The 72,089-nt window shown below is 37.9% G+C and overlaps 4 protein-coding genes and 1 pseudogene across 6 annotated transcripts in view; 2 read left to right on the top strand and 3 right to left on the bottom strand.

The window, feature by feature from the left end:
• Positions 1-3,116, top strand: part of LOC145774608 (uncharacterized) — an 8,774-nt gene extending 5,658 nt beyond the window's left edge. The window contains exon 7 of the mRNA XM_082585884.1: positions 1-3,116. This exon is cut by the window's left edge and continues 644 nt beyond it. Coding sequence (XP_082442010.1) covers positions 1-376 — 376 coding nt within the window. The 3' untranslated portion in view covers positions 377-3,116.
• A 14,816-nt stretch (positions 3,117-17,932) lies between these two features.
• On the top strand, positions 17,933-25,130 carry LOC145774231 (uncharacterized). Its single transcript, XM_082585412.1, has 8 exons — positions 17,933-18,056; positions 20,660-20,811; positions 20,921-21,076; positions 21,518-21,678; positions 22,321-22,463; positions 22,698-22,832; positions 23,250-23,400; positions 23,897-25,130. The coding sequence occupies exons 1-8, from the start codon at positions 17,941-17,943 to the stop codon at positions 24,365-24,367; spliced, it is 1,485 nt and encodes a 494-aa protein (XP_082441538.1). The 5' UTR covers positions 17,933-17,940; the 3' UTR covers positions 24,368-25,130.
• A 7,163-nt stretch (positions 25,131-32,293) lies between these two features.
• Positions 32,294-57,688, bottom strand: LOC145774153 (uncharacterized). Of its 3 annotated transcripts, none has more exons than XM_082585318.1 (18): positions 57,584-57,688; positions 54,885-54,999; positions 54,091-54,213; positions 53,746-53,868; positions 51,268-51,390; positions 49,989-50,111; positions 49,789-49,911; positions 49,177-49,434; positions 46,871-47,017; positions 45,451-45,596; positions 45,129-45,330; positions 42,781-42,900; positions 42,311-42,433; positions 41,699-41,821; positions 40,894-40,963; positions 39,368-39,537; positions 34,431-34,543; positions 32,294-33,719 (listed from the first exon to the last, which is right to left on the bottom strand). In XM_082585318.1, exons 2-18 carry the CDS (start codon positions 54,934-54,936, stop codon positions 33,639-33,641), a joined length of 2,220 nt encoding a protein of 739 aa, XP_082441444.1. In that variant the 5' UTR covers positions 54,937-54,999; positions 57,584-57,688; the 3' UTR covers positions 32,294-33,638. The 3 variants fall into 3 exon arrangements, with proteins under 3 accessions (XP_082441444.1, XP_082441445.1, XP_082441446.1); XM_082585319.1 differs by having other exon boundaries at positions 54,885-55,012; positions 57,584-57,678; XM_082585320.1 differs by lacking the exon at positions 57,584-57,688 and having other exon boundaries at positions 53,746-53,881; positions 54,885-54,954.
• Positions 57,689-66,132: 8,444 nt separating this feature from the next.
• On the bottom strand, positions 66,133-66,671 carry LOC145774154 (zinc finger BED domain-containing protein 5-like; annotated as a pseudogene).
• A 4,755-nt stretch (positions 66,672-71,426) lies between these two features.
• The window catches only part of LOC145774463 (CUB domain-containing protein 2-like), an 11,607-nt gene continuing 10,944 nt past the window's right edge, over positions 71,427-72,089 (bottom strand). The window contains exon 3 of the mRNA XM_082585718.1: positions 71,427-71,625. Within this exon, the coding sequence (XP_082441844.1) occupies positions 71,427-71,625 (199 nt within the window). The remainder of the gene's footprint in view (positions 71,626-72,089) is intronic.

The following is a 72,089-nucleotide window of genomic DNA, read 5'->3' as shown; positions in this document are numbered from 1 at the left end:
CCGTCCGACCCAGAGAATGTCACGTGATTCCTGTGATGACGCAGAAACATTTCCTAAAGCAGTGAACGCTCAACCTCATTCACAAGCGTCTGTGATTCCCAACTACTTCAACGAGGTGGGTAGTTCGCCACAATCATCGCATGATTACGCTTCTATTGCGTCAGGAAATCACCCAAACAACGTTTCGTTTTGCCAAGAACGCTTGGAGCCCCAGGGTGGGCCCCAGCAGCCTTTGCCAACGACGCAACGTCAACCTCCAATTGGTTCACCTCAAGACCAGAACCCGTCTTCCACGTCGCGGTCTTCGTTTGTTTATAATGTCACCCACTCGGGTAACCACCAAGAGCCATGCAGCTACTTGAATAGCGAAACGTGAAGGTTCGAGTGCTACATTATAAATAGAAATTAACATGTTGTAGCAACGCACTTTACTAAACCGCTTACCTGCTCTAAAGCGAAAAGCTGCTCGACTCGGCTGACGCTTTACTTCTGTTCAAGAAATATCACGAATTCATCGCCTTGGTTGGGCGTTGGCAGATTCCACGCCAAGAGAGTTGTGGCTATGAGCGTTGGGTAAGGTTTCTCACAAACAAACCTTATATGTTTTATTTGGCCATGTTATTAATTATTATTAATGGTGAATTGTTCAATCAAACATAGGATGACCCAATATTTCATCTTCGTCTTCATCAGCATCATCTTCATCAAATTAATGTACAGAAAGTTCAAGCATCTTGAAATCACATCCTACGAATCATTGCAACATTTTCCAGGGAGCTTGGAAAGGCTGCTGTCGTCATCAGGATGGAACAGATTCAGAGAAGTGTCGTAGCTGTAGAAACTAAAGATCCAATTGTTGTCAACTGCGCGGGCGAGTGGTAACGGCGCATGACCGGCGTTCGAAGGGACGTCGGATCAATCCCTGCCAAAAGCACGCGCCTGTGTCTTGGTAATATTCTCATTTCGATAGTCGAGAACTGCTGGTCGAAGATGTAGCGTAATAGTAAGTTGCAAGAAGTAATGTCCAACTGGTTGTCATCAGCATTAAGCTGGTTATTGGTAAGATTCTATATGAGAAAGAACCAAACCCAGGCAATGCCTGATCAGAAAAGTGTTGCCTCTTTCAAAATGTCAAAGATATTGTGAAGTAAACGTTTTATCAACGTAAAAAGATTTAAGCTATGATTCATTCGTAAGTATCGCAAGCAGCATGCAAGCAGTTAACTCGTTTCCTATTCTTGTATTCGTTATCTTTCATTATGCGTTGCCAAATGTTAATACTTTATTAAAATAATAATAACACTTTTATAGTACAGAATGTTATTAGTATAACATATTATACAGAACAATGGGTTTCAAATATTGAAGCATTATACTGTCATCTGTTAAAACCGTTTGGCATACTTGTACAAATAAAAACCAGACGTTTGAATAAATTTAAAATTTCTGAATGTTTTCAATTTTTTTTTTGTAACAATGTGACTAATTTTTTAAATTACATTTTGTATTTCTCTTTCCTCACCCACAGCCACATTGTTTCTTTACAATAAAAATTTGTTATGCATTATGCATGCTACTAACAACAACGACCACTCAGACCTAAATAATCTAACTTTTGTGCTTACATTTTTTGATAGGAAGAATAATTGAACGCATCGTGCAGCATTGCAAAGCTCAGAAGGTTGGTATCGCCATTAAATGGCGCTCGCGCATCCTCAATCCATGTAATATTTTCTACGATTTTGTATCTTTTCTGTCGTAACGATAAGGTGTAAAATGTCAAAGAATTTTATAAGTCTAAGACTCTGAACCCAGTTAGCAAATCACCTCTTTTTGCAATGTTTTTTTTGCAAACATTGAATGAATGTAAAAAGGACGGATATGTTGCCAAGAAAGCAACGAGTTCACCTTTTATTTGTTTACCCAAGCAAGGTCAGAAGTATACGTGTGCTCAGGATTCAGGTTCCCTGAAAGGGAATTACCTGAAACAAAGAGAATGCTTTTGGGCGAGAATTCATTTTTTTATGAGTGCACAAACAATGCACAAGAGAGTTTTTAAGTTTTGTATTTTCACAAGGTTTGTTTGAACAAACTACCTTCTTCTGTCAATCAAACCACTTTCTTGATGAAGCAGGCTTGTTTTCACAAAACTCATTCGAACCATGTTCTTGCTTGTAGTTCAATTCCACCAATGATTGAAGTGTATGTTCATGTGATGCTTTAAGTCTTTTGTCATCGGCAAGAAAGGGGCACTCACCACCTCCCAATTACGTTGTCAAAAGAAGTGTTGTAACAGATGCATCAACTCCTCCCAACTTGCAGGCTGTTAAGAATCAAAAATATTATTCTTTAAAAGATGAATTTATTTATTTTGGTTTCGTTTCATTTTGAAAGAAAACAACTTCGTTTTGTTGTGAAAAGATTTTTCATTTATTCAGGCTTTTCAGTGTTCAGAACAAAACGAGTTTAGCTGTTTTGTTTGTAAATTAATTTTACAATGAATTCGTTACATTTATTTTGGATCTCCCTAGTAGCCAACTTCAATTGTGAAGCTGACCATTGACTAATGTCTTCCCAGCACGCCGAATACGATTGTAATCTCTGTCCTCACGCATTCTAGTATGTGACTAGTTGTAAGCGTTCAGCTTGCTCATGTTGATATCCCTTGCACTGTGATGTATTCAACTTGGTTTCAACGAGGAATAATTATAACAAGTTTTATTGCCCCTATTGGCGTGATTTGACTTGCCACCGCATTGTAACCTCTGTTTGTCATCGGCCAAATAATATTTTCTAACAAAATAACTTTTCAGCAATGGCATGGCTTTCGCTTTTAAACAAATCTTTCCTTTGTCAGCATGATTGGACAGTGTGCTACTGTGTCGTAACTTTGTTGCTCTGAGCAAATATTCAGTATTGTGTCATTATGTTGTTCACAAAGGTTTTGTTGAGTCATGAAGTGCCACTGCAATTTGCAACAAGAAAAATTTTACGTTTTTTGTATATTTTGTTTGTTTTTCAAAATGTTGTAATCAGCGCTTATCTGAGCAATGTTGCATTTGTTTTGCTTTTTCTAGCTGCTGCATTTTAATAAACATTGTTGCCTTAAGACTCGAGCTGTCAAGTGCACCCGTTAGACAAAGAATCGAACCAACGAACATCTCAATTGCCAGTCTCTCGAGTTGTTTGATGACAAATTCTAGATTTCCAACTGATTAGTTAGATTTGGATTCGGGATGTTTTGTTGCTGGAAAATGACACAAACTCGATTTAGTTCTTTACATTTATTTTAGAGTTAGACCAGTGTTTCCCAAACTTTTTTTTAATAGCGCCCCCCTGGACAACGAGCAGAGTATCAAACGCCCCCTCAACAAAAAAAAAGTAAAACCAAAGTTGTTTTCCATTCATTACAACTTAAAGTATAACTCTAATGAGACAGATGAGGTTAGTGTAATGTCATCAGCCTCTTGATATCGAGTTCCCGTTTGGATAGGAACAATCTTAAGTCTCCCCGTCTAACTTTGTCAAGACAGTTTCTTTTGTTATCCAGAGGCATTATCATGGCACTGCAAGCACACTCTACCAAGTATAGGCTGAGAAAGGCTATGATAAAAACTTTGACCCGATTCCACAGTCCACACGTGAGGATATTTCTCTTTGATTTGGTTCTGCAGCCATAACGATTGATACGAGATATTGAACTTCGGTTTGAGTTCAAAATCGCTTTGCAATGTTATCAGTTCCTTCTCAAGAATTCCATGTTCGGAAATATCACAGAATGGGTCGATTATCCAGTCAGGGTTTGTAACTGGAATATATCCTGGAATCGAACTCCCATGTCTTTGTGTACTTCTTGAAGATGATTGCTGTACGTCTCTACATCAACATCAGATATGCCTCTGTCACTGGTATCAAGTTGATGCAAGCTTGAGATTTAGAAAAAGTCTCGTCTGGCTAAATTTCGTTGATACAACACGAGCTAATTACTGAAACCAGACAGTGCCGATTTCACTTTAATTAGATTTACTTCGTTGCCCTGAAGGGATACATTTAATTGATTAAATTTGGAAAATATGTGGCACGAAACAGCTTAATACGCTTTCAGGATTTTGCTCTATTTCGGTACCACAAACCTAAGTTGTTTCTGGTAGAACAGAAGGGTCGACTTGCCTTCGCTGAGAAACCCAACATAGGGAGCTCTCGCATGTAAGGCAAAAAAAAAATGTAAGGCAATTAGGCAACGTCGACCAAATGGCGTGAGGACTAGTCACCCTTCCCAGGAGACTCCCCAGCCTGGCCCCGCGACCTAAGCTGGTGGACTTACCCCTCCGGGTGCATCGTCACCCCTAAATCACGCCGCTCCCCGCCGCCGCGGGGTGTGGCAGGCCGGTTTCTGAAAGTCTTCGACCTGGCTATGTTTGTTTGTGCTCTCTCGCCGTGTCAATTATTTGTACCCGTGCGGTGTTGATGCGAATAAAACAGCTTAACACAATATGTCTGACAAGCAGGCGATATCATTTCTCACAACCAGAAGATCATTAGCAAGATCAGGGTGGCAACTCTGTAGAAATTCCACAACAGTTTCAAACAGCGAATAAAATCGTGCAAGGCAATTTCCCTTGAAAAGCTTTCGTATTGATAGCCATTGCATGATAACAAAATGCTTTGCAATCCTCTTGCAAATGCCCGATTTACTCTCAGCGCCCCCCAATCGCCCACTTTATAGCCAGCGCCCCCTTCATAGTTGCAAACGCCCCCAGGGGGGCGCTGGCGCCCACTTTGGGAACCACTGAGTTAGACCATCAGATGCATAGTGCTCAGAATACTTCACCATCTTCCGCTGTTTCTCATCTTTTCCTTACAACGTGGTTTCGACATAATAGCGACCTTCTTCTTCGTTTGAACTTTCTTCGCCACTTTAGGGGTCGAGGGGCTCTGCCTTTCACCACCCATGAGCAGTGGCGGCGACGCGGTCTAGATGTTTGGGCAGGTGTCGAGCAGCTATTGAATTGATTCGTCACCCAGTTCACGCAGACCACGCACACCATTTGGCGCATGGTAGATGGCGCAATTGCAGATGCTGGTGTGGTCTGCGGTTTGTTCCTTCTTGCCACATTCATTGATCGCGCATGGAGCCATCCCCCATTTGTGCATGTTAGAGCAGAATAGTCCGACGCCTGTATGCAGGCGGTTGAGCCGCAAGCAGGCTTTTCTTGTCAAATGCATTCCGGTTGGGTGGGGGCTGGTGTTGGAAATAAAACTTTGGAGTCTTGAGGAGTTCTTCTTCCAATCCGAGCTCCATTGGTGGTCCACCCAGGTAGCCGCACTGATGGATTGGTCTTCAGCGGTTTTCATCAGGAGTTGTGCGGCACGTACAAGGGTGTCTCGATTTCAGTCGCCGGGTTTACTCGCTCACAGACTCGGAGAGACTTGAGTGGAGCAAGTGGTTGGGGTTCGTAGCGTGGCAAAAAAGAGACAGGGTGGCTTTTTCGCGACGAAGCTCAGCTGATTGGATGCCTGCAAGGACAGGGAGATTGTCTCATGGCGTAGTTTACAGGCACGTCACAGATACTCACGCGCAGGCGCCCTGTCACAATGCGCAAGGCGTCGTTTATGGCAGAAAATAAAAAGAAGAAAAAAAAGGATAAGAATACACAAGAACAAGTAAATAAATATTAAAAAAATATACAAACGAAAGTAGAAAAACAACAACAAACCATGTTGATGCAGTATCAACAACACAAATAATATATATTTCGACTTTTGTATTAACAGATCAGAAACAACACTTCACACCTTTTTAGATTGTTTGGAACTTCATTCCGAATAGCTGGATCTTTTGTAGCCTGCGAAGCCTAGTTGCTTCTTCTGTTCTAGCTCTTTGTTTTATGAAATTACTATTTGTGGAAAATGTGTGTAGTGACCATAAAGTGTGTTCTGATCAGGGCCGTTGAGAGGATGTTTTGGGCCGGTACCAATGAGATCCTCTGGTCCCAAACCAAGATGCTTCTACCATTGGAAAGGTTCCCGGCCCCTAAAATCATCCCGAGCTAGGGTCCAAAAGTACTCCCTGGCCCCTTTGTCAACGCTACTGGTTTTGAATATTTTCTAATGAAGTTTAAAAAGTTGATCAAAGCTTGGATTAGCAACACCCTAACTACATATGCTGTATTGAAGGTGCGAGAGTACATAAAGCTATAGTAAACTTTTTATAACGTCTCAAGCATAACAGCCAGGGGTGTAAGGGGTGCAACCGCACTCCCAAACTTTTTAATTATACTGGTAGTTGACAAATTACATTTACAGTATATACCAGACTGTTGGGAGCAGTGTAGAATTTTTAATCAGGTGGTCTACGTTTTGTCGCAAGAAATATTTAGGCGCATCTAATTGTATTTGGGCAAGAATTTTTGTCCACCTGCAAAACTAACTTTCCACTACGCCTATGATTTTAAGGTCCTGAAGATTATGAGATTGTATCCACAAGCTTTTTCATAATTTTTTTGTGCATAAGTTTCTTATATTTGAGGTTTCCAGCTCTCTGACTCATTAACACACCCCACAATCGCATTAGTGCAAAACGTCACAGTGGCTAAAGGTAGAGTCAGCGGAGGATGGTCCGATGTGCATTGTCTTATTCTTCTTTTATGTGAAACTAAACTTTGGGCTTTTCAAGACATGTAAGTTGCTGTTTCTATGTTTAGATAATCGCATTGCTGCTGCGTATGCAATGTCTTGTAATGTAAGTCTTGTTTTAATAATAAGCGAATTTTCGAGTTGTAACAGTAGAAACACGGTACCTCATGAGTCATGGCTTACTCAAACACGAGTACCTAAATGAATAAAAAATAACAACAAAAGCTCTGAAAGTAATGTCCTTAGCTTTTCGTGAAATATGTTTGTCATGTAATTAAATGAAGTTTTGCATATATTTTATAAAAAGGACATTTGAACTGCTGCAACTCAAAAGCTGACCAAACATTTGTATTAATTATTTTATTATATCTTGACTATTTGCTAAGAGGCGTGCTTTTCTTATTGGTGCCTTCATGCTTAAGGGCTAAGGCCATAGCTGTAATTGCTTTTTTTTTAAACTGTTCAAAAAGTAATCAGAAAAGTCCAAAGCATTTTCAAAACATTTTAAAACTTCATGAAGATTTTATTTCTTGTTTGATAATAGATTCTGGTAAATAACGAAAAAATGGTGGCAAGGCTGATACCTTTTTGCCTAAACTTTGAAATGGTTTAACAGAACTACTTTTCGTCTTGTCCTAAACAAATTTATTTGTCAAAAATCTTGTTTTATTTCGATCTAAAAAATTCGAAGTCAAGAGACAAGAAACAAACAAGTTAAAAAACAAGAAATTTTTAAAAGCAGTTGAAAAAAATCGACAACAAATGAATAAGACAATAAATAAAAGTATAATAGTGATCCTCTTTTATCACAAGGTGAAGTCAAGAGTCCGCTTTTTTGTTTATTTTTTACTTCAACAGTTGCCACATGACCTTCCGAAGCAAACGCGGATTGTTTTCAAATGTTTTACCGTTAAAGTGTGAAATAACCACCTGTCCTAGTATTTTGTTGGGCTTCATTCGGCGCTTACCAGACGTTGCATTGGCCTTGTATGTTGTGTTGCCGACTTAACCGGAGTTCAACTAATAAAGGTTACATGCGGGTATGACCGAAAGTAACCCACCCAAGAAAGGAAATTACAAGCCATATTTTTTTCTTTGCTGTGTTGCGGTTGCTTCGACACGAATCAAATAATTCCGTGGCGGGAGACTAGATAAAGTTTGGAAATGACCTTTAAGTGTCAGATCACGAACAAATTTGATCGAATGAGGTAGTTTTCGATTTTATGTAGGAAGCGAAATTACGATGAAGAGGAAACTTGTTCTGTTTCTGGTACCGCATCGTAAACCACCCACTCAATACACACAATCATACAGAAATTGTACTAACACAACTCTCTTTGTGGAAACCTCGTAATTTGTTCAAATGCGGATTGATTCCATGGACTATTGTTTATTCTATCTCAATAGTAGCCTATCCTGAAAAAGCAGCAGTTACGGCGGCGAATGCCTTACCGAGCTATTCTCCAAATCATCGAACCTAGTTAATTTGTTTACTTTATGTTGTTAGTGGTCCAATACATGTAGACGGACATAGAATCAACGTAAAACAAATATAGTTGTTGGGTGCATGGCAGACTTTTTCTTCAAAACGATTTTAGAGTTTTCAATAATAAAAAAAAGTTTTGTGGTTACAGTAGAATTCGCCTATGGTGACACCTGAAGGGACCGCGGAAAAAGTGTCACCATAACCGAAATGTCACTATAGCCGAATTCTACTCAACTGTTGCCTATGCAAACAGGACTTTGCAACAGGTGTCACTATAGGCGAAGTGTAACTGTAGCCAAAGTCACTATAGGCGAATTCTACTGTATTTCCATAAAAAGCAGTGAAACGTAAAAGCACCTTTTAAAAGTTTTCTACAAAACTTGAAAGTTGAAACGTGGCATGTTTGAATAAGTTCTGTCGCGCCATTGTGAGGTCACTGTTGAAAGTCGACTACACAAGTTGGGACTTTCCAACCTTCGGAACCAGATTCTCACGTTCCGCTCCACCAAATGTAAAGTGGTTGGCTTAGACAAAGTTTTTTTTGATCGCATGCAGATCCTCTTTTTTAAACTTTCAAGATTTGAGAATATCAATTTGAAACAAACCGTCGTAGTTTATCTTTATGAAATCGTTGTGCTTGTTTTGATGAGAACAATTACAAATTGAACAACAATAAAAGCGTTGTAATGAAAACATTAACAAAAAAAACATAATGAAAAAAGTATATCTGGGTCACACTCCATGTCCGGCCACATTTTATCTTCTCTTTAACTAAACGAGACATCGATGATGTTTTTCACATATTGTTGGGTTGCATCTGTGCCTCATCCAGTACTGTAGCTTACTGGAGTAATTTTTGAATTTAACCTTAAAATTAAAAATTTAGTATTTTATGGAGCAATTTAGACCGGAATACCCATTTATCCATGCAATTCATCACACACTATGCTGAACGTTTCCAAACATTTTCTGTTGGAATTTGACGACCCATAAAGATCGTGTAGCTAGTGGTAGATTCAGGAGAGGAGGAAGCGATTGGGGCGATCGCCCTCCTAAAATACAAAATAATTATATTCACAGTGTATTTGCAAGGTAGGATTAATGTGGATCTGCACATTATTGTTTTTTATTGAAATCGCCATCCCCCTCTAAGGCTACTCGCTAGATCTGTCCCTGCGTGTGACACGCAGGCATTATTGGAAATTTGCACAGTATCACACGTAGTTGCTTGGCAATGTAATAATTTGCATGCGATACTTGAGCAATATTTGGCTGTGACTGGAGATGTAAATGCAAAAAAAACGAAACGTTTTTTTTTTTTTTAAAACGTGTTTTTTTTCAAAAAAAACTTGGGCCAAAAAAACACTCGTTTTTTGTTTTTTTTTGTTTTTTTTGTTTTTTTTCATATTTTTCTGGAAAAGTTGCAAATTTTTTACAATTTGCAGTTTAGTTTCATTACAATGCTCTTGAAAAACGTTAAACTAGTAAAAATGGTTTTATGGTTGTGCTGAAATTCCTAAGTGTTTGTGCTTGGCAGCAGCATATATTTTTCGCATAGTCCTACTTGTTTTGCTTTCTTCTTCATTCTCAGGCATGTTTGTGGCAGTAGACCTGACAAACATTGAATTAATGCAATTTGATACATGACATAATGTAGATGAGTTAATTTCTTTTTCTTTTTATGGAAGTTAGCCTACGATGTTAGTATACCGGGACTGGTTATTCTTGTAGCCTAACACATTCAATGGGTTGACAAAATTTTGGCAAAAACAAGATGGCAGTATTCAGAACACACATTACCTTGTTTGTGGTAATTTACTAATGCAAGCTATTGCCAATAGCTTGTTTAAACATGTTTTTTAACTGATAGCTTAACAACGATGTATATGCTTTATAAATGTTGAAACAGAAGTATTCTTTTCGTGTGTTGTAACTTGTAAGGTCTTAGACACTTTGTCATTGATGCTTCTTGCAGATCATTTGTGACATAATGCAAGAGATCTTATCACTGACATTTTTAGCTGTCAAAAGTAAGTGCATTTGTCAGAAAAGGTTTAGGTTAGTGCAGTGACGATCGGTGAGGGAAAGCAAGGAAAGCAGTGCTTACCTGAGCGAAAACTATGCAAAATATAATGACTGAATTCTAGGTTTAACTTCTTATTATTTTTATCACGTCTATTTTAACTTGAAAATTACTGTGTTCGTGACTAGAATTACTCGTAACGCTTGTGAGTAGTCTAAGTCCTCACCAAACCACATGTCTTCCCTATAAATGCCAATTAACGCAAACGCTCCTGTCAGAAACAACCACTGAAGCTCCAGGAAAGCAACTTGCAAAGTGCAAACCTGGTTGCTTTCCCCACGTTCAAAAACGTCAAAAAACGCCTTTGTTTTATCCAATCCTCACTCGTTTTGCTAAACGTCACCAGCTGCTTAGCCAATCAGATGTGTTATGGTTAAAGTTGCTTTCCCAGTGACGTCAATGCGTAGCCCACAATCGCTAGACTATCTCGTCATAAGCACAGAATGGTCTCTCGTCACGGTACACAGCACAGCATCACAAAAAGATTGTTGCTGTTTTTTGATGTCTTCTCGCCATGTACTTTAGCCTACTAGCTTTCATAGTTATGCCTTTGCCCTTTTTACAGCGTTGATATAACGTTACTTTGCCAATAAACGTTCAGGTGCGGATGCAATATTTAGTTCGTTAAGCTTCTATAGGCAGGAGGCAAACTTATCCAGCTTTTTGTACAAATTGCTTGCGGTTGTAATGTTTAGGCCTAAGCGTTAGTTTTTGTAGTGTAGGCCTAATTGAATATCTGAGAATGAACATTCATGACGAATTAAATATTTAGACAACTATTATTCCATGTCTAACACAGGATTTTGGTCCTGCAACGTTAAAATTAAGATTGTTCATGACTTCTAAACATTAAATGGATGTATGATCACGACATAGGCGAAGCACAATTTGACAGATTTTTATTTTTGATTTGTTTTGGAAATGTTCTCAGAGCGCACCAAATTGAAAGTGTTTTTCAAAAATTTCTGGGGGAGGCCCCCAGACCCCCGCTGGAAGTGTTGCCTTCGGCAACACACCTTCGGGCTTCGCCCGACGGTTACGCCCTTCGTGCCTACTACCTTGCTGCAGCATATTTCCAAGTTGCTTTCCCAACGGTTTTAAGCCACCGAACGTCACTGGGTTAATGTTCCTTTCAAATGCCCACCACCCATGTTGACTATTGCTGGTAATTACAAACCCTGAATGAAGAAATTTTCCCTTTAAAGTGGAGTTTTTCAGCACTGCTCAGTGTTGACATAGTGAATAAATGCTTCATAATACTTTTTCTGACAAGAATAAAGTTTTACCCATATTCCCACAATGCAGGATAAAAATACAAAACAAACATCAAAGATGAAAACTTATTTTATTTGGGAACTAGGCCAACTACTTTTTGAGATAAAAAGAAATTGACCTGTTGTCGTTATGCACCAATAAAACCATGATGCATAACTTTAAATTTTTTTTTATTGGGTAGAGGAAAGATTAATGAAAAGTTTTGCAAAAACAGAAAAGTGCTAAAGTCTCAAAGTCCTGAAAACTAGTTCAAATTGGATGGATTAAGTGCAACCATACTTCTTTTAAACATGTGTATGACAGCACAATGGTGTGATTAAGGGAAAACAAACATGACTATGACATCACAAAGGAGTATTGAACCTCTTCAGGGAAAATAAAAAACATCAAAGTTTTTCCATTTTTTACTACATTTAAATGAGATTTGGGCTAAAAGTTGGGATTTTAGCATTACACTGCTTTTGCCAAACTTTTCATCAATCTTTCCTCTACCCAATAATTTTTTTTTTTAAGTGACGCATCACGGTTTTATCGGTGTGTAACGACAAGAGGTTAATTTCTTTTTATCTCAAAAAGTAGTAGCCAAAACTTGTTTTAATGTTCATAAACAGATAGCCCACCCAGAAAACATGGGGGTAGAGCTAAAAATTATCCAACTATGTTGAGCGGTTCTTGAGATATTGCCGTTTGTCTATTGCTCCTTATCTATGAAGCCACCTAGTGGCTAAGGTTATTTCACTTATAACTCGAGAACCGCTTGTGTGGTTTTCATCAAGTTTGCACCAAATGCACATCAACTGGAACAACTCTTGACGTTGTACTGGAAAAGGTGTGGTGTGCTGGTCAAAAGTGCCTTTGTGAAGCAGAAAAACAGGACACTGACCACCTGGTCCTAACATGCCCATTAACCAAAATCCCAGGTGGCTTCGAAACTGTACACGAGTATGGTACTGCATTTAACAACTGGCTGGACCAAATTACGGACAATACTTGAGATGAGCCAACCATAGGACACTGTTACTACTATTTGAGACGATGAGAAATCTTTATGGCTCGTGTGTTGAAACTTGAGATCTACAAAATAGCTGTGAAACAATATACCAGACATATAGTCTGATTTGAAATAAGTTATACGAGTTATGAGACTGTTTGTTTGTTGAAAGAGACTCTATTGCAATGAGTTTACCCTAATTGCTGCATATTGTGACGTTTAATGTCAAAATAAGTAAAAAAAAAAAAAAAAAAAAAAAAAAAAAAAACGATAAAAAACAAAAAAACGAGCTCGTTTATTTTAAAAACAAAAAAAAACGTTTTTTTACATCTCTAGCTGTGACACTTCTCCGATCGCGTTTACAGTAGGTCATTTGCTTAGTCCAGGCCGATGATTCAAATGGAAGTTTGTCGCCGTGTGATTGCTGTAAATTGAGTAGGCCTGCTGTGCAATTGACAATGAATGTACAATTTTTGATGTTTGCATTGGTGTTGGGGTTCATTTGCTTTGTTGCTTTTGTTTTTATTTTTAATGAAATGAGGGTAGGAGAAATATTTCCCAGACAGCAAAATCCGTCATTTACAGACGTTGAATCTATGTAAAATTGACGGATTTTGCTGTCTAGGTTGTTAATCTTTTGTTTACTAACAAGGTAGACTCCTGTCTCGGACGACACTAGTGCAAATAAGGTCCGCATAAATGCTCAGGAATAACACGATTATTAAAATCTCAACTTTTCATTTCTTTGATCTTTGTAAATTACACAACTGGAACTGTAATTTCAATAATTAGTTTTATTAAATTCAGCTGCCAAATAGCGCAGACCGCCATTTTTAGCTGTTATGAACGTTTTAGTAAGTGCGTGTTGGTCTAGCATGAATTTGTAAATAACTAGAAACAGTTAAAGAAGGCAGGTCTTATCAAAATGCGTTTAGTGGATATTGGTAAAAACTTTGAATGTTATAAACTAAAAATTGCCTAAAGCTAAATTTTCGTGTGAGGTTAAAAGTGCGTGCGTCTGGAGCGTCTCCGCGTCGCCTCATAAAATGAGCTACGCCACTGACCAGATTTGTTCTATTAAAAGCTGTCGCTAAAAGACACCAACAATCGAACATGGCCGAGCTTTTGTAAAACAACAAATCATTACAATCGATAAGTTTCGATGGGTATTGTTTGTTCTCGTGCGGTATTGTTCGGTTTCCGATGAAGTCAACCTAATAGCGTCATTGTGTTTATTTACGGCGAAAGAGATTGCCATTGTAATTGGGTGCTTCCCAATCTTGTGTGCTTTGTGGCCATTATTGACAAAGCAAAGATAACCAACAAGAACGCAGATAGTGGTCAGTGATGTCCATTGTACTCAACAGCTTGCAATAAACTACACAAACACTGGCTGCACTAACACGAGTGAAATGTAGATACCATCAACCGCTTCATCAGACCACACTAGCATTAACTCCAACGGTCCGATTAAAGCCAGTGGTCCCATTAAGTAGGTTTCGGTTGGAATATGCAGTCCATACAAAATTATGATGAATCTATAAACGAGAAACAAATAAAATATTGATAAAAAGATCCTGGCCGAGAGTAGAAACTGAAATTGACAAAAACAACTTCTCAATTCGAAAACTGAAAAGTTAATGTTATATTAACATTAACAAAAGTAAAAGTATTCAGTAAAAGTTGAACAAAAATGAATGTCGTAATTTCAGGTGGCGAGAATTCCGATCCGGGGTGACTTCTTGCATTTGTTGGGTGGAGCAAATGGTTTAGCTTTAGTGGAATAGTTGGAGCCGAAGTCATTTTGGCTGAAGAATCAAAAGAGATTTATATGCCATGAACACAAAGAAGTCACACAGCGCAACGCGATGTTGTGGCAGTGAGCATTGCGTACCGAACAGGTGCACAGTAGCAGTACTCTACTGAAGAGTAGGCAAGAGCTAGAGCTGCTATACGTAAAGTGTCAGCCCTCGCTTTCCAGCTGGAGCCTGCAAGCAGGGCAGTGTGAGCACCATCCAGTGCCAAGTCAAAGATTGCGTGATTATGACAGTGATGGACGACCGGAGAAAGAGTAACAAAACATCTGTTGAAAAATTGAATGAGGCTGTTAACCAGGCATTTAGTTCAATAACATGATGTGTTCTACTGGCGCAAATTAAGCTAAACTATCACAAGATGTATAAAGTGACAATCTGCTTTATTCCAACGTTTCGTCAAGCAGACACGACGGACTTCTTCAGGGTGTTAAACCAGGCAGTGACTATTTGTCTAGAAACAACAACCAGAATGGCAAAACACAAGACCATGTTGTTGAAATCAAATAAACAAAATGAAAATTCAACTTCTACTAGACAAAAAAATTATCGCCCGCAATACTTTGAACCTAGAAGAAAGGAGTTTAAATGTTAACGATCAACAATAAACTTAAATAACGACAGAGAAGAGAGTGAACAGTATGAGTCATGATGAATCGAATTGTGTACGCACTACTGCACAGTTTACAATCAGCATGAAACCAGTTTAAAAACGTCAACAATAGTTTTTTGTAGACAGCAGGAAAAGAGAAGCCAGCATTGCAATACATGAGGCTTTTGATTGACATTCGCCCCGTTAGCTCAGTGGTTACGCGCCCGGCTCAAGATCACGCGGCGCAAGTTCAATTCTCGGGGTGTGCGCTTGAGCAACGCACGTTAAGGACTGCTCTCCATTCAGCGGCACCTAATGAGTGGAATAATTATCCGGCAACAACACTTCAACAATCGGAAAACTTCACTCTGCCAATCTCGGTAACCGGCCCTGCATCAAAAGCCTCTACAAGTATGCGAAACTACCAGGAATAACCTGTCAAGGCTTTGTCAGTCCGAGGATAAAGATTCAAAACCAAAACCAACCAATCCAATCTAGTTCATAGAAAGAAAAAAAAAGTAGTTGTCGTTGGGGAATTCCCTGCTGGTGAAATGTGAGCGTTTTCATATGAGCGTAGGTCATGCAGGCGTAGAAAGCCGTAGCTTACTTATAAAAAGAACAGTCACAGCGACATTTTAATTTAGAAAGAGTCCGTTGTATGTTTGCTGCTCTTCATTCATCAAGGCTATGACGAGTTTAATAATCATGTTATGGTTTTATGTATTGTCGCTTTTCTAAACTCTTTTAGCGCCAAGGCTCATTTTTAATTTTGCATGAAGTTTATGATGTCATCACATTATTACCAGACTTATTCTCACTGCGTTATTCAAGAAAGAACACAATCGGTACCGTTTTTAAAGTCTTCGGTTTGACCCGACCTGGAATCGATCTCAGAACTACCAGAGCCAGAACCAAAGGCGAGAACCAATTTTGAGTAATTGTACAAAGGTTGGCAGGCTACGTATGTTCGAGATGTTTCAATGTGACGACAGTTTGTCTGAGTGCATCGATTTTGACATTTCTCAGTAAGCAATTAGTATTTTTTACTTTACAACGTCTTTAGATGTTGAATTAATACAAGAAAAATTTATTTGTTAACAAGAAACGTTTGATAGCCTGAATTAAACCACAAAACTGCAGGATGTGTTTGACATGAAATTGCCGTCGGCGAGTTAGCAGTAGAATACGTATCGTAAGTTTGAATCAGCAAGCAATAACCTCAGGATGTGTTGCAACCAGGTTTTTTTTTAAGGTTTGGTTTGGGTGACCGCTAAGTAGTTTTAAAAGACCGCAAGTGTTTCATTTAAATACCAAAAAATAGCCATATCTACATACAATCAACGCAACATAAAATGAATTATTCGACAAGGCACAGCTTAAATGATTGTGACAGCGACCAAACAGCCTGCCCAACACAGCCGCCAAACAAGTTTGCTGCACAATCAAACAAAGTGTGCTTGTTGGCTTCTGCTTGTTATGTTTCCATATGTAAAAACTGATCATTACGCGCCATAAATCAGAAATAAACATTGACGAGTATCGAAGGTGCACTTCTTTTGTGAATAACTCTTTGATTCAGCTGTTAGGTGTACCTCCATTTATTATTTTTTCCGGACGTGAACTATTGATCGTAGGCTATATTCGCATTATCGACAAGACTAGCGACAAACAACCATTACTTTTCTACTGTAGTTGCAAGTCCGAATATTGGGAAACCGCTGGAGAAATTTGGAAGACCGTTTCGGTCCCCCAAAACACCAAAAAACACTGGTTGCAACGATTTTTTAGCTTTAGAGAAAGAAAATAAAAAAATCATAACAAATTTATGTTTTCACTCGAGCTGGCCTCATACACCCACGTCTTGTGGCAGCTTGCAGTTGAAGAGCAACCTGCTGGAGATTATGTTGGAAACGTTACGTTGAAGCGATGTAAAAGAATTGGTGATTTGCTGGTTGGTTTAAAGTTCAGTGGTGTGAGCAACTCTTCCAAACCAATTACTTTGCATAATTGAAATAAATTGCTTTCTCGGCTAAAAGTTTGTTTTGATTTTCCTCTGCTTGCGCAACTGGGCAAGCATTTGCTTGTCTGGCGCAACAATTGCTCATTCTTTTCCTACCATTGAAGTTCAGTTCACTTGTTTTTATTTCTGACTAGCTCAGCGAAACCAATACATGTCAACATCGCATAAGTCGAGAAAAAGAAAAAGCAACAAATTTAACAAAAAACTGTTCTGTACCCGAAATGGTTACCACCTAAGACGGGAGAGAATACAAAATGAACGAGGAGAACTCAGTCGCCTCCTCAGGAACGAGGAGGCGACTGATTCTTAACTAATTCCTCTATTTGTTTTAAAGTATCAGGTTTGGTGGCCGTGCTTAACTATATTTATTGATGCATATACCGCAATATTAGATCCTTTCATGCACGTCCTAAAGCATTATGGTTTGGCCACCTTTTTTGGTTTTGTTACTGTATTTCATTTTCACAATATCATTTCTTTTGCATTCTGACAAAGAAAAATAAAATTGAATTGAATTGAAATATATGAAGTTTGTAAAGAAGAATGCAACAATGTTACTTATAGCATGCGATATTGCAAGTAACAAACGTGGTGAGACTTATCCAGAACTGAGGTAGAAATCTTCTTCATGCTTGTCACGCAATAGTTCCAGCTGCTGCAACCAGTGCCGTGTATCAGTGTTGGTATCCAGGATCGCTCTATCAGAAACCTTATGCGAATGACTTCGATTTAGAATGTTGTATGTTGCACCAGTCACGTTTAGACGTCAGAGACAAACTTGATTTCACCCTTTATTTTCTTGACTTCAAATAGACATTGCCCCAGCCAGCAAATTAGTCCTTTTTTATATTGATTCAGCGTCTGCATCTGGCTGGGGCAGTATCACTAGAAATTTGATGTATCTCACAATAGTTTTGTACTAGCAGAAAGGCATCTCACCCATCATTTATCAAAGTTATACAATAGTTTAGGACTTAGGTAAATGCAGGAGCGTATCTTAAATTGCATAATTATACTTTAAATGTGTGCAGATTACCTTCACCATGAGAGGTGTTCAAAGGTGTTTGTTTGTACTGTTTCTATTGGTAACTCTACCACTAGACCATCAAGTGCTTTCCACGAAATGTACAAGCTCCGATTCAAGAAAACTTTATTCCGGGTAAATACTTTCACAAATCTAAGTTGAATTTATAATAGTTTCTTTACAGGAAAAACAAAGTTAACTTTACAAAGTTTCTATCAAAAGAAAATTATATACAATATAAACCAGATTTTGTTTTATTCTCCTAAAAAAACTTGTTAGAAGGAAACAATATTTGTTTCAATTTACTCTACTTGACTTTTTCTTGGCATCGAACGTTCTTTTTGTTGTTATGCTTAGGGAACGTTCAAATATTACGTAACGCCTTCGAGGGGGAGGGGGGGGGGGGGTTATGCAAAGCGTTACGTTAGCGTCACATCGGGGGGGAGGGGGTTCAAGCAAAACGTTACGTAACGCTTTCGAGTACGGAATGGTAGTTTTTTGTGCTGAATTCGTAGTGAAAAAGCGTTACATGGGGGAGGGGGGGATTGAAAAAAGCGTTACGTTGGCGTTACATGGGGGAGAGGGGGGTCAAAAATTCGGAAAAAAAGCGTTACGTAATATTTAAACGTTCCCTATTGAATAAACGAGATCAAAAGATATCGCGCCAAGAGAATGACAAAGTTCTCTCGACAAACGACGAATGACGTTCTTTCAAAGTTACCACTTTCACTGTTTATTCTGCTGCTGATGACGCAGCCATCTCAGTTCGCGTTGAGTCTTTGCTTTGTAAAACAATCCAAATAAATTGAAGAAATAGACGCTGATATCTCTCAACCTCTGTTCTGGTTCCTCGATGTTATTGAGGGTGAAAAGTTGCACAAGGATCTTTCATTTAGGATGCAACTGAACCATTAAACATCATAAGCAAATAAAACAAGTCAGATTCGGAAACTTTTAACCAGATTAACCAATACAAGTTTCCAAGCCTGACCGATGTTGTTTACTTATTAAATCCAAACAAAGTTTGTTCTTATTAGATTGGCTTGTTCCAAAGTTTTTACTACAAACACACAAAGCCGAGTAGTATAGTTAGATTTAACAGATTTATTTTTAAAGATTTAAACTTTAACTATAAGATTGAAATGATGTCATGTTTAAAAATAGGTTGTCAAATGAAGCTGCAAAAGAGGCTACTTTGCTTTCTGCAAATATGGGTGTGGAATCCACACTGTGGATGTGTGAATGGTTGAGGAGAGGTTTGGTTTTGTGTGGGCGTTTATGTGTAGGTTCAAGTGACCGTTTCCAATATTATCTTATACCTTTCAACAAACATAAAGTTTTACAAAAGTAAATTTCACATACAATAATAAATAATATTACGTCGCGCTTGCTTAATGTTGCAACAAAGAATAATTTGTGCAGGAGTTTGTTGAGTGCTTTTTGCACCTGCATCGGATGAATTTCAACGTAAGCCGACGAAATAACAACATTCCAATCCCAATCCCATTCCCCCAATTCCAGGTGTTATATCCCAAACAGCAAAATTTGTCATTTTTACATTGATTCAACGTATGCGACGTTGAATCAATGTCGAATTGGGCAGAACAGAACGGCTCTAACGTAACCCAGCCACAGTGCTGTTTGTATGCGGTTACAGACACAGCTGTTGTATGTGGATTGTTGACGTATAATCGTATACTTTCTTTTTGTTATTATGACGTAAGAAAATACTCACAATGATAAAATTAAACGGTAATAAATGAAACAAACGTCTCCCAAAATTCGTTGCCAAGATGCAACACGCGGCCATTGTGTCGTTCTTTAATATGTCATACTATCCTAAGAACTGACTGTGCAATCTCCTTTATCAGCAGTATTGTGATAACTATCGCTTTCATAATGGAAGAAAGCCGGGAAGGGAACCGAAAAGCTTTTATACCAATTCATTTCAGAATCAATTTAATCTTGTATTGACGCTCTAAGCTTTTAGTTCCTCAATTTCTTTTGTGAGTTTTTCAATTTTATCTTTGAATGTTACCTCATTGTTTATTTATTTAAACGCTTGACTTGACTGTTGAAAGTTTCCACAATGCAAAAGCTTGATTATTTAGCCAACTTGGCTATTCATTTCCAAATACTTCATGGTGTATTCAACCACCAGCGTTTAAGGGTTCACTGCTTCACTGCCATTAGAAGTCTTGTGCCATGTTTCTTTTAAAGAACTTTGCTTCGAATTTTTGAAGAAACAAAGGTCTTCAGTTTGTTAGATTTGATACCGAAGTTGACCAATTTTTTTACAGACCACAAACAATAAAAACTAAAACTTCGTCATGTACGTCTGCACTGGCGCATGCGCTGAGGTGAATTACTATCAAAGTTTTATTCCTTTGTCCTAATTCACAGAATTCTCTTCATACACAGTACACACTAATACAAAATATTGATTAAATTTTGTTTTATGAAAATTTTGCAGTATTTGCTACAGTAGCGTATGTTATTTTTCCTCAACCTTATGGTCGTTTCGTTGTCAGTATGGGAACTGTGTACAACTTTTGCATTGAACAGGTCATACAACTTGCATATTTCGACCATGTACTGTTCCTGTTTCTGGCAAATAAACCGTTTATTGATTGATTAACTCTGTTTCATTCAAAATTTTAAGTTCTCACACGATTGTAACTTTTCTTCAAAGTAAGTTACTTCATTATTTTCTTTTTATCTCCTTTTTCTGTTTTCAGTTGCGCCTTAGCTTACATAGACATGGGTCTTTGGTGCGACCTCACAAACTTCACACAAATCCCAGAACCGGAGGACATCAAGGCGCAAGCTCCGTGCAACCGAGCGTTGGCGCTTTACTTCAATGACAGTTGTTTGACTGAGTTGAATTCAAGTATGTTCTTTAATTAAAAATAATTTTGAGAGCTTCTTCAAAGTTAAAAATATCATGTGATGGATATCTTTTCTATTTGAAAGTATGTTTAGAACAAATTTTCTTTCAGAAACTCTCCAGAAATATATTTCCCTTGAAAAAGCGGATTTTTCCAACAACCTTCTGACAAACATCAGCAATAACACCTTCCGGACCACAAGGAGGTTGTCTGCGCTCGATCTTTCCAAAAATCAAATTATTGTCGTTGAAGAAAACTCATTCATTGGTAAGTCACCACGTCATTACGTGAAATATTGTAACATAAAAGTTTTTCGTTGACAGGAATAATGTTAAATTTTTTACAAAATATAGTAACATAGAAAAATAAAGCTTCACGGCTGATAATGATAAGGTTGTAACTGCTGGCAGAGAGCAGGAGCGAAGTTATAAATAGAGAAATTAAACTTTCTCTTGAGACATATTTGGTGATAAAAGTGCAAAGCTGGAACAATTGCATCAAAAATATGTCCATTGAGCATAGTGAGTCCGCTTTAGAGGTTTGTGATATCAACAGAAACCTCTTGTTACTTGGCTGTTTCCATGGCAACGGGATTCAATGACACGTGGAAGTTTGTAAACATCCGTAACTTTGATCCAAATGATTTTTCACTATTTGCGATTCTCTACTATCGCGCTGCCATCGATAACAATCGGCTTGTTCCTCCAGGAACACCTCGCCTGGTGAAGCTAAACCTAGATGACAACAGAATATGCAATCTGGAACCGGGAGTCTTCAGGAATATGGTTAACTTAAAAATATTAAGCATGAACAACAACCAGATGCCAACCATCTCGGAAAAATGGTTCCCAAATGGCTCAAAATTGGAGGTTTGTTGAAGATAAGATGCTGATATTTGAAGTTATTTGAGTAAGAATGGGATATGTGAACAACTAAATGATGAGATCAGACAACGGTGGTTCGAATCTATGCGAGTACATCAGTGCAGTATACCTCAAGTTTTGTAAGTTTTCGTTCATTGAATATCAATTCACTGCGTACTTTGCTATAGCAACGAGTTTAAAGTTGCCAAGAGGAAACTTCCAATCGTCTACACATATTTTTCACAGCATTTCGTCATTTTGTGGCTCTCTAAAGTTCAGGAACGATCTTTTCTCTGATTCAAAAGACTTCGATGTACTAATGCAACAAAATAAATCTACAGAAAATTTTAATAGAAAAACAATTTCAGCTTAATTAGGCTCCTATTCTGTAATTAGGTGGATTGAAGATGGTACAGTTATTGATGATGTGGTTTGTGGTATGTTCCTCGGCACCACATTTACAGGAGGAGGAAGAGGTTATTCCCCATTGGTGTATGGTAGAGCGGAAAAGCACGACGCCCGTACAAAGACGGTTGAAACGCACCCGCACCTGTCTTTGTAGTGTCAGACCGATTCCATGATAAGCTTTAGAACGTTGATACTAAAGTAGCATATGCTGCATCAAACAACGTTGTTTTGATGTTTCAGGAACTATATCTTCAGAACAATTCTCTCGTGTCTGCTTTCGAGCCTCATTCTGGTCAGTTCGTTCACTTGAAAGTTCTCCAGTTGCAAAGTAATCAAATCAAAACTTTGATAAAAGAAAACTTGAACGGCTTGTCATCACTCAAGTAAGTTTTTCGTCATCCTGTACTTTTATTGTGTCTCTGTGCACTTGCAGTGTGCCACTGTGTGGTCGTGACACAATCTATTGAGAATTATCTTTTTAAAGACAATACAATGTGATTATATAAATCAAATGGGATTTAATGAACATTGTGGAGCATTTCCTAAAGTGTTTGAAGTTTTTAATGTATTCAGTTGATTTTATTCCGTCTCTGACTTAATTATAATTTTCTCGCCAGAGAACTGTACTTGAACGACAACAAAATAACATCTATCGGTGATGACGCTTTTGAAGGAACGCCCGAGCTCACGATGCTTGATCTCAGAAACAATAAACTGAGAAGTTTGCCGAAAGATTTTGTCTCAGCTTTATGGTAACATTATGATTGTCATTAAGTATTTTTGCAATGCAGTCAACAAATTCTAAGCTATAGTGAGACCAGTTTGGAAACTTGTGACTACCTTCAACTGACTCTAAAGTTCAAGGTTTGTCTTGTCGCTGACTGGACAACTACATTCATTCATGTGACTTGACCAACAAAGTATGCAATGAAAATGTTGAAAATGCCGATTTATTGTTTACTTAGTGCAGCTGCAACACTTTTGATCTTTCAACTCATTGCACAAGTTCACTGAAACAACTCTAGTACCTGGAACCGTGGTAGTTAACTGAGTTGTATAATATGTTTATTGCTCCAATCATTTACGTAATTGCGTGCTTTTTGATATGATTGTGTCGTAATAGATAAACATAATGTTATCTTCTGACAATTTTTCTTATTTGTGTTCAGTCAGTTGAGAGTTTTGCGTCTGAGTGGAAATAAACTGGTTTCTCTCGAAGTTGATTGGTTTGCAAATGTACTACGTCACAATCCTACCTCAAATCTTCCAATGTTAGAAGATAACTTTTGGAATTGCGGATGTCACATGATGGGGCTATGGGTGAGTAAAATACTGTCACCAAGTGACAAAAAACGTTTCTTCTCCAAACATTGCGGATCATTTAAGTCGGTTCTCATTATGAAGTTTTGAGTCGCAGTAAGGAAGTTACTGGACCCATCATTAGTTGATTTATCGGTTGCCGTGAAATGATAAAGAAGCTGGGAACTCGTTCTTTGCGTACATTGCTCATCAGAAGTATGATCATGTGCATCAAATTTGTCGGACAGTAATTTATCTGGCATTCTTTTAACGTTATTCATATCTCTTCTGCAACTTTTGATTTTAATTTTATCTAACCATCATAAAATTAAGCATCATTAAAAAAGAATGCCAGCATTTGATGAAAGCAAAATAGCAGGTAGGCCTACCATCTTCTGTTGCTTCACAGTTATTTAGGAATTAAACTTCTTTGCTAAAATTTAAACTGAATTTTACATAATTTGATATCAATCAGAATGTGACCGACAATCAGTTGTTAAAAAGATTTGTTTTCCAGGATTTACTGCATTCTATGAAAAAAGGAACGACTCGCGATGCGATGAACATCGTTTGTCATACTCCATTGTTGCATCATAACAACCGATTGATGACGCTTTCACGTGATCAACTAGTTCCAAGAGAAGGATGCTTGGAGAATTCCTCAAGTTTGTTCTTTCCCAACAAGAATGGAACAAGCATTTTGCCAAGAAAGATGAAATCGCCATGTTCACTTCGCGACGTTGCCTTGTCCAATATCAAGAACTCTGATAGCACCACTGCTGATTATGACGAAACAGATCTCAGGAATGATCATACTTCAAATGTCACTGTAACTATTTTTTTAGTCCTTTTTGTTATTTTATTAGTTCTATTGATTTTTATAATGGCTTGTGTTACCCTACTGCGTAAAAAGAATTTTAAATTGCATAAAAGGAAAGAAACGTTTTCAAGATCAAATCGAACAGATGAAGAACTTGCTTTTGTATGAAAAGACTCAAGAAAGGCTAAAAAACAATAAAGAATTCAGAAAAAAATCTATTCACCGAACTAATGTGAAAGTGCTATTTTGTAAAGAGTTGTAACCTTTAAATTGTAGTGTTCGTGGCCCTTCGAGCGACGTTGTCCATTAAATAATACACAATCTATTCTGCTGATTTTATCCCATTCACGGCCGGTGTCCTTTTAAAAGGACATCGTTTTGAATGACTCAGTATTGCATCATCCTATTTTGATTGAATCATTTTAAACTTGTTAGTAGTTGTTTAAGGTCTGTTTGGGAAGGTGCTGATAAATATTTGAGAACAGTGTACTTTTTCTGGATTTGTAAAAGTTTAAAGATTGTTGAAAAATGAGAAGAGCCGGAAGTGGTGAAGTGAGGAGGAACATGCAAGTTTTATTGCCTATTAGTAATAAATATGAATTATGTCTCTTCGTAGTATGACACTCTATAATATTGTGCTTCCTACTACACTCTAATTTGTGCGAGGTTTTGCTTCTTTTGTTTGTTTATTTTGCTTTATATTTATGGTTGCCTTTTAAAAGGACACCGGCCACATAGCCAAATTTTTGTGGCTGTTTGTTACACTGTCAAAAGATATTGAACATCGTATAAAAGCAGCACATTGTGTCTATGGAAAACTTAACCATCGTGTTTTCAACAACCATGCTATATCCATTCTCACAAAAATTATCGTCCTCCGGGCAATCGTTCTATCCACCGTTCTCTATGCTAGTTAAACTTGGACATTATACCGCTGTGACATCAAACGTCTTGAAAATTTCCAGCAGAGGAAACTGAGGCAAATGCTAGGTACTCGTTGGGAAGATTGTCTCACCAACGATGCAATCCTTGATCGCGCTAGGTTGCCCACTTCAGAAGCCACCATATTGCAACACCGCCTTCGCTGGACAAGACATGTCATGCGAATCGACCCAACGAGGCTTCCACAAATAATGCTTTATGGTGAACTAGAGACATGAAAAAGACCCCCCCGGAAGACCAAAAATGAGATACAAAGATCAGCTGAAAGTCTCTCTCAACCATGAAAACATTGATCTGGATTCATGGGAACAACTTTCTAGTGACAGATCACTCTGGAGAAAATGCTCTAGAGAAGGCACGGAAATTTTCGAAAAAAAAAGGATACAAAAAGCCCAAGAAAAACGAAACACTAGAAAAGCTAAAACTACCACGTCCCCCACCCTCAATACAATGTGACTTTTGCCCACGTTTTTTCCATCATAGACTGGGCCTCCAAAGTCATATAACAAAATCACCATCCAAAGCCAAATTTGATTTGAAGACGAAACCAATGCTCGGACACGAGCTGGAGCCGACAACAACGAATGTCAGTGGCGTAGCCTATAGCTAGGCCCCTAGCTGCTAGGGTTTGTGCCGCCGGGGCGGACCATGATTTTTCTACCCCTGATCGCGTTAAGTAGGAGCCAGCAAATAGAATTCGAGCCAAATCCGTTTCAAAAAGGATTTTTACTATGATTTTTCGATTACAATTAAAAATTCTGTTGCCCACAAGCTGCCGACCGGGGGCAGGGGAACTGCCTACTGGGGGTAGGGGAAGGTGGGGTTAGTTGAGTCAGTGGGTTGGTTGAGTCACCATTGTTTTCTGACTAACCAAGCATGACTTCGTGAAGATTAATTGCTTGAAATAATAAGCATTATGGGTAACTGCGTCCATCTTGTTTTAGCAGCTGTGTAAGTTATACAGGTTATACAGTCAGCAAAATGCCATTTTTTGGACTAAAAAGTAAATATTTTCAGCTCAAAGTTGATTAGGATGCTGAAGCTTTGATAGGCGTAAGCGAAGATAGCGTCGAAGTTTCATATAGTTTATAGCTATCTTATGCACAGTGCATTTGTGTAAAACTGATAAAGCTTTACGTATAGATAATACTTTCAATAATTGTCACGAGGAAGGATTGGGGTTGGTTGAGTCAATAGCTGCGGGACTAGTTGAGGCAGTGACTCAACTAACCCTACCTCAAGTTGCAGGCTGCTGAAATCTTACTTCTGAATTTTATTGCTAAACGCGCATTATTAATTCAGTTAGGCTACTTGGACAAAATGAGCTATTATTTGATTATTACTTTTCTGTTTAGCTTTAAAATATTTTCAAATTAAGTCTTAAAAATTATAAAAAAAACTGGTCGTGGACAATGGCTTATGGAGACTTTTGAAGCTGGTTTGAAGTTAGTGCAAGACGGTATGCCGTTAAGAAAGGCAGCAGAAAGAGTTGGTGTGGACAAAGAAACGTTTCGTAGATGTTTGAAGAAAATAAATGAAACTGGAGCTGATGCTTCTAAAGTAAAGATGGGATGCTCAAACCACAAACAAGGCATGAAACAAGTTGGGTCTATTGTTTTTAGGGATAGAGGAGATTTGGTGACTATGATCGGCACCATCAATACTCTTGGAATTGCTCGATTCGTTATTGCTGCACTTGATGCAACTCGTGCTGTCCTATGGTGGAAGTAGTAGTTGTACATGTTTCCAATGCACCAGTTGGGCACATTTGGCGTGCACCGACAACAGTGCTGTTTTTACATGTCCACTTGTGATTAATTCAGGGGTAGGGAACTTACGGCCGGCAGGCCAAATGTGGTTCGCAAAGCAATATAATGTGGCCTGTGGGAGCATGAAAAGTATTAGATTTCATGTCACTTTCGATAATACGTGTGAAATTTGGGTCTGGGCGATATGAAGACCTTTTTTTTAGAGAAATGGGCATGAAGTCGGGCGAAATCGAGAGAAATTTGGGCCTGGTTGCGGTGCAGCCATTTTTTAAAATTTTTTTTAGAGAAATGGCATGAAGTCGGGCAAATTCGAAGAAAATTTGTGACTGGTTGCTGTGAAAACTCTTTTTTTATGAAAAGTTTGTGGAAACGGGCGAATTTGGAGGAGCCATGTGGCCCGCCTGGTATTTTTAATATTTCTTGTGGCCCATAGTACAAAGTATAGGTTATTCCCCACTTCTGGATACAATAAACGTTCATTAATGGTATAGAACAGAGGTGCCAGTCTGCCAGATGGGGACGGTGCCCAATAGCCCCAAAAAATTATGCATCTCATGAATGCCATTGCGCCTCAACTAACCCCACCCACTGACTCAACTAACCCTGCATGCGGGGTTGGTTGAGTCAAACGGTGCTCTGTGTTCAAGGTAATAAAAATGACAATTAAACGTGAGATAGCATTTTAATAAATGGGTAGCAGCAGCCAGCAAGCATACTTCGTTACCTTTGTTTCACTTAGACTTTGATAGGTGTATCTACAATAGGTAAAAAATTATAAGGAAAAATCTGAAACATGACTCAACTAACCCCACCTTCCCCTACCGCCATCCCACTAGCTACGCCGATGGTTACCGTGAATATAATATGTTTATACAATAATTTTGAAACGTCCTTGAAGAAAGATCTGACAAATTTCTATCGAAACAAACACCTGCTTCTGTTAAGGTATCGCGAGATTTATATTTAACCGTGTGGCCGGTGTCCTTTTAAAAGGCGAACAAAAAAAATGCATCAAAAAAGCAAAAATCACCAAATTTTTATGATCTAATCAAAATTTTTAGGACAATACAACTTTGTGGCTGAAATATCGCCTGAAAAGAGCAACGGGAACTTGTGGCGGCTTTTAATGGGTTATTTCACTTTTTTGAATGTCAGACCAGCTGAAACAGCTAAATTCAAATTGTCGTTGTCGCTTTTGCACTCCTTGACTATTTGACATTATTTCGCTTTGCAAATAAAGTCAAATAGTCAGCACGAAAGCAATTGCAAGAACCCTTCCACAACAGCTTCCAGTTTTCATGTGTGCAAACATGGACAATCAATTCGAGTAGTGTTACGTCACAACGTGTGAATGGAATCACATGTTCGTAAACTTTCATTGAAAGGAAAGTCTTGTCAGGTCTCCAACTGGTGACGTGGTGATGAGAAAGCAGAGACAAATAATGTAAGCTTGTCTTCAGTTCAACAAGCGATGATATATCAAGCAAATTATCATACAAAGTGAAAATATCCTCGGTTACTATAGTTCAACTTTTTCTTTCAAAAGAGCAATTTCTAGAAGTGAAGCTTGGCGAATTTGTGAGCGAACATCACGTGCCACCCTCGTCTCGCTTCGATTCGTTTTAAAGTAAGGATTTTATTTTTTTTCCTGCAATCAATGAAATATGCGAACCATCTGCTCCTGTTTATCAAATCTTATAGTTCAGCCGGTTCAGCATTCAACTAAAGTCCCGGGCTCAACAAAAGCTAATTACCAAACAAGTCTTCTATTTGCCATTCATCTAAATTATTGTTTGTTTCATTGCTGTGCCTTTGTGTTTTCCTCGTGAGTGTTTTTGGAGTTGTTATTTAGGCTAAATATAAACATTTTTTCAAAGGCCCGATGATGTCAAATTATCGTCTAGCCGAAAACGAGGGCAGCTTTGTTGTATATATATTTTTGTTTCAAAATGATAGAAATCATGATGCTGATTATTTTTTATTTTCTTATATTTCTAAACATGCACTGACTGAGTCACTACAAATATAATTTGAATGATGGTAATTATGTGGTCGATCTGATGGAGACGTTGGCGACTACGGTCTTCTTAGTCTCTCCATCATAATGAGAACAATCACTAAGCACCTGCTTTAAAAGGCGGTGTTTCAAATTGTTTAAGCTGTAATACCGTGGACCACAAATTGGGAGAATACAAAATTAAATTGGAGGAGTTCCTGGAAGAGTTAATTGTTATTGTTTGACTTGTTTGTAAAGCTCAATTGATTGGTTTTATATTTCATCTTCTGCACTTACTAAGACTAACATATTGATATCGTAACCTGGTGCAGCCAGGTAGAATGGTGTGTCCTTGCAATTGTATTCTTTGCATTCTTCTTATAAGAGTTGCTGTAGTGTTCAGTGCGCAATCTACAGCTACATTGCGTCAGCCACAAAGTTTCTCGTCATGTGTCGATATCCACAAGATTTGTCCATAATCCCAAGTTGGGATTATATCAAAGTCTTTAAGCTTGTGCGTATTATGCTTTTACTTCCATCAAGCAGCAGGGATGTGTAACGCTGTTAATGTGGACATTGCAATCATCGCACATACTGTGCTGCTTGGTGAATTAATGGGATTTATTTTGTTAAGATAACATGGGCTTATATTGCAGTCAAGCTTGAAAATTTATCAGAAACACAAATTCTTTAAGCCATGCTGGACTTACGTTTCGTGATCTCTTTGTGGTGGGATTGCTCCACAAAGCAGCAGTATAAACATAAAGTGAATATTCGTCGAAACAATCCCTTTCGAGAAACATAAAAAGTGGTTCGTGTTGAAATGCATAAAGCATAAACAGACATAATCCATACATGACACAAATACATAACAGACATAGGCTAAATCCATAAATGGAAACGAACGATAATCCACAACAAGGAACATGGATAACGCGGGGTTAAGATGCATGATTATATGGAAGTTAAACACAAATAGAAAACCTTAAAAATTATGCAAACCTTGAATTTTACTGTTAAAGGAAGGTTTTTTATGTCAGTGAAGATATGTTGTGATTTAAGTCTAACTTGAACACCATTAGACTACAGGTATACAAGTAGTTTAGAAGTTTGACTGGATTTACTTTGTTGTGATATTGTGACGTACATTGCATTGCAGCCAAGTCTGCTACGTTTCATAATCTGTTCGCTGGTGCTAAAAAGTTTCAGAAAGATTTTGTTACGGTTCAATAAACAACCGTAAATTCAGACTTTAGAAGACAATTTTTAAACTCTGTGTGATAATACCACATAATTTGTATAGTATCTCCAGATATTGTACTTCGGCATAGCAGGTAGACTTTTACTCCTAAGTTCATTTTAGCGTATTCTTTTAAAACCACTAATCAACATCATGAGATAGATGGCCACATATATAAACACAAACAACACAATAAAACCCAGCAACCACAGTTTCTAGATTTATTGTGGTTTCTTAGTTTTATTGTGATACGGTCAGTAGCGTTGACAGGGGAGTTCAGAGGGTGCTTTTGGACCCGGAGTGAGTGTGGGCCCGGAAGTTTGAACAAGCCGCCGCATATTCTTAGGATATATTTCATTTTTCTTAGTTTGCAGTGCAGCTACTGAGATGGTGGCAGTAGTGTTGTCAGAGGGGTTCAGAAACCACTTTTGGACCCAGTTTTGGGCCCTCTTGGAATGGCCTCTAAAAACATTCCAAAACGTCCAAAAGTATCGTTACAAAAGGTCCAAAAGTATCCCCGAGATTGTCAACGCTGCTGCGTGTGAGCGATCTACTGTCACCAAGTTTATTGTTAAAAGAAATATCTTGATTTGAGGATCTCATTAGTACCGGGCCCATATCGGCTTATTCTTCCAATGCTCCTGGTTACGGTTTAAAAAAATTATCACTTTACCAAAATTGGGTCTGTCTCCGAAACACGATCTTGTTCATGAAAGATACAAAAGTGATTGGTTGTTGCAATGTGAGAATAGACGAACGATAAATCCAAAAACCAAAGAGCAATAACAATATGAGACGAAGAAATGTAAACACTTGACTACCCTTTGAATAAGATACTGCAGAAGCCGCCTTCACGGTGGCAAAACCTTATCAGTAAAAGCTTGCCTGACAGTAAACAACGTTTCTAATGATAGTTGTCCCAAAATAAATAGTTAAAAAAAGTTTAAACTTTTCTGTAACCAGAGGCGTAGCCAGAGGAGATTGGGGGTTGCAACCCACCCCCTTTGGCACGCGTGTGACGTCACGGTATTGAGAATGATGCTTTCAGTCTCTTTATGTCACTAAAACAAAGCTTGCCTGATTTTAAACGAAACTGCATTAAAAGAGCGAGTTTTGCCAATACCAAACATTCAAATATCTCAGCCAGGTATTAGTAACAAGAAAACATAGAGACTTAGCTTTATTTCCGAAAAATGCCGAAGAAAACATGATCTTATCCTTTTGCTATATGCTACCACCGGACAGCACCATTTTACAGGAATATTCATACCCACATTTTTGTTGAAAATGCTCTCAGAATGCACCAAATTCAAAGTAATTTTTCAAAATTTTCTTGGGGAGGCACCCCCAGCCGCTGGGTGCTTTGTCTTAGGCGGAGACGCCGTCAAAACCCCCCCTTTACAAATTCCTGGCTTCGCCACTATCTGCAGCACTGATATAACTTGCAAGCAGACATGAGGCGATTGAATTTATATAATCGACAAGAATTTTATGGGACTTGTACTTGCGAGCTTTGCATACATCGTGCTATGTTCTCTGGCATCACCTATTACTGGTTATGGAATCTGTGTAGCCCTGCAGGCTCGTTGTAGTTCATTCCTGCGTTTTTCACGGCGCCTTGCTCTTTTGCAGGCCAGTTATCCCCCTTTGTTATGATGATGCTAATTTGCTTTATTTCTGCAATAAACTGCTACGCAAGAGCGGCATTGTTCTCCCACAGCCATACCGGTGTAGCCTCCACACTAGCCATCAAGACTTTTCCCAAAAACATGTGTTTCTCGGCAGTCAAGTGTAGCAAGAACTCAGCAATAGACACGTGTTTCGCGATTGAGATCTATGTGGCAAGAACTAGTGGTGCGGTACTGATGAGCCCAGCCTCATGGGCGAAACACGTGTCTATTGCTGAGTTCTTGCTACACTCGACTGCCGAGAAACATTCGGAGAACATCATAAACTTTTTTATAAATAGTTTTGTTCACCTAAGTAAGTAAGGAACAATAAACCCAACTTCTGGTATTCCACACAATGATAAGCGAGTTCATTGTTACAGCAGTCTCTGCTTTTAGCCATGAGTCGTTGACCAAAATTAGACAATGACGTTACGGTTTGAAACTAAGCACTCGGGCGATTTGATCCAGATCAATGACTTTGTTTATTAGGCAACAACAATCTACGTCACCCACTACACTAAACATATTGTTTCATCAATTCTGCACCTGTAAACGCTAAATCGATCAATTTGTTTCATTCTCTTTCCTAGAGTTCATTTGCACGTTGGTGATCTAACCGGTAAAGGTGTTTTTTGTTGTTTTTGTGTTTTACAACATATATTCAATGTTTGCGACAACAAAATAATAAAAACTGACTGTTTAAAAGACCTGAGGTTCTGGGAACACAGTTAAAGATCATGAGAACTTTGTGACCGGACAAGGTTCAATTCATGGTGTAGAAAGATTTTGTTTTGTTTTAAAACAAAGTTTCATTGTCTTGCAGCTGCTTTCATGAATGCGTGAGAGCTTTCCAACCCATCGTTAACGTTCCTCAATGATGCGGTTCCTCGCACTCTTCTCGATTGACGGTAAGCTTCCACTCATAACATGATTTTTTTTTGTTTCTTTTTTTTGTGTAGTTTAAACTTGTGAGTGATGACATATGTTTATACACCAAGACGATATTAAATTTGCAATGGCGTTATGAAATGATGCATGGTAATAATTGCGTCAGTGGTAGAGATAAGAGGTTGTTCTCATTGCGTAGCAAAATCATCGAAAAAAATAGCAAGCAGATATAATTGCAGTGTTTCTAACAAAACCTTCAGAAATACACAGTTACGTCATGTGCTGGAAGTTTCACTTCTTTCAAAGTGCTGTCAAACGTCCAAGCCCAAATTAACAAAGCAGTTCAAAATTTGCAAAACAAGACTCAAATCAAGCGGCGCTGGTTCGGCTCTCGGGTGTGTGCGCTTGAGCAACGCATTCTAAAGACTGCAGCTGTCCATTCAGCGGCAGCTAGTAAATGGAATAATTCCTCGGCAACAACACTTCAACACAATTGGAAACTTCACTCTGCCTATCTCGGTAACCGAAATCGACAGAGTAACCGACCCTGCGTCAATAGTTCAAAGCCTTTACAAGGATGCGAAACTGCCAGCGCCAGGATTAAAGAAGTTCTCAAAGAAGCTTTCCCAGTCCGAAGATAAAGATTCAAAATCAATCAAACTAATTATTGAAATCGTGGTTTTTAAATTATTAAATTTTTAAATTAAATTGTCTTTTTTAAATTACTTATTAAAACTTTTACTCCAACTCCTATAGAAGTCGAATGATGATCGGATGAATATGGAAAAATACAAGTATTTGTGTAAACAAGCAAGCAAACATATTGGGCCTCAGAATGACTTGGGTAAAAATAAAAATAAAAACAAGATCCACAATTGTTTGTGGCTTAACCAAAAGATTCAAACGGTTCTAAGCGGTAATTTACTCGCTGTAATCAACGAAGTTCATTCTTTTGTCTTTGAAGTTCTTCGATTTGTCTTTGATGTTCTTCGATTTGTCTTTGGAGTTCCACATTCTGTATCAAAAGAACAGTTGTAAGAACTTGACAGAAACATTATGCACTAATTGGCCAAAAAATCACACTCAAATACCCAATAGGAAATGCTCGAATTTGTGCTTTCTTAACCGAAAGTAAAGTAATAAAGAAGCGATCTATTGTTACGTCTTGACGCTTCGACAATGTTGGGTGTCGTGAAACCAGAAATGAAACCGAACAAGAAACCATTCTACAATAGAGGCAGGTCGCCCAGAAGAACACAAGAACAACTGGATGGTAAAGCACGCCGGGGAAATAATTAAGGAAAACAGGGAGTGTAGGTTATGGGGAATAATGCTTGTTCTATAAGTTAACATCTCCAAGCATAAGAACAACGTAACAAAATGAAATAAAATATTATTACATTGTACAATATTATTATGTAATTCGTGATTGGTAAAGTCTATACTTTCTATATTGTTGCTAATGAAATGTTGTACTTTGTAGGCTACGACTCTTCCAGAAATTAAAAAACAATCATGAACACCGAATTGGACCAAGCAGATTCATGAACCGATTTCTTACGTCACAACTACAATTGATGTGACTTCAAAAGTCTCGAATGAACTTTTCTTGAAAAAATACTTAAAAATAAATTTTAACTGAAAAAATGCGTGGAAGAACATAAGAACAAACACGCACTCTCTTTGTGTTTTAGAACCCCTGACGTTGCTATGGAAACCAACTCACCTGCGCGCTCAAGATCGAGAGTCTGGCAGTCAACTGCTCGAACATATCTTCCATCGTGCTCAAGGAGGTCACCTTACGAGAAATCTCTTGGAATTCTTCACATGTTGGACAATCTAAACAACAATTACATCAAGTTTGAAGACTCGTTCTGGGTTCATTATGAGGATGTTCACGCGTAGTTACAAAGTAAAAGTTAAAAACTGTTTCAACCAAATCAATTCTATTTGATTTTGTCATCTACAGATGTTGAATCAATGCAAGAACGTTTGATTTTCTGGCTGAGATGTCACAGATTGAGATTCATTATAGTTCTGGAACTAAAAATATAGTTCTATCAACAATAAGCGATATACCAGCACGTCAATAAACTGAAAAAATAGCTAACCCTTTATTTTAAAACTTTGACAAATATTAGTTTGTGCAGTACCGGACTTGTCTGCAGCTAGCACAGCTAAAAATTCAACTTTCATTCCAACTTCTAATTACAAAACAAACAAAAATTCTGATGCCGGAGATGTTTTAATAGTTTTGGGATATTTTGGTGGCATTGAATCTGAGTATGGCATTATTTTTTTCGAATTGGCTCGACTTATTTAGATATCATATTCATATTTCAATTTTACAAATACAGGATAACCGCATACACATAATCGTCTCAAGGAGGATGGTAAATTCATAATATTATGACAAGAGTAGGCACACTGGTAGAAGCTATTCCTGAAGAAGAAACCTTATTGTGATAAGAAATCTATAAACTTTGTCTTCACGTCACTTATCAACCTCCCAAGCGTTGTTGATAGTAAAAGAGTTATAACAACAACAACAGACACTTTTCTGACTTATAGATAATGCGCCATGATGAACCAAACAAAGCTGGATAAACTCCTCATTCTATCTTCTTGTACAGTGGATCGTAGCCAACAGTCCTCAGAGGTATTGTAGAGGAGATGCTTGACAAAGAGTTAATTGTGCTTAGCCATGTTAGTTTTCGAATTTCTATCTGTTATAACTTTTTGTAACATCTTAACAGGGACATAAAACTAATACACTAGAATATTTTTAACACAGTTAGTTTCTTGTTTTGTCTACTTATATTTCGTATATTTGTTTCAGTTTTTAAAACAATGAAAACTATTAATACTACAAAAAGTGCTCAATGCCAAGCAAAACTGCAAAGCAGAGCGAATTAAATCAAATGTAGTTATTACTATCTGAAGCCTTTACAAATTGTTTCACCTAACGGATCATCAGAAGGTCTGAAAAAACATGTAAACAGTAAAGAATCGATAATTCTGAAAAGATATTAAATATTACAACTGTAATTTAATCTGCCAAAAAAAATCTCTAAATCTGTACTTCCTGAGAAGATATTAAATATTACAACTGTAATTTAATCTGCAAAAAAAACCTCTAAACCTGAATTCCTGAAAAGATATTAAATATTATAACCGTAATCCAATCTGCAGAAAAAAAACTCCAGAATTACTAAGGACAGCCTCCATCCGCCACGATAAAGTTTCAATCAATTTGTCCCAATGGAAACCAAGCAACATGATGGCAACATCTATGACATCACAAAGAAGCAAAATGCTTGTTATGATCGGCGCAACCTGTAGTAATCTGAACAGAATGAATAAAAATTGTTTTTAAACCTGTAAAAATTAAATGAGATTTATAACCTGTAAAAATCAAATGAAATTTAATTTTTTCAAAATTATAACCTGTAAAAATCCCAAGGAATTGTGATGATGTAACCTGTAGTGTCCTGAACAAATGAAATAAAATCTGTTTATAAACCTGTAAAAATTAAATGAGATTTATAGCCTGTAAAAATCAAATGAAATTTTAAAAACCTGTGAAAATCAAAGGGAATTTATTTTATTTTGAAGTACTTGAGTTTAAATTTGTTTCTATTTTATTTTGTTTTGTCGTCATAGAAACAAATTTAAACTCAAGTACTTCAAAATAAAATAAATTCCTTTTGATTTTCACAGGTTTTTAAAATTTCATTTGATTTTTACAGGCTATAAATCTCATTTAATTTTTACAGGTTTATAAACAGATTTTATTTCATTTGTTCAGGACACAACAGGTTACATCATCACAATTCCTTGGGATTTTTACAGGTTATAATTTTGAAAAAATTAAATTTCATTTGATTTTTACAGGTTATAAATCTCATTTAATTTTTACAGGTTTAAAAACAATTTTTATTCATTCTGTTCAGATTACTACAGGTTGCGCCGATCATAACAAGCATTTTGCTTCTTTGTGATGTCATAGATGTTGCCATCATGTTGCTTGGTTTCCATTGGGACAAATTGATTGAAACTTTATCGTGGCGGATGGAGGCTGTCCTTAGTAATTCTGGAGTTTTTTTTCTGCAGATTGGATTACGGTTATAATATTTAATATCTTTTCAGGAATTCAGGTTTAGAGGTTTTTTTTGCAGATTAAATTACAGTTGTAATATTTAATATCTTCTCAGGAAGTACAGGTTTAGAGATTTTTTTTGGCAGATTAAATTACAGTTGTAATATTTAATATCTTTTCAGAATTATCGATTCTTTACTGTTTACATGTTTTTTCAGACCTTCTGATGATCCGTTAGGTGAAACAATTTGTAAAGGCTTCAGATAGTAATAACTACATTTGATTTGTTTCAGTTTTTATTAATGTGACATCACCTTGGCGTCAGTGAAGCAACAAATACTTTGAAACAACATCACTATTTGTTACTCGATTTCAATTTTTGCAGTTTTTCTCAACTTCTCTTACATGTAAACTGGCACATGTGACGATATCTCATCACAACTTTTCGTGGTGTGGAAGTGCAGAAATGAAGCAAAATTGTAGCAGATCGCTTTTTGAGTTTGTACATCATGTTAATAAAGTACATACACAAAATGGTCATTTTTATCATTTTTCAAACTAAAATTTGAAAATATCTTAAAAATTAGAAGCGAATCGATAAAAGCAGCTTTTGGATTGAGCGCCCTGAATAGTTGGTGGAACATCTCCGGCATAGGAAATTGCATGGACTAGTGTTAGGATTGTGATTGGACGTTACAAGTGCCAGACAAATATTTATGAACATGATTAGTTTTGCATCGTTATCCTAGGACTGACAAAGCCTTGATAGGTTCAGGGATGGAGGAACCACGTGGGCCTCGTGGGCCTGGACCCACTTACTTTATTTTCTGGGTGGGCCTGGCCCACCCACTTTTGAAAGCCAAATTTCTTTGAAAAGATAGCGAAAACGGCAAATTAGAGAAGGAGTTCCAAAAAAAGCTCTTCACTCATACCACTAGTTTGATTACACAGGCCAACAAAAAAATTTTGGCACAAAAGGTGAGAGTCAGTTTAAAGTATTTCAGGGCCCCTGATTCCAAAAATGCACTTAGTTTTTTCGAATTTTCGAAACTACCAGGAATTGAATTTCGAACCAAGATTACGTTCTTCCGAAACAAGGATGAAATTTTAAGCAGCTACTTTATTGAAGAACACAACTTTGTATTCTGTAATTATATAAATGGCCTTCGTACCTTGATGGGTGTTGCTGAGTAGGCTATAGTAGGCCTGCCATAATAAAGAATTGCTTTTGTTCATCGATAGCTTTGTTTTGCTTATTCGTCTAGTTTGTTAAGCCAAACAATGTAGCCTATGCATTTTGTTGTTTGTACTTAGTAGCTTAGTCAGTAAGTCTGATACTGTTGAAGTCAACAAATATATTAACGCAAAGCACAAGTTATATATTCTACATCTTAATATTGTATCCTAAGGCTTGCTTTACGTCGTATTTTGATTGTTACTAGGCCAGTAAACGTTGAATAGCCGTTTGTTTGGGTTGTAATCAACGTGATTGGTTCCAAATAGCGTTTATAAAACTCAGAAATGTGCCTGAGATTACTTTTAGTTTTGTCTATGTAATAAACGACAAGACGTTAAATCTATAGGGGCTCCAAATTGCGAAAAAAAATGTTTTTGCTTTATCTCAAAAACTAGAGCCAATTTGAAAAAAAAGCAAGTGCATTTTCGGAATCAGGGGCCTCGAAATACCCTAAAATTACTCTCACATGCCGTGCCTTTAAAAAGAAAAAATTTTTGTTGGCCTGTGAATGATGAAATCTAATCTTCAAACTTTTCTGTTGAGCCCAACTGTTGATGGGGAGCACATGTGGGTGGGGTTGCGTGTGGTTGGTGGAGTAATCTATAAATCAATCTAATTGTTCTCTAAGGTTAAAACAATGATAACATTACATATTATGCAGTGCATGCACGTAGGCCTACTGTATAATGCTGCAGATTATTTCTCCCAGGTTGGTATTAGCCTATAACTGTGTGTGTATTTTACCTTTTTATTTGTGTGTACACCGCCATATTTTGTAGAGTGCTATAGAGCAATTTAAAAATTTTGTAATTTGTTTGGCCAAATCGGGCCTAAAAACGGAAATTGTTTGCTGGTTGGCACAAAAACCAATCATGAAAACACAATCGAGGCTATAAACGATATGAAGTATTAGGAATGCAACAATGTTATGGGGGGTCTGGGGGGCTTCGCCCCCCAGAAGTTTGGTTAACTTTAACTGCTACAATTTTGGGCCCACCTACTTTTAAAATGGTTCCTCCATCCCTGGATAGGTTCCAGGCACTTTCACAGACTTGTAGAAGTTTTTGACGCAGAGTCGGTTACTGAGATTGATAGAGTGCTGAAGTTTCCGATAGTTGAAGTGTTGTTGCCGGGGAATTATTCCATTCATTAGATGCCGCTAAATGGAGAGCAGTCCTGAAATGCGTTGCTCAAGCGCACACCTCGAGACCCCAACCAGTTCCGCTTGATGTTGAATCGGCGCATAACCACTGAGCTAACGGGGGGCACTGCTGGAGCCACTGAGCTAACATGTTGATATTTGACTTGTGTTTCAAGAAGGACTCACGGTTACAACTCAGGCCGTCGTCTGCCAGGCTGAAGTTTGGGTCGCATTGACACTCGTAGGCGCCCCCGCTGTTCAAGCATATTTGTGAGCAGTTGCCGTTAGAAGTCGCACATTCATTAATATCAGCGCAGTGAGTGCTATTGAAGGTGAAGCCATCCCAGCAATCACAACTGAAAGTTAATCTTCACATATTAGCTTGTTTAGGAGAAGAATAGATACAACGCCTGGTTAATGTGATCACAAAACAAAGAACTCATAATATAGATACTAAAGTCATGTTCAGCAAACGTTTTGAAAACTAAACTGTTTTCATCTTCAGTTTTATTGACATAAATAATTTTAACACTGAAAATGAAACCAGTTTAGTTTTCGAAACGTTTACGGAACGTGAGTTTAGTATCTACATTTTGGGCTCTTTATTGTTTGATTACCTTATTTGGTTTTGACACGTTAATAAGTTTATAAAACAATTGAATAAGCTTTTACGTCTTGTTCTAGCCCAGTGAAGCGTTGAACATAAATGGTAACTTGCCCTATAGGCTGTGCCAAAAAATGGCGAGGTTCGTGGATTTTTCCTTAACTTTCTGAAAATTTGTAGTGGACTTTTACAAACACAAACGTAAAAAAAAAAATTGAAAATAATGACGTCACACGGTTGCGCTGGGCGTTTCTATGTCCAGTTTTCATAAAAATTGTCATATTTCGAAAACCACCGGAGATAAAAAGATGAACGTTACATCGAAAGCTGCAAAAGTGGCATATTTATATCTGCTCTAAGAACACTTTTTATTCCAGGACTACTTGAAAAATATTTGTAACCAAAAAACTCAATTTTACTATTTTTTTGTAGTAGGGGAGATGCAGGACCTTTAGATATTTTTTCTTTTTTGCTCTCTTTTTTCAATTCATATCAAAATAAAACAAAATTTTTAGAGAATACGGCCAAGGTCAATGTTTATTGCCTGTGTAAATATCTTGTCAATCGAAGTTATTTTTGTGAGGTTAAAGCTTATACAAACTTTTTTGAAGAATGTATATTATAAACACTTTTCAAAAAAGTTTGTATAAGCTTTAACCTCACAACAATAAATTCGATTGTCAAGATATTTACACAGTCAATAAACATTGACCTTGACCGTATGCTTTTAAACTGTTACTAATATCAGAAAGTTCAAACTATCGAGAAACAAAAAGTGTCAAAATTAAAAATTTTGTCGCTCTGGTGTCAAGAAGCAGGTTTATATTTAAAAAAAATTAAAAGTTAAAATTTAAATAATAAATTCTAAAATGAAAACTTAAAATTGCGAGTGGAATGTTGCTCATAGCTCGAAGCTGCAGGTATTCGTCTGACTCTCTTTAGGAGCTGTCGTCAAAATAAAATAAACATAAATGTAGTGAACTATTAATAGTAGAAGGAAAGAAAAAACGAAATGTAAATCGTGGCTAATCAGAGTAATTCAAATTAACGAAAGAGCTTTGAGGCATAAAAGAAATTTCAAATAATAAATTTTTAGACTAAAACTGACGCAAATGTTCCGATAAAATTGTTGCATATTTGATAGCAACCTCCATTGTCAACTGCGCATTCATTGATATCTGAAAAGGAAAAAAAAGAAGATTAATTGCAAAGTCATTTGCATACCTGAGATGGTCGATGGCGATTGGGAACAGTAATTTCCTCTATCAGTTTTCTATTTCATGATTAGGATGTATTTTGTTACCAAACATAAACTGATTAAACTTTCCGATTGTTTGTATAACAAGTTGTAATTGAAAATCTACCTGACAACAAATTACTTATCGGGACTTTCAATATGTCAACACAACAGCTCTGCTCAGTAAACGGCATGATCCTCAACCTATACATAACCACTCATAGTTTTGAGTTAAAACGTCATCGCAAGCGATGGCAATTGTATACGCTGGAGCAAAAATACAAAACTGTTGAAAATATGACGAAAAATAGCTTTCCTCGGTTTTGCAAAGACTGGTTACCAAGTGCTTTGCATCAGTTGAAATCGTTGTTCATTATGACCATTATATTGAACAATATGACCATTACATTGAACATTATGACCATTACATTGAACATTATGACCATTATATTGAACAGTATTACCATAATAATGAACAATGTGACCATTGCATTGACCATTATGGTCTTTTGCCACAGCCCCAGTACCAGAATAATACTCAGCCAGTTATCCTAATGTGTGTTATGATTTCGATATGCTGTTGTTGTTGTGATAAACAACATAGAATCTGAATCCAAAGTGCTCAGATATGTAAAAACGACATTTTAGAACACAAATTTTTTCGTTTATTGTGTACCGTGACAAGTTTTGTTGTCGGGTCCTAATTTATAACCAGTTGAACAGTTGCAAAGAAAACTTCCAGGAAGATTGACGCAGCCGCCAGTGCACCCGGATGTTCCATCTGCGCATTCGTTGATATCTGAAACGATCAACAATTTTTAATGCAAAGTTTTCCTATTGCTAAAGCAAAAATGGCAATCTGTTATTATCGTGTCATTCAAAAAAAAGTTGTTTCTAAGGTTTTGCAATAGAAAACAAAATTTTATAGATACAGAATCTATTTGTCTTGGTTTTGTTTCAAATCTCCAAGCAAATAAATGTGAAACACAAAATTTTATTTCGCCAAATTAGATTTGATGCTTGGCGATCAGCATCATGCATTCAGTCAACTCAACTGTAACGAATTTACTAACAATCACAAATTATAAATATTTCTTCATGTAAAGGTAGCAATTAATCACTACTGGCACTTTATTTAACTCAAGCGACATGTCCGTTTCAACTCAACGAAGCACTGTGACATGCAATGGCGTAATGCGCATTTTTGCAAGAAAGTTACGCCGCTACACGGCACTCACGAGCAAAATTAACTTATAGTTTTTGACGCAGCAAAACTTAGCAACATCACCTGAACAAGTTTCGTTGTCAGAGTTGAGATTATATCCATGATGACACTTGCATCTGTGGCGCCCGATCTCGTTGACGCATATCTGCTCGCAGTCGTCCAATCCTTCGGCGCATTCGTCGCGATCTGGAACAATCGCGTTGTTTTGTTATATCGGAACTACAAAAAGGTTTGATCTAGGGATGCTCGCTTTTGTAAAATAAAAAATGAAACATTTAGTAACCATAATTTAACTTTCGGAGTGTGCGCTTGAGCATCGCATTTCATTTCATAGACACTTTCCCATTTAGTGGACCTAGTGCATACAATAATTAACAGAGAGTAACACCTTAATCAAGAAAAACTTCTCGATGTAAATGTAAACTCGATGAACACACAATCGATTGACTGCTGTGCCTGGATTTAACAACGTGACCTGCGACGGCTACAAACGCAAGAAGAGTGATCGAAAAATAGAAGAAAACATCAATTACTTGAACATGTGGCTCCATCTCCAAGTAAAAAGAATCCAGGATTACACACACATCTATAACTTCCCATCATGTTGTGGCAGATGTGCTGGCAGGGGTTAGTTCCGTTGCACTCGTTGATATCTGGAATGGAAAAAGTGTTATAAATGTTGAACTGTGATAATAATGGCACAATCCTTATATTGCATACTCTAGCTCAGTGGTTCCCAACCTGGGGTTCGCGGACCCCTTGGGGGTCCGTGAGAAAGCATTTTGGGGTCCGTGATTACCTTGATGAATTTTGGGAAAAATCTTTGTTCTATATGCACGGATGGAGCACCAGCTATGCTCGGGAACAAATTCGGATTTGCTGCTTTAGTAAAAAACTAAGCTCTTCGCGTGGTTGTTATCCATTGCTTCTTGCACAGGTACGCCTTAGCAGTAAAAACTTTACCAGCAAGTCTCAAAGAAATTCTGACGAATTGCGTGAAAGTCGTTAATTTCATTAAAAGCCGAGCTGTAAACCACCGTACTTAGCGCTCTGTCAAGAAGTAGGGTCAGATGACGGAGAACTTTTGTATCATTCTGAGGTACGTTGGTTATCTAGAGATGTTTTAAAACGACTGCAGCAGCTAAAAAATGAGGTATCAACTCTTTTGAAAGCAAAAGGAAGTCCCCTTTAAAAATTATTCGAGAGTAAAAGTTTTCTATACGGCATGGCCTACTTAGCCGATATTTTCGGTCATATTAACAATGTTAATCGTGGCATTCAAGGACCAGGTGTGACAATCATTGATGCAGCTGAAAAACTGAAAGCGTTTTTAGCCAAGTTGCCGGTTGGAAACGCAGATTGGAAGCAGGTAATTACGCTAACTTTCCAATGTTAGAAGATCTTGATGGATAAAACTCAAAGAGAATGTACTCTTTTGATCTCTATGAGAGAAAAATTTTGCGCACACTTGAAACCCTGCAAATCTCATTTCAATGTTATTTTAATTTAGAACACCTGCCGAACGAAGTTGAAACATGGATTCGAAATTCTTTTCTTTTTGACTTGAACAACATTAGCGATGACGATCTCAGTAAAGATGACCTAATCGATTTGAGATCAAAAGAGTTATTACGCATTGAGTTTCATTCAAAAGCTGTGGAAGAATTTTGGTGCTCACAACTGCAAACCTACCCATTCTTGGCAAAGAAAGCGATTATTGTTTTGTTACCATTCATAACCACTTAACCTTTGCGAGGCAGGATTCTCAGCTCTTGTTACAATAAAAACAACAGCGAAATCGCCTGGCCAGTGGACGTTGAAGATGACATGCGTGTTGCATTGTCAAAAACTCAACCACAGTTCAGTCGTTTAGTTCAGGAAAGGCAACAACAACCATCTCATTAAATTTGCTTATGTTGAAAAAGTTTCGGCATGGCACTTCGGGTCACCTTAATATTCAAATAGTGCTGACATTTCTTGAACAATCCATTCATTTGATTATTTGAGCAACTGTTTAAGCTGATAATTGCCGCAGGAGTCACAGCGGCAAATGCAATATGACACCGTACAGTAGTTGAGTAGCATAATTAATTCAATAGTACTGTGATTGAACTGACTCGTGTGAAAATAAATTTCTTTGCAATAGTCAATAGTATGTTAATTGAGTTTCAGGCAAAATTTAGGTAGGGGTCCGCAGAATTAATAATTTGTCTAAAGGGGTCCGTGACAACAAAAAGGTTGGGAACCACTGCTCTAGCTAGACCTTCCTAATAGCTCAATCGGTTAAATGAACAATTGTGAATGAAAAACAACAGAATCACAGAACCATGGTTCAACTCTGGGGTTGTGCACTTGAACAATGCATTTCAAAAGCAGCTCTCTTTGCAGCGGCATCTACTGAATAGGATAATTCCGATACAACGACACTTCAACAACAAGGGGAAAATTTCATCTTGCCAACTTCACTGACAGGGTCTGCATTACAGCGATAATTTAAACTACAAATACGCAAAACTGCCAGGATAAACCTTCCAAAAATGCTTTTCCAGTCTGAAGATGAAAATTCCTGCATTGAATTAATCTTCTAAGATTATAACCTACAGTTATAGTTCCACAAAACGTATAGAAACAAACCCTTATTATAGGCGGATTCATGAACAATAAGATGATCTACGAAGTAATTATCGTTGGTAAGTGCACCCCTGTGTTTCAGCGAGCAAAGACTTTTAAACCACAATAATGTTAGTAATAACATCAAAGGGAATCTTATTTTTGAATGTAATTGCTTCATTTTCCAGCAACGCGTGTTGTTTCCCATCTTGAAGTACATTCTATTTCCCCGCTCCCTCAATAAAAGACAAAAACAGGCTACCTCACATACCTTCGCACTTATCCCTCGACATGACGTATCCAGGGTTGCAATCACACGAATAGGAACCAGGTTCGTTGATGCAAACTTGATCACACTTGTGGTCGGAAGTGACGCATTCGTTGATATCCAAACAGGATTTGACGTCACTCAGGAAGTACCCTTCCGGGCAGGTACAGTTGAAGCTGCCTATACTGTTTGTACAAGTGGCATTCTGTAAATTATAAAACGTTTTTTTGGAAGACAAAATAAAGCTAAAATCAACAAGCTCTCAGGACATGTAGCTCTTCTCTAAGATAGTTCTTAAATTAAACGCAGTGAACTGCTTAGTTACTTGTGAACATCCACCATTGTCCTCCTGACATTCATCAATATCAAGGCAATCTGTGTAGTCTTGAACCGATTGGAATCCCTCCCCGCATACGCATTCGTAGCTACCGTCAAAATTGCGGCAAGCTTGACATCTCCGTGAAAACAATCCTTTAACAAAGGTGACGAGATCATATATTCTGCATTACGTAATTATATATACTGTACAGTGTACATATATACCTCAGAGACTAAAATTAAGACATCCAGTTGTACAGGCAGGACATCTCTTGATTAAAACCGCTAAAGACAAAGCTATCAAGTGCGGCTACATGGGCAGACCAACATTGGATCTCAGAGTGGAAAAAGAACTCTTCAAAAATCCAAAGTTTTATCTCTGGTACTGGCCCCCAACCCAACCGGAATACCTCTGCCAAGAAAAGCCTAGGTGCGGCCAAACCGCTTGCGCACTGGCAAAGGACTATTCTGCTTCAACATGCACAAATGGGAGATGGCTCCATCCGCCATTTGTAAATGTGGCAAGGAAGAACAAACTGTAATCATCATCCGCAACTGCGCCATCTACCATGCGCCAAATGGTGTGCGTGGTCTGCGTGAACTGGATGACGAATCAATTCAGTGGCTGTTCGACACCTGCCCAAACGTTCGGCCTGAGTTCACTACTCTAGGATGGTAAACGGCAGAGCCCCTCGACCCACGGGTTTTTAAACAAAAAGTTCATACAAAAAATAAGACGCAATTATTAATTATAGAAGTTAACATTTAATAATAATAAATAATTGAAAACTCAATTAATGTATGCTTTTAATAATGATGATATTGACAACAAGATTACATCATTATTGTCATGTTGAGAAAGTAGATATGCAAGGCAAGAGTGCATACTTCATGGCGGCCTTAGATCTGCAATGGCTGCGTAGAATGTGATTTTGTTAATAATTTATTAACTACTGTATCTTTTGTTTTTAATAACTTGTCAATTATCAAGTTTTTACACACTAGGGGTAAAGAAGGCTTGCATCTTTACAACTTTAGTAATTTATTTTCCCCTAACACAATGCTGGTTGTAGGTATTGCAGAGTCTTAACAAATTCCTTTTTTGGTTTCAATAAATTGCAACAGCTAACTCAAACATTACGTCTATAGATAGCACGTATGATGCGCATTGTTTTAAATCTTTTGTAGACCTCATCCCGAACATTGCTACGATAATTAATTTTTTCTTCACCATTCCTTCATTAAAATGAATGATACTAAATGGCCCCACATGAAGCTTTGCCCAAAAAGAAGATAATTTCCACAGAAGTTTAGCATTGGTCACAAAGTCCGCTATGCAAGATTGCTTTAGTATATTGTCTTGTGGTTAACCTTGATGCCGTGATGGGTTCTTTACTGTACGTATTTAATATGGAGGTCATGGTCACCTCTTGCACACTCATCGACATCAACGCAGTCAGTTTCATCTTCTTCGTCTACTTCATATCCTTCAAAGCAGGAGCACCGCCAACCTCCAGGCACGTTTGTGCACACGTGAGCACACACGCGACCATATGATGGACATTCGTCGATGTCTGGAAAAACGAAACAAAGCAATTTGAAAAGGAAAACAATGAGATATTGAGGGTTCTTTTATGATGTAACATTGAGGATCGGTCCACTTGGAATTGCTAGCTCGCTGTTTTATTATCCGTGAAATCCTACTGAACCCTTCACTTCCTACTGTTTTGAGATGAGCTAGGATGCAAAGCAGAGGCGGCTTCTCATTTTGCTTACTCTTTAATGTTGGTCTTTTTCACTCTGTTTTGATTCGTTCCCCTCAAACAAATCAAGTTTCACATTAATTCACTTCGGCTCTTTGGAAGCATTCATCCGTGACCGAAAGAAGGGATAAACTATTGGAGATTTTTCAATAACAGAATGACTCAAAGAGTTCCACTGTTTTGTTTCCATTTTCACAAAAGTGCAAACCCACAACCAGGGGGGGGGGGCATTGAGGGCATTTGCCCCCCCCTGAAATTTTTTGAAAAAATTTTAAGCGTTCTATGCAGTATGAAATGTACTATGAATAGACGTGCGTCGTACACGTACAGCCATACTGTAGAGCAGGGTTTCCCAAACTATGGTCCGCGGACCATTGGTGGTCCGCGACGACGGCACAGGTGGTCCGTGGCGATATGACAAGAAATTAAAAAGTCACACATATGCGTTGTACACTGTACAGTACGTAGCCTACCCAGTCAAAGATAATTGCCGCAGTTCTTAATTAATACAGAGTTGATTTTCTCTGACGTTACACAACATTTGGAATTGCTTTCTGCACATTTCAAGAAGTACTTTTTAAAAGAGACATATGAAAATTTTGACTGGATTTTAAACCCTTTCGTTATAACAAAGACTGATCTGTCAGGACGCGAAGAAGAAGAATTAGCCGAATTATCATCTGATCGAACTTTAATGCTTAGTTTCAATCAAACAGAAACAGCTATTGCATCTTTCTGGTTGAGTGTTGTGGAGGAATATCCATTGCTATCGCAAAAGGCAACTAAAATTTTATTGCCTTTGCCACGACCTACATGTGTGAGACAGCATTTTCAGCTCTTACCAACATGAAGACAATATACAGGTCCAGACTTTCCGTGGACCCCGACTTAAGAGTTTGCCTTTCACAAATAACTCCCAGAATTGATGACTTATGCAATAAGAAGCAATCCCATCCGTCCCATTGATGTTGTCAGTTTTTTAAATAAACAAAATTTGGTTTTATTCATTTTTACCTTTGTATTGGAATTGGGGGTCCGCGAATAAACAGATTCACAAATAGTGGTCCGTGGCCCAAAGAAGTTTGGGAAACCCTTCTGTAGAGTGTAGACCATCGAAACCGAAAGTAGGCTACGCTGGTTGGAAGCCATGCTAACGATTTTGTTCGATAAATTAGGCTGGCATCCTCATCATCTGTTTCGTTAGTGCATACATAATGTCAGCATCCATCATCACCATAAAAAGCGTTTAAAAACAACTACATAATTCGAGATCAAAAGCAGCTACGACAGCGTGGTGAATAAGCTACTCAGTTGGGCTTAAGCATTTGTAAATATTTGTATTATCGTAATTTTCTTCCTTGGGTAGTCATAGCTAAATGAGAAAAGGTTACAAAGGCTAGTTTCCTTTAATGCTGTACTAAACAAAAACGTGATTGGCATAAGTTATGACCACTGAACCGTAACATGGTAGTGCCACACACTCTTGTCCCTTATCAATGGGCGTGGACATTAACATAAAAATGTCACAATGCATCATTTTAATGCTGGTTCTTTGATAAAAATTAAATGCCCCCCCCGAAAATAGTTGCTGGTTGCGGGCCTGCAAAAGTGCCATACTTTTGTAGCAGCAAAGAAGACAAGGAAGTAGCAAAGAGAAGGACAATGAGGGTAGTCATGGTAGATAGAAAACTTTTAAGACATCGATCAAATACAAAAAATGTTCAAAGCAGTCCAGAAAAAATATTCTATATTACCAACGGCCACGGTTTAAATAATTCACCCAGCCAATTTAGAGTTAAACAACATCAATGACCTCACCCAGACAGTTTAGAGTTAAACAACATCTATGACCTCACCCAGCCAATTTAGAGTTAAACAACATCTATGACCTCACCCAGCCAATTTAGAGTTAAACAACATCTATGACCTCACCCAGCCAACTTAGAGTTAAACAACATCTATGACCTCACCCAGACAATCCCTCTTGTTGGGGCTGACCTGGTACCCCTCGTCACAACCGCAGTAATACGATCCCGGTTCGTTGATGCAATTGTGAGCACAGTGATGACGATATTTCGTGTTGGTTGTGTTGCACTCGTTGACGTCAGTGCAATTGTGTGCGTCATCACTGATGACGTAGCCAGGATGACAGGCGCAACTGTGGTGCACAATGCCAAAGGGCTGACATATCTGCTCACAACCAGCGTTGTTGTTTCTGCAAGTGACGTCTGCAAATAAATAACGTAACAGTTTCTTACTTTGGCTAAAAGTTGTTCTGAAAATGCTTTTCTTTATTTAAAATAATGTCTATCCTTACATCGATATATGTCTTATATCTTATGTCTTAAAGTATGGCAGATCTAGAAAACTGTGTGCATCTCCTTACAAGGTGTCGTAGCATAATCTTTATGCGACGAGCAGAGTTTATAAGATTGCGAGTATTGCAGGAAGTTAAAAAGGGAAAAAATGACAACCGACGTCATCATTTTGCTTAAACTCCAACAACGTATTTCCCCTTTCTCAAAGTGTCATTCAGTATCTCAAAGTATCCTCCCATTTCTTTTCGTTACATGTATACTAACCGACACATGTTCTGTTATCAGAAGTGAGAAGGTATCCTGGTGTTGCACAACTACACACATACGATCCATCTGTGTTCGTGCACACGTCGCCACATGGAATACCAATGGAACACTCGTCTATATCTGTTGAAAATAATGATGCAAAAATAATGATGCAATGATGCAGAAACACTTCTTACATTATGACCGAGAGGATTTACCTGTACACGTTCGGTTGTCTGGAGAAAGACGGTATCCTGGTGTTGCACAACTACACGCATAGGATCCTACTGTGTTCGTGCACACGTCGCCACATGGACTACCAGTAGAGCACTCATCTATATCTGTTAAAAATTATAATGCAAAATTCTGTTATCCAAAGTGAGAAGGTATCCTGGTGTTGAACAACTACACGCATACGATCCATCTGTTTTTGTGCATACGTCGCCACATGGACTACCAATGGAACACTCGTTTATATCTGTTGAAGGAAAGGTGTTAGATTACTTAAACTAATAAACAAACATATAATCCAAATATATACAGCCAAATTTCCGCTTAATACAAACAATATGTAAATACTCTATAGCAAGGGTCACCAACTGGTCGACCGCGGGCTGCATGGTTATGTGCGGCCCGCAGAAGGTATCACCGTACAAGTAAAACCAAAAATACTTTTCTTGAGTTCAAGAGCATGAATGTCTGCAAAATGTTGTAAATCAACAATTCTTGCCAACCTGATAAGCATCGCAAGTGACATTTGTCTAATAAACGTTTTTTTTTGACTCTCACAAAAAGGATGAAAAACCAACTCATTGCTTTTTTAGGGGAAACACTGTTCATGAGTTACGATAGAAACATTTTTTCGGTGATTTCCACAAGCGTTTGTTTCATGGTGCCTGGTTTCCTTCTCCCTGTTATTGGAGCCTATTTTTCCCTGATATGTTTGCAGGTCACTAATTGTTGCCTGTATTGCGATGTGTCAAACATTTCCTTGTTTACTGAAACTGTTAATTGCAAGATATCTTTTGTGAAGCGAAGTGACACTAATCTTGATTGGCGATGAATATTCTGATGAAACCGCTCGCCTCGCTATAAGTGCGGTAAACAAGTGGCCTCGTTTATTAGGCATTGTTAAAGAAGTCAAAAGTACTGTATTAAAGGAGCTTGGCCTGGCAGTAGCGTTGCTCAACTAATTTTGTTGCTGCGGTATTTTAAGATAAATATTAACATGTAACGCTGGATACTGGGTACGAAATGCGTTTTTTTCTTGCATAAGAGTCAACCTACCTAGAATTTTATTAGTGCGGCCCGCCACAGCTCTCCTTACTGACAAAGTGGCCCGCATGCAAAAAAGGCTGGTGACCCCTGCTGTATAGCAATACATCACATAATCCACTGACCAGAAAACAACTAACACTGACAACAACTGTGGCATTATAAAATTAATGCATGTCGCTATATAAAAAAAATTTATTACCAAAGATCAAAAGCATTTACCTGTACATGTTCTGTTGTCAGAAGAGAGGAGGTATCCTGATTCTGAACAACTACACGCATACGATCCTTCTGTGTTCGTGCACACGTCGCCACATGGACTACCAATGGAACACTCGTCCATATCTGTCCAAAGAAACTTTTTGATTGATGAAAAGTAAAAATTATTTTTACATTGGTCTTACTTGGTAATAGAGAATAATATAATTTAATACTTTACGAATAGCAACACGAGTCTTCAGTAAACAGTTTGAAAGGAGATTGTATCTGTGGTTAAAAGTTTTTGTTTTGCAGTACACACATGTAGCTTACCTCGTACATTGTGTGGCGAAATGGAAGCAGAACACAATGTGCTTATGTTTCATCCGACATTCTTTGACTATCGAGAGGAAATTTGCTCGAGAAACCGCGTACGCAGAGACGTTAGTGTCTTTCTAGTTAAACATTCCTCGTCGTCATTGGTTCCAGCTTGTGTCCGAACATCGGTTTTGTCAGCAAGTTGAATGGTGATGTCGGATGTAGTTTGAAGTCTCAGTCTGTAGTGGCATAGACGTAGGCAAAAGGCACATTGTATGAAGGATGGGAAACGTGGTTCATGTTGTTTTTATTTTTTGCTTTTTCGTTTGTCCTGAACCTTTTGTTTCCTTTTTTTTCTAAAAGTTTCATACCATCCTGAGTTTGCGATCTCCAGATTGATTTGCCACTGGCAAAGTTGTTCCCACAATTTCAGATCAATGCAAGCTTGGTTTAGAAAGATCTTTAGCTAATTTTGTGTTACATTTTTAGTCTTCCATGAGTTTTTTTCTATCTTCAGTTTCCCATAGAGCATAATTCGAGGAAGCTTCACTGGGTCTATTCGCACGACATGTCCTGTCTAGCAGAGGCGGTGTTGCAGTGTGGTGGCTTCTCTGCTGGGTAATCTAGCATGATCGAGGATAGCATTGTTGGTGAGACAATCTTCCCAACGAGTGCCTAGCATTTGACCCACTTTCCTCTGCTGGAAATTTTTAAGACGTTTGATGTCACGGCGGTATAATGTCCAAGTTTCACAAGCATATAGAGAAGGGTAGATATATCGACTAACCAGAAGACCATAATTTTTGTGTGGATAGATATAGCATGGTTGTTGAAAACACGATGGTTAAGTCTTTCATAGACCCAATGTGTTACTTTTATGCGATGTTATCCTTTGCACATGTTGATAGTATGCTTCCGAAGTAAGAGAAGTATTCTACTTCACCTAGAGGTCTTTTGTTGATATTGATTTCTGGGGAGGTGAGATCGGTGTTTGGTTGAGTATCCTAGTTTTATTAGTGTTAACTTCTATTCCAAAATGCTCATAAGAGTTGCTGTAGATGGTGGCTATCGTTTGGAGATCATCAGGAGTCCGAGCAGGTGTGGCAATGCCATTGGCAAACTGCAGCTCATATGAATTGTATGGGCAGAGGTTTTAAAGTTTGCACGGAAGCGAGCAAGATGAAAGAGCACTCTGTCCATGCGACAGCGCATGTTGATACCAGGGGAGGTTTGTGGGACCTCGTTTAGCATTGCAGCCACATACAGTAAAAAATGGCCTTAGGCTACATGATACTTGCCCGTTAGGCACTGCCCTCTTCTGCTAAAAGAGATTGCCGTTGGGGACTTTTACATGTTCCTAATAACCCCAGGAGTTGCTCAAAATGAACCCAGCTTTAAGCCTCAGTTCACCTCTACACAACGTTGAGGTAGCTCTATAGAGATGGAGGTTGAACAAAATAAGCTACCTAAACACTCTGACTTGCGTGGAGGAATCATTTTTTTAAAATTTAACTGCAGCAACCATCAAGTAAAGTTTTTCCCCATTTTTCGCTATATGTATCAGGGAGTCGAACCGTTTGATTTTTCCGGTTCGGGTCCGGTTCTGGTTCAAAGATTGTTTCAAAATTTGGTTCAGTTCCGGTTCAGGTTCGAAGAAACTTAAAACCGGTTTTATAAGTTCCGGTTCGGGTCCGATAAAATTAGGCCTAGGCCTACTATTGCCCAACTACTAATTAGCCCAATTGGGCGTGAAAACCGCAAGGTTGGCAACACTGATCTCAAGACTGCTTTGCTCAATTAACTTGCCTTTGTTGTTTGTTGCACAAGTTACAATCAAACTATATTGTCTATGATGTCACAGAACAGAAGTTGTTTATCTCAAAAATTTCCTCTCCAAAGCATCGATGATAGTGGATCGTGTGTTACGGAATAGGCTATAATTCATCCGTACAATGTGGCCTCCAAAATAACAACATGCTACGTACAACTTCACTTACCACAATGCGAACAATGACGTAATGCTGGAGTGAACCGCTTTTTTCAACCGGTTCGGGTTCGGTTAGGGTTTAAGCTAACTCAAATTTTTCGGTTCAGTTCCGGTTAAGGTTCAGACAAAATCGCACCAAAACCGGTTTACAAAAATCCGGTTCGGGTTCGGTTCGACTCCCTGATATGTATACTAACCAGCACATGTTCTGTTATCAGAAGTGAGGTGGTATCCTGGTGTTGAACAACTACACACATATGATCCATCTGTGTTCGTGCACATGTCGCTACATGGACTACCAATGGAACACTCGTTTATATCTGTTGAAGAATACTTGTTATATTGGCTAAAAATAATAAACATATGATCCAAATATAAACAGTTAAACTTCTGCTTAATGCAAACAATGTATAAATATAGCAATTTATCACATAATTCACTGACCAGAAAACAACTTACACTGACAAGAACTGTGGTATTATAAAATTAATGCATGTCGCTATATAAAAAATAAGTCTTTATTAAAGATCAAAAGGAATTACCTGTACACGTTCTGTTATCAGAGGTGAGGTGGTATCCTGGTGTTGCACAACTACACGCATACGATCCATCTGTGTTCGTGCACACGTCGCCACATGGACTACCAATGGAACACTCGTCTATATCTGTTGAAAAAAAGGTGTTCGATTGGTGTAAACTGTAAAGTAAGAATATACTTTGTAGCATATGTAGAAATTTTGGCACTTTGAATCAATTATACTTTAATTTTGGTAGAGAGGTGACTTTCTTCAACCATAGACAGATAAAACCAAGCAACCACACAGCATTTAACATAATATATTAAATTGAACATAAACTATAAACTACGAACGTTTTCGGCCATACTCAAGTTAGCCCTTCTCAAGTAACGAAAATAACTGATTTTACATTTACATTTAAAATAAATAACTGATCTACACAATGATCTGAAAAACGAAATACATAAGAATGAAACTGCAAAGAAGAGGAGAAAGGCACATCACATGGCGGTTAATTACGCGAGACAAAAAGCAATTACGCTACATCATAAAATATTTTGTTTGAAAGCAAAATTGTTGGCTTCTTCTTTGCTTTATTTCGAATACCAAACTGACGACCGTTCCCAGATAACTACTTTATCTGGCCTAGATTCGGTAAATATTTGATCAGATCCGTACCCGATCTGGTAAAGATCTGAACTAGATGAAGTGGCTGTCTGGGTTATGAAATTACTAAAAGATATTAGTCACAATGTGAAAAAAAGTTGTCCTGTTACACTGTTACAGCACAGGATGATCAAGAGAATTTACCAGCACACCTTCTGTTATCTGGAGTGAGGTGGTATCCTGGTGTTGCACAACTACACGCATACGATCCCACTGTGTTCGTGCACACGTCGCCACATGGACTACTAATGGAACACTCGTTTATATCTGTTGAAGGAAACTTTATGATTGGTTAAAAAGTAATATGCAAGCAACAATCTATGTTGATGTAGCTCTTCGGTAATTTTTTCATTCTTTGGAAAAATTAACACCACTCACAAAAGCATTCAGTCAACGACACGAAAAAATGTATTACTACATAAAGATTGACTTGCTTTGTAAAATATTTTCGTTTACTAAATCGTATTCCTCGTAGGAGAATAATTGCTACATCGTGTTGGCGAAACCAACAAAAAGTGAAGAGACTGTAGCCTGCAGTGAACAACTGTACATCGTTTGTCGTTTGAGTTTGCTGTACAGGAGGCTGATTTGGTGATCTATAAAATTCATCGGAAACCAGGATTTTGCCTTGGAACTTTGTTGCGGTAGTATTAAACCATATATCACTGGGTTCTAGATCTTACATCTGCCTATGACACCGTGTGGCACCGTGGCCTTACTTGCAAGCGCATGGCAGGCTCCAGCTGGGGAGTGAGGGCTGACACTTTGCGTATAGCAGCCTTGCCTTTGTTTACTCTTCAGCAGAGCACTGTACACCTATTTGGTGCGGCAGTCCTCACTACCACAACATCGACACTGCCATAAACAGCGCTCTGCGCACGGTGACCGGATGCCTGCGTCCCACACCATTGGAAAATCTCCCCATTCTCGCTGGCATCCAACCTGCTGAGCTTCGTCTAGAAGAAGCCACTCTGTCTCTCGGCCGATGGGCACTGGAGCCTAACCTCTTCTTCACTACAAGCTCTTTGCTCTCCCAAACGAGCACTCCCGTCGACTGAAATCAAGACACCCATTCGTGCCAGCCACTCATTTTCTGATCAACGAAGCTGATGAACAAGACATTTCTGCGGCTACTTGTGCGGACCATAAATGGAATTCTGAATGGATGTCAAGTATCACCAGACTTTATTCGTTTATCCCCGACGCCGACACACGCCCCATCAGCCTGACATTACAAACTACTGACACTACTCGTCCATATCTGTTGAAGGAAGCCTTATAATTGAATTGAAAGTAAGCTTACTTACAAACTTAGTTATGTTGCTCTGGTGTGGATACGTGCATAGGATTCATACAGTGCTGTGTCAAGAGGCCCCGACTCTCAGGCCCACCATCTCCACACAGATAATAGACTTTTATGTTTGGGTAAGAACATCTTTACTGTACTGTTTTAAACTTTCATTCTGATACGAGTGTGGTTCGGTCAATGGTTTTTTGTAAATATTTAGTGCAGAGTCACTTGTAGAGTCAGCAGCACGTTTTTTGCTCTCAGTATTCTCTTGTATTCTTTTCGATCAGTGGTGTTGTGTAGTTGTGGTTGTTTGTCAATGCTTTTTCCAGTCAATGATTTTTCGACTCTTCATTCAATGTTTGTGGTTCGATACAGTATTACGGTAGTAATTAGTCATAGCATGCATGTTCTTTTCTTTCAGTATTCTCTAGTATTGTTTTCGTTTGGTGGTGTTAGAAGTATGGTCCGGTCGGTGTTTTTTCTTAAATTGTTTGGTGCAGAGTCACTTGTAGCAAACTACTGATTTAAATGGATGTATGTATAAGTAATGTTACTGTAGCAAGCACAGATGGGACAGTGTTGGTAAGTGGAGTCGGTAGCCTAGTGGTGATTGCTGTGCCGATGTAGTATTTGGCAGGTAGGTTTATTTGTGCATAAGTAATAATAATAATAATAATAATCGTGCTTTTATTTGCGCCCATTGCGATAACATACAGTACATTGCGATCACAGATGCGATACAACAGACGACAGGAAGCAGCGAGTGACATATAGTCTTCGAGTCAGCTGCGAATGACACTCCATAAGCTTACAATGAAGTAGTTTAAACCTACCACGCAAAATATAATAACGACTCGGTAAAAGTGTTAAAATGTTCTTTGTGTTAAGGCCAATTTTTGTTGCACCCTAAAAGTGTTTTTCTTTGTCAGTCACGCCTGTGTATTTAAAAATAATAGGTTGATAAAATTTCGAATAACTGTAATTTTAGGCAAAACTCGCTTTCAAATGTAGCTAAGCAAATTAAATCTCCTAATTTGTCAATTCTTTTCCGATTTAAAAAAAAAGAATAAGTCAATCTAATGAGCATGTCACATTGTCGTGCTAGCTTCTATTGTGTGATAAGTTGTGGGTTGAATGACCCCAATGTTCATGACCATTGCCAGTATTTTTGATGAACAATTTTTAATGCTTTTTGCTTTCATTTCGAGCAAAGATGTAGATATGACATGATAGACCTGTGTTTGCTATCACTTAGCCTAGCCTACATTTGTGTTGTTTGTTCAACTGGTCAGAAAGTCTATTAAAGTAAACCACCTTTCCATATCGATGCAGTGAAAATACAAACTATATAATGAGATTGTCTTGCCTGTAGGGAGCCCAAATTACTTTGGCCCATGAAGGGCCGCATAAAGGGCTTAACACAGCATTGGTCTTTTTCTTATAGTAACTCAGGGTAATGGACGACTGCATGGAAATATTATTCGGAGCAGCCCAGTACAAAAGCTGGGACTGCTAGCAGACATTTTTCTCTAAGTTAAATGCTTTTTAGCTTATACAAACCTCTGCAGGACACTCCATCATCCATGAGGCTGAATCCAGGCTGGCAGGTACATAAGACTTTACCTGCTGAAATGTCAACGCAATTCTCACTACAGCCTCCATTTCCAACATCGCAATTGGCTATGAAAAATAAAATACAATATATGACTTTAAGAACCTGCATGAGCAACATACCAAAACCTTAAACCAGCAGTTCGGACAAGGTCCAGGGGTAGCTATACTTGTATTTGGCTTGCATAGGGCATTTGCATCAAATCTATTTTATTTTAGAGAAAGCTCGTATTAATTTGTCCCCGTGATCAGAACTTCATTCTCCTCCCTTAGGTATTGAGTAGCTGGTTGTTTGTTTCAGCAGTATCTTATTTTAGAGGCCCCGAGATTGTCATTGGTACCTCACCCAACAGTTTATTCCGCAGGTATAGGTCAACAATCAAAAAATTATATATCACTCTAACAAAATCAAAATGGCAATCAGGATATGTCAGTTTTAATTTTTTTGCATATACATCTACCGTACATACAAGATACAAACAATTCATTCAGCGATTTTGGTCAAGAACGCGGTTTGAACAGACGCTGAGATTTCAAACAACTTTAAACTTTGAGCCACTTCATAATGAGCTCTATGCTCCAATTTATATTCAGTAGAGAGTGAGGTAAAACGCCCCACCTTGGGGATATCACCTTTGGCTCTCGTCAGCAAACACGAAAGGTGCGTACAGTGGGGTACGGTACTCAGGATTTTTTCAAGGAGGGGGGACATTCCAATTTTTCTTAATCGAAACAAAACTAATTGAAAAAACACCCATTTTCCAATAATAACCAGTAAGTCATATTGTGTAAGATTAGCCTACCATACTCAGCTTGTATTGACTATAGTTTTTTTTTAGTTTGCAGCAACTAATTTACTCAATTTGATAGATTTTGTATTGAAAACAAAAAAATGTGATAGCATTTTTGACGTTGCATTGCATATGATGTTTTACGTAGACGACATATCATGAGCTTACTCAACCCAATGAACCACGCGTATTGAGGGTACGGTCAGTGGTAACTGGGAGAGAGCGTTCGATATAACTTGACACGTTTATAGCAAAATCAGCCTAATGCTACTTTATAGTCTGACCAGGCTTAAGGTAGCCGAGGCCGTTTGTTGGTGAATGTAAACTCTCACGGTCTTTGCGTATGTCACGGTAGTTTTGGATTGAATTATATATATAATAGATAAGTGAATATGAAAAGCGTTATGGTAGGTCTAAACGGATAAGCAAAGACTGTAATAGTTCGATTAACAGACATTGTCCTGATTATAAGTATAAGCCGAACCTCTCTGTGAAAGTTTAAATATTGAATGCAATTTATTTCGATACTGTAAACAAAAATTATCGGATTATGAATATACAACGAAAAAACAAACTACTTTGCAGGGCATGGTGAGCACCATCTCGCCCCCTTCTCCCTCCCTCCGAAATTCACTAATGGGCCTTGCGCCTAATATGCTTTTCAAATAATAGGTTATAAATTCGGATCAAAAACATCAGACTGTCTCCACACTCTGTTGGGACTCCATCTTTGACTACATAACAATGCAAAGGACTGTGGAGTTTAACTAAAATAACTAAATGATTTTACAAGCCGTATTCGCGGATAATTTGGCAATGAAAAAAAAGTCTCCAAAACATGTAATAGTATCACTCTTGAAATTCAAAAACTAAAAACTAGAGAAAAAAGTGACAGTGTATGTCTAAAAAGAATAAGACGCTGATTTAAATGCAGAAGAGCCTACTTAAGCAAGGTAGTTACAAAAAAATTTGGCGACGTGGAGTTTTCTTCCGTATGGTTGGTTGGTTGGTTTTGAATCTTTATCCTCGGACTAAGAAAGCCTTGATTGGTTATTCCTGGAAGTTTCGCATACCTTTAGAGGCTTTTGGCACAGGGCCGGTCACCGAGATTGGCAGAGTGAAGTTTTCCGATTGTTGAAGTGTTGTTGCCAAGGAATTATTGCATCCATTAGATGCCACTGAATGGAGAGCAGTCCTTAACGTGCGTTGCTCAAATGCACACTCCGAGAGTCGAACTTGCGCTGCGTGATCTTGAGCCGAGCGCGTTACCACTGAACTAACGGGACTAACGTATGCAAGCCCACAACCTCCTAAAATGTTTAAAAAAAAAAAAAAAATCATCTCGCATGCAAAAGTATACGCTGGATAATCCCTGTCAACAATTTTGGATGCTATTACTGAACATCTTCCTCCTTTCTTGGGCATTTAATTTCTCACAAGTCTTATGCTATCAACCGTTGAAAGACATTTTCCAAGAAAGCGATGGCGTAGTAGGCTATTATTTCTTCTGTATATTCAACAAAATAGCACAGACTTACTGGCTTCTCTGATTTAAAACAGTCATTCTAAATGATAATCAACAATACAATACTGATGGATGCAAAGTAAGCTATAAAATGTCGAGATTTTATAGTATAGTATATAGTAAAATTGTTTATATTAAAATGCCGAAAAACGTTGTACGAACTAATTATGAATAAGGGTATAGGCCCCTAAACAGTTGTGGTCTCACTAACTAAAGTTTTGGAAGCGGTAAATAGGGCCTTGCGTAATTTAAGCTATAATATCGAGCGTTTGTGGCGGCATTTACAACATTTTTTTTCATTTTAAATAGCTCAAGAAAAAAGAATTAAACAAATGGAAATGAGTTGGCTCCTAAACAACCGTGCCACCCTTCGGGAGGCCCCCCTTTCTGGAAGTATTAGGAGTGGATAATACGGCCCTGCTATCCAAGACCACTCTTAAACAATAACATGCTTGTACTACACAATCACAACAGTCCTGAAAAAAAAGTTTGAAGAAGGATGGACATGGCCCAATGCTCCCCCTTGCGTAGCCTACGTCACTGAGTACGTTTTAACGCCATACCGCCCTTTTGTGACATGTATGTCTGTGCAGGTTGTGTAAAATACTGTACATTTTTTGTCATATCTTTATCCTGCATTGCCGGAAAGCGGACTTGAGCGCTATGCATCGGTGTACGCCTTCCGACGTACACCTGACCCACGCTGCAGCCGACGGCAATGTCTGTTTCCGATTGTCTACTCTACTTATGACTTAAATTTGGTACTACCCATTACTCGAAATCGACCACTGGGTAGGGGCAATTATCGTAAAGTTTCTTGCCCAGAGAAACAACAGAAAGTGCGGGTGGCTGCAGTCGAACATGCAGGCTCTCGACTGCGAGCCCAACGCGCTAACCACTCGGCCACTGCTGCTTACATTGATGACACGCCATGAAGTGGTGGAATCAAATCCATCGATGTCAATTTTTATATTAAACAACAACAATGACTATGAAGCAACAATGGAATAGAATTGCTTACTTGTGGTTTTGTATTGAATAGAAAATCCTGATCCAGAAGAGGAGCCACTCGAATGGAATTTTAAAACTAGTCGAGATGAGTTGATCAACTTTTTGAAGTTCGTCTTTTCTCCGCAATATTTCAGCATGGGTTGCCCAGGAATGGTCAAACCGAGATAATCGAAATTGCAACCACTGGATTCTTCGACTCTGAACATCAGTAATGTATAACAGCAACTTATCACATCCCAATCAATATGGCAATGTGTACGTGATTGGTTTGCTGATTTGGTTTCATAAACTACGAAGCAACAGAAGCTGGATTTTTTAACTCCAAAGTTTCACTACTGTACAACATGTTAATTTTAAATCACAACAGAATCATTTAAGCCTGAATAATAAAAAGCATGCAAACACACAACTCTAGCTTACACTATCAGCACAGTTGTTCGATCTGAGAGGCTTTGAAAAAAATTTGTTTTGTTCTATAACAAACATATAAAATGAGACAATTCAACCTGATTTAATATTCTTGTATTTGGACAATTGAACATGCAAAAAACATAAAAGCAATATTTTCAACGCAGCTTTTATAAATCTGTTTTATAGCTCCTTCAGGACTCCTTAAATAATCCGCAATAAACAAAAAAAACTGCAACATTGAGCAACGCCGATTGAACTATTTGGAAGGGCACTTGAGCAACCCGCTTCTAACATACCCACACGTTTAAGATGCTGAATTTTAATATATAGTTTTAACATAGAAATGAACATAGAAAATAAAATTTAAACTCTAGTTTGTAATGATGCCTAAACGTTCATAAAACCCAACTTAACGAGGTGCGGAATAAGATGTAAGACTTCTTTAGAATGCAACATCAGGCTAAAACAGGTCGTCTGTATCTATTGTAGCCTATATTATTATTGTATTGTATTTTATTTTATTTATTGTATTGTATTGTCCTTTGCATCTACATTTGCGAAGTAAACAACGATCATGCTGTTGAACTTAGTCTATTGCATCCTCTAGAATGGTTCCATATTCATCAGGACTTGACAAAACTTCACAATAATTTCAGGTGTGTAGAGCTTTATTCATATTATCAAATTATTTAAGCAATATTTAAAAAAAAAATTTAAGTATTCGTCTATCAAATTTTCTAAGTTTGGTTAATTCACCATAGATTGATACATTTTTTGAGACGGAGTGTTTAAAAGTTCCCACTTAATGCCGTGGGTAGTTAGCTGAGGGCATACAAAAAGATATTCCGCTATTTAGGGGTTGGTGCTACAAATATGCGGTACGTAACTGGGCCCGTGTAGTAGCCCCACTTTACCATTGCAAATTTAGTACAGCCTATACCCATTCGGATTCGATTTAATGTTTTTCCCTTTTTCCAAGTGGTGTTTGCTACTGGGAAGAGGGATTCTAATGGTGGAACCTTTATTTTAATGTAGGATGAGTCCTAAAATTTGAGAGTCTTTGCAGCAGCTTTGGTTTAGAGATGATTGTTGGAGTGAAATTGTGTTAACTGCTAGATGAAAACACACATTTCTTGGGTCTTTACATGAGATCGTATGTTTCATTTGGCCGTGTTTAAATTTCCCACATACAGTACAGTTTGAATTAAAAAAAAATGTTCGTTGAAAATAATTTTGAACTTACTCAAAGTCAAGAAAGCTGAGAAGTATCTGGCTTCCTTGCGTGGGTTGTACGATGTATGTGCAGTCTCTGTTGTCAACGTAGTTGCTAGGATAACCCGGTGATTTTATAATCGACGACGAAGCAGAAAAAGTGGCATCGCAATCTAAAATAGAAATGTTTTATTATGATTTGAGAAAGCAACATTATTGTGATTGAACTTACGGCTTTGTGACGTGAAATAAACCTCGTCAAAATTTTTGCAAACTAGAAAGAAGCCTAAATCTCAATCATGCAAAGAAATTTATTCTCACACGAGTCAGTTCAATCATATATTGCTAAAAATCGATTTCGATCAGCTAGAAGCTAGATCATATCTCAGAACATTCTCAAAAAACTAAAAATTCCAAAACCCAACCGACCAGGAAAAGAAATGCTTGATGCAGATATCAAGGCCTACAGTGAATTAGCTACAGCCAAACTCAGGAATTTGGGAGAACAAGTAAATTTGACTTTTTTTAAAAGAAACAACCTCAATTTGGTTCAACAAAAAAGCTTAAAAAATCTAAAACATCTTATAGAAAATAAAGTAATTGTAATTTGTCAATCTGATAAAGATGGTAAAATTATTATAATTGATTGGGAGGACTATGACCAAATTATGAAGGCTGAGCTGATGAAATTCGACCAAATCCAGATCAATTCTAAACAAATAAATTCATCTCTTAATCAAATTAGATATACTTGTAAGGAGAAAATGAAAGTCCTGCATAAATATGGCATTGTAGACGACAGCTTATTGTTTTTAACCACCGGCATAAAAAGTGAAAGCCAACTGTACTACAAAATAACAGGACCCAACGCCAAATACTTTGCAAATAACCAACCTGCCTACGCTTATCCACTCTTTAAAACTCACAAACTTACACCACAACAAGTCAAAACAACACACCCACAAAACATTTCTGTACGTCTCCTCCAATCAGCTGGCAACATCACGACATCCAGAATTACAGCCTTTTTGGAACACTTGCTACAACCCATCAGCACATCATTCTGCAAAACTGGAATAGATGAATATTGCACAGACAGCAAACATTATTTGGAAATGCTCGTCGAATGGGAAAGCCGACAAACCCGAAAAAAATACAAACAAGAATCTGTTATATTTGGTAGCTGCTGATGTAAAAGCTCTTTATCCCAGCGTAAAAAGACAACTCGTAAAAAAAGCTTTGACCTACGCCATTGAACAACATGCCAAATTTCCCAAATCTGCCACACAAACACTTGTAGATCTTATTTTATATTGTTTAGACAACGTTATCGTCCAATACGAAACCAAATTCTATCGTCAAAATGAAGGCATTATCACAGGAGATAACCACTCAGTCTCTCTGGCTAACATCACATTACACTATGTTCTTTTGCCCATCGCTGAAACACTTCAGCAAGCTGAAATTTTTAAACGTTTCATCGATGACATCATCTTTTTTTCATTCGGCGATCAAAACACAAATCAAATTGAATTGGCACTGAAATCAAAATTAGAACAGAACAACTTGGAACTATCATTTCGTAGAAAAAATACCTCTCAAACAAACATGGAAATTGAATTTTTAGACGTAAACCATGTCATTTCAAATCACTCCCCAAAAGGTTTTATCACCACTAATTATGTCAAACCCACTGCTTTGGATTGAAACTTTATCAATGGAACTTCACACCACCCCCATCCATTTACAAAGGCATTGCGTTTGGAGAAGCAACAAGATTACGTAGGTTAAATGAAAATCAACTTTTGTATGAAACGGAATTGGAAAAATGAAAAGGAAAATGCATCAATTCAGGATTCCACAAAGGTATGACGACCAAAATAATTCAATTGGCAAAAACATGGACAGAGCGATTTGGACCTAGTCAACCACAGAAAAACATGGACAAAAAATTCAACGACAAAATTGTATGGGCTACGTCATTCCCTGATAAACTGAAACTTACCGATAAAGAACGCAAACCAGAGCGCAAACTAAACTACACTACTAGGATTGTATACAAAAAACCTACCACATTGACTCAGATACTTACAAATTTTAAAAGCCTTTCATTGAACACAAGCTCTAAGATTGGATCATCTCAACCCTGCGGAAAATGCTCCCTTTGTGGCAATCGTGGCAAATACGGCAGTATGGTCAGTTGGTCACTGCTACAAATCATCTCATCACTAAATTAGGAAAAACTGTACCACTGAAACAAAATTTAAACTGCGAAAACTTTGGCATATATGTTGCCACATGCAAACTGTGTAAAGAGCAATATGTTGGCCAAACTATTAATTCATTTTCAAAAAGATGGACAGGTCACCGAACAATGTGGAAAAACTACTCTAAAAACTTGAATAATACAAAGGCATCCTTACTGCAACACTACTCCAAATTCCACAGCGACATTTTGCAAACCAGACCCAAGCTAGAACATTGCTTCGATGTCACCTTCACAGAACAACCATCCACCGATTTACTCGACTTGCATGAAAACAAATGGCAAACAATTACCAAAGCAAAAATTAATATTCAAAAAATGATCACACCTTTTGTTAAATAAACCCTGTCACCCCTTCCGTTTTTCAACTTTTTGTAGACTGCTTAGTTGTAGTCTATTCATTTACTTATGACGTAACAATTAATTTTTACAGTTCTGCATTTTGAATTTATCTTAGTTTAAACATTAGTTAAATTGGTTAACTAACTAATTTTGGTTTAGCTTAGTTAATTTGGTCAGTAATTTTAGTGAGTAAGTAATTTATTCAATTTTTTCAATAATTCAATAGTCAATTATCAATAGTCTATATTTAGTCAATTTTAGTCAATCAATAAATTTAGTCAGTAAAAAAATTTTTTGTGAAGGGATCTGTCAGGTTACCACTTCAATATCGCTTGATCTAGTTAGGTAATTCTGTAGATACAGTTCTAGGTAATTTGATGTACGGTAGTTAATTCTTTTCGTCATTATCGGTTTAAGCACAGACTTTATACAATTGTCATTTTAACCAATATTTTTCGTATTGTTGATGTGTTCCTGGTTAGGCTTATGATGATAGGCCCTACAATTGTATACCATACTCTTTCGTGCAATTTTACTTTTATTTCGTCTTTGATTATTAGTTTTTTCCATTAATTCTTTAATGTAGCTAGAGTAAAACGTTTTTTTATTTCTTTGCACTTTCATCATTTGATTTTTGTGCTGTTTGCTTCCAGCTTAGATTAACTGAAAACGATCTACCTTCTAGCTCAGGGGTTCCCAACCTTTTTATGTTCTCGTACCACTTAGCCACCACAGATTGTCCACACGTACCACTATTTTCAAAACAACTAATTTGATCCAATATTAAATTATTTGCAAGAAGATGAATCTGGATGTAAAGTCAGCGAAAGTAGCAAAATTACCAACAAAACATCACAGAGTCCATTACACCACCAGCACAGAACGCATAAGAATAACAAACAAAATGACACAACTAAACACAAACACAATACAACTAAATTTAATGAGATTTTTGTTTATCTTTCACCAGTTGATCGATGCGTGGCATAACTTTGCTAATAGCACATCTGAAGTCATGTTCAGGGGCACTTAGTCGGTTTCGATTTTTTGATTTGATGTTCATAAGAATAGAAAATCCCTGCTCGCATTCCCAAGTAGAAGGAAAAATCAGTAGTTGTGGAACAGCGTGGGAAGCTAGCGTTTGGTATGAAGAAGCCATACTAAGCCAGAAGTTTATTGCAGAACATTCTTTGCGTTGTTTTTTTGCTGTCTGATCCTCCTGCATGTCTATCAGTTCCTCTTGTTCCCCTGTTCCAACAGGTAGGTCGGCTGGGTCCACTGAGAAAGGATCTGTGATGTATGGGCAGGGCAGCTTGTGGTATCTGGAAAGTAATGCTGCAATTCAGCAGTTAGCAGCGAGAGGTGCTGGGTAATTTTTCTGGAAAAGTCATCACTGATTTCCATTTCAAGGGCTGACAGAAATTTAAACATACCATAGCGCTTGTTTTCCACATTTTTCCTCCATAGTTCCACCTGCATTTTTCCTCCATAATTCCACGACAGTGCAGTTTTGCCCTGGAAATGACAGATCTAAATGATTGAAAGCTTCAAATATATCTGACAAATAAGTCAATCTTGCAATGAATTCCACGTCCTCCAGATCGTTTTGAAATTCATGGTCTTTCTGTTGGCAAAATAAAAGTAATTCATTCCTCATTTCAAAAAGACGCTTAGTCGTATTTCCTCGAGAGAGCCAGCACAGTTCTGTGTGATAGAGGAGACAAGTGTGGTCTGAGCCGAGATCTTCACAAAGAACCTTAAACAATCGAGTATTTAAAGCTGATGTTTTAACAAAATTTACGATTTTGACTACCGGTACCCTGTTCAAGCACATTAATAACTTTGCAGGAAGAACCTTTGTGCAAAGAGCAAACCTGTGTATGAAACAGTGAACACTGATGACGCGAGGTAACACAGCTTTGACATGGGCTTGAAATCCAGACTTTCTACCAAGCATAGAGGGAGCCCCATCTGTCGTACATCCGACAAGATTTCCCCAATCCAGTTCATTTTCCTTAAAAAATTATCCAAAGAGTTGAAAATATCTTTTCCTTTTGATGTAGTGGACACTTCATGATTTAACAATAATTCCGTTTTTACAGCATCGTTTCTGTGTAAAGCGGACGTAGACAAGCAGTTGGCAGCAGTTTTGTGACATCTGTGGATTTATCAAGTTGTAAGGCAAATCCAAACTTCGAATCTCTTACTCCTGCGATCACTTGATCAGTGATATCAACTGACATTTCCTCGATTTGTCGTTTCACAGTATTGTTAGAAAGCGATACACTATCCAACTTTACCACTGAATCAGTAGCGTAGCCAGGAATTTTGAAAGGGGGGGGGTTTGACCACCCACAGCGGGGGGTCTGGGGGGCCTCCCCCAGAAAATTTTGAAAAATTACTTTGAATTTGGTGCATTCTGAGAGCATTTTCAACAAAAATGTGGGTACGAATATTCCTGTAAAATGGTGCTGTCTGGTAGCATAGCAAAAGGATAAGATCATGTTTTCTTCGGCATTTTTCGGAAATAAAGCTAAGTCTCTGTGTTTTTTTGTTGCTAATTCCTGGCTGAGATGTTTGGTATTGGCAAAACTCGCTCTTTTAATGCAATTTTGTTTAAAACTAGGCAATTTTTTTTAGACTGAAAGCATCATTCTCAATATCGTGACGTCACACGCGTGCCAAAGGGGGGGTTGTAACCCCCAAACCCCCCCCCCTTGGCTACGCCACTGCACTGAATCTTCTCCAATCAAATTTCTGACTAATATCTTTGCTGCTGGCAAAACAAGTGACTCCGCAATGACAAGAGCTTTTTTGTTTTGGGCCACCAGAAGAGATACTTCATAGGATGCCTTCACAATTCGGGCATTATTTCGTTAAAACTGGCCTGTGTGGTCCATGCGCTGTCGCTTCACGTTCTCCCCAAGCCGCTCAAAATAACTCTTATCTCGATTCATGTTATCTGCATGATTGGACTCAAGATGCCGCTTAAGCAAACTTGGTTTCAAAGCTGCATTTGAAAGGGTTTTCATCCAGATCACGCACTGAGGTAAGCTATCTCCACGATGTTGAATAGCAATGAAGCCATACTTAATATAATCTGCGCTATACTTTCGCTTCGACATTTTCAAATATTTAGACAAAAATATAATGCTGTTCAGGATTCAGCCACTACACGTCGGAAAACCAACATCAGAATAAACGCAATTCTGCAATTGCACAGACCACATTGCACACGTAATAGTTTCGTCACAGACACCATTCACATTGCACACATAATAGTTTCGTCACAGACACCATTAAGTTCGCACAACAGCATTGTATTAATAACAATGACAGCAGGGAGCAAGATCGACAACAGTAGCTTACTGAGTGCAGAGAATTTAGTACGAAAAGAAATAAAAGTGTTGTTCTCATATTTTAGAAAGTCAAAATTAAATAATTGTTGCAATAGGCCTACTTTATTTGACAATACTACTACATATCGCATGCAACAGAGAGCTGCTCGCGTACCACCTGAAAAGCTCCCGCGTACCACTAGTGGTACGCGTACCACCGGTTGGGAACCCCTGTCTAGCTGATCGAAATCGATTTTTAGCAATATATGATTGAACTGACTCGTGTGAGAATAAATTTCTTTGCATTACAAGACATGTAACCGAGTCGTTCATATCAAGCATTGTTGTGGGTTTGACACCTGTCAGAAGATATTTCATTTTCTTGATGAATCTCAATCATCATTACATCATCACAATGGTGGGGCTTGGACCAAGCAAGGTGTAATCATAATCAACGGTTGGCCCCTTAACCTTCCAATGCCCATTGTAGCCAATTGGTTCACCTACATTTTATGCTGTGCAACAAGCATGATTTTATGGTGTAGGGCGTTTATATTACTAGACGTTGATTTTTTTATAAGGCGTAGGTGTTAAAATAAGGCGTCAATTAGTTGATGATCAACAAAATGTCGATTGCATGAGTAAAGTTTAAACTTGACTGAGGCTTTGAGCGAATTTTCATACCATCCGATTGGCCAAGGACAACAGTAGAGACTCCTACACATGGGCGCTGATCCCTATAGGACAGCGGGAACATGTCCCAACCATCTTTTACATTATTTTTGTAACGTAAAAGGGAAAATATTAACCGAATGTCACTATTTTATCAGTCAGACGTTTAAAATCTATTGGAAGGAGGGGAGAACATTTTTGTATTAAGCGAGGAAACCCCAACCGTAGCAGAAATATTTTATTAGGCGGGGAAACCCTGGTGCAACTCGCAAATTGCATTTGTTTTGGTTACGCCAGAACCAGACAGTGCAGAGTTTCAGAATTACTTTGAAAGAGTCGTACAAGCATGTAGTGCTGTAGGTTTAGCTTGAGTTACTTTTGTGTAAGAAAAAGGCTGTTTTTGAGTTATTATTATATTGAGGGAAACGTCTTTGCAGGTTTGGCAAAAAATTGTATATAGGCCAAATCCACAGTTGGAAGGCTGGCAGCTTTTATGCCTTTTTTCAATTGAAAAACCTCTTACCCTACCCAATTTTTAAAAGACTTGTCACGTCCCAAAACGACACCAAATCGTCTTCAGTAGGCCTATGGCCATGGTCAACCTCCTCAACTTCAAACTCCAGAGACGAAATATCGGTCAGAGTATTTTGCAGTCATTGACAGCGCGCAGAAAAATGTTACTGATTATTTCAAGTCGACCGATCTTGAGCACTACAAAATTCTACAAGAATCACTCTTTAGTGGAAAGCTACAATCACATGTGGTAGACGATTATCTTGAGTTTTCGGACACAGAGTCCCTTGCACAAGATTTTCGAATGATATTCAAAAAGATGCCATCCGCTTTTCGGCAAATGTTTCCGCAAGTAGAACTTTTTGTGTGACTTTTGCTCATTTCACCAGCAAGCTATAGTGTTCAGCTAAAGGTCATTTTCAACTTTGCGACGTGTCTAAACTTGGTTACGATCTACCATGACACAGAAACGGCCAAATCATGGAATGGTCTGCCATGTGCACAACAAAGTTTTGAATTCGATCAACCTCCATGACCTCTCCAAGGACTTCGTTTTTAATTCGCCGGAGACTCGTTGCCGAGTGTTTGGACGTCTGCTGTCCAATACTGACATTGACAATTAAAATATAGCCTACATCGCATTAGACTTGTACTTACTGTATTTGTTTGTTTGTCAGAACAGACCCCAGATCTTTCAGCTCGCTTCGCTCGTCGCTGCTTCCTACCTTTCCTAATAAATGTCCCAACCAATCTTAGAGAGCGATCGGTGCTCATGCTCCTACATCAGACAAACTCTCATTCTGGGACTTCTGGTGCTCAATTTCTCAAGAAACGTAATCATGATTATAAATATTATAATCAGTAATAACGCTTTTGTAATCGTGATAGATTACACGCATGTAATCGCAATTGAATAATTTGTCAAAATGATCACTTTTCATTACCTCAATGAAAATGCAGGTTTACATTTTGTCATAGTTAAAAACATAATGCTTTGTTAGAGTAATTGCAATTGTTAACACCATTTAATGTGTTTACGCCCATTCGAGGAAACAAACCTTCTCAGATGTTAAAATTTGCGCAATTAAGCTTGTTCAGGAAACTTATTTAAAGTTAAAATCTTTTAAATTTGAGGTATATGTGACCCTTCAGACAAATGATTTGAAATTGGATATTTGTTTTTTGAACGCTGCAGTAATATTTGAAACAACCATGAACCAAATTGAACGAAAGCTCCCATGCTTGCATTCTTGCTGTAACATGTCAATAACAATAATAACAGCAATTTAACATTTTAGTTGGTGCCATTAGGACAAAATACAACACATTGCGATTACAGATACAAGACAACAAAAAACAGCGAAGGGACATGTGGTCATCCAATCAGCTGCTCTCAATTATAATTTATCTCAAACTCAAACAAACAAGCTTTGTATTAGACTAAATTACTGTCACATGTCTCTTCTATTATTTTTGTTCTAAACTGTTTAAACGTTAAACGCTTGTTTTGGAATGTTTAGTAATCGTAACTCGTAATCGTGGAATAGACAAGGAATCGTCATCACAATCAATTAAGTTACTATTGTAATTTTTCCTTTTCTGCATCTAGCTGAGATTTAATGTTTTACCAAATTGATATTTTCTAACTTACATCTTTCATGTTTGAACTGAAGACAACAACCCCAAGTCTGACTTGGCTCAAACAAAACTTTTAATCCATCAAACCATACTCACTGAAAAGATATTGTAGAGAGAACCCTTGGCGTGTGACAGAACTATCAGAATGGAATTTGATCGTAATATCCTTTCCTGTTCCAGTGATCGTGGATGGAATAGAAGTTCCAGACAGTTCTCCAGTAATAGCGGACGAGGATGTAGAAGGCCCGTCATAAATTTTAACATAATCGTATCTGTGAAATCACGCATAGAACAAAAATTAACGTAAACTTTTTAGCTTAAAACAATTGTTAATACATTGTTATTAGTGCCACAAATCGCCTGTTATCAGATTTGACACGTTTAGTAGTGTAGGACTGTAGGTGTACAATGCATATACAACAATTTTCAAGATAATTGTCAGAGCTGTTGAATCAAAAGAAAATATACGATTCTGGCTCTTACATATTTCACAGCTCAGATTCTGGCTTTGGTGTTGCCAATTTTTTGGTTCTTAGCTTTTTTGTTTATTACAAAAAATGACTATTTTGTCCAGTTTTTTGCCAAAATATCAAAAGAGCTAAATTGTGCTAATGGAGGAGTTATTATTCTTTAGAACATAATTTTGATTTTTATCTGATGTCATTTGTCTGATAATGTCATTTCGATGTCAAACGGTTATTCACGAATAAGATATTTTTGAATTGGCATCCAACAT

The sequence above is a fragment of the Aplidium turbinatum genome, chromosome 7 (assembly GCF_918807975.1).
Source record: "Aplidium turbinatum chromosome 7, kaAplTurb1.1, whole genome shotgun sequence".
Classification (NCBI taxonomy): Eukaryota; Metazoa; Chordata; class Ascidiacea; order Aplousobranchia; family Polyclinidae; genus Aplidium; species Aplidium turbinatum.
This window is presented reverse-complemented; position numbering and strand designations above follow the sequence as displayed.

What these genes read in the sequence shown, in the direction of transcription:
- LOC145774231 (XM_082585412.1), top strand. Translation starts at nt 17,941, where the DNA reads ATGAGAGGTGTTCAAAGGTGTTTGTTTGTACTGTTTCTATTGGTAACT. An exon ending in CAAATGGCTCAAAATTGGAG is followed by an intron (nt 21,679 to 22,320) that starts GTTTGTTGAAGA and finishes TTGATGTTTCAG; the next exon opens with GAACTATATCTTCAGAACAA. An exon ending in GATTTTGTCTCAGCTTTATG is followed by an intron (nt 22,833 to 23,249) that starts GTAACATTATGA and finishes ATTTGTGTTCAG; the next exon opens with TCAGTTGAGAGTTTTGCGTC.
- LOC145774153 (XM_082585318.1), bottom strand. Translation starts at nt 54,936, where the DNA reads ATGCGTGTAGTTGTGCAACACCAGGATACCACCTCACTCCAGATAACA. An exon ending in CTCACTCCAGATAACAGAAG is followed by an intron (nt 54,214 to 54,884) that starts GTGTGCTGGTAA and finishes TTTTTTCAACAG; the next exon opens with ATATAGACGAGTGTTCCATT. An exon ending in AGATGGAGCCACATGTTCAA is followed by an intron (nt 42,434 to 42,780) that starts GTAATTGATGTT and finishes CGATTGTTCCAG; the next exon opens with ATCGCGACGAATGCGCCGAA.